The sequence below is a fragment of the Mixophyes fleayi genome, chromosome 5 (assembly GCF_038048845.1).
Source record: "Mixophyes fleayi isolate aMixFle1 chromosome 5, aMixFle1.hap1, whole genome shotgun sequence".
Taxonomy (NCBI): domain Eukaryota; kingdom Metazoa; phylum Chordata; class Amphibia; order Anura; family Limnodynastidae; genus Mixophyes; species Mixophyes fleayi.
Genome location: NC_134406.1, coordinates 58,929,701 through 59,001,789, shown reverse-complemented (window position 1 = coordinate 59,001,789; position 72,089 = coordinate 58,929,701). Strand labels below are relative to the sequence as shown.

General features: G+C 39.2%; 1 protein-coding gene across 3 annotated transcripts; it reads right to left on the bottom strand.

Moving 5' to 3' along the window:
* Positions 1 to 19,821: 19,821 nt before the first annotated feature.
* SNX10 (sorting nexin 10) lies at positions 19,822 to 69,191 on the bottom strand. 3 transcript variants are annotated; one of them, XM_075212261.1, is made up of 8 exons: positions 69,094 to 69,144; positions 45,670 to 45,723; positions 43,280 to 43,371; positions 33,728 to 33,811; positions 32,657 to 32,761; positions 31,926 to 32,020; positions 21,441 to 21,644; positions 19,822 to 20,986 (listed from the first exon to the last, which is right to left on the bottom strand). In XM_075212261.1, the coding sequence occupies exons 1-8, from the start codon at positions 69,107 to 69,109 to the stop codon at positions 20,872 to 20,874; spliced, it is 765 nt and encodes a 254-aa protein (XP_075068362.1). In that variant the 5' UTR covers positions 69,110 to 69,144; the 3' UTR covers positions 19,822 to 20,871. The 3 variants fall into 3 exon arrangements, with proteins under 3 accessions (XP_075068362.1, XP_075068363.1, XP_075068364.1); XM_075212262.1 differs by having other exon boundaries at positions 69,116 to 69,129; XM_075212263.1 differs by lacking the exon at positions 43,280 to 43,371 and having other exon boundaries at positions 69,116 to 69,191.
* Positions 69,192 to 72,089: the final 2,898 nt, after the last annotated feature.

Genomic DNA, 72,089 nt, shown 5'->3' with positions numbered 1-72,089 from the left:
TACATCTGGGGGGGCGGCCGGCCGGTGAGTTCTCTGTACAGCGCTGCAGAATTAGTGGTGCTATATAAATGATGATGATGATCATTTAAAATGTCACCTCCGAATAGCACCCCTAAGTTCTATGTTCCATTGATGTCCTCCAGCTTCAGGTGTAAAGCCTCATTTTTTGTTTTTCAAGTGAACCAAAAAAAAAAGCAAAACAAGTATTGTTTTGTGCTCCCTAGCAAAACAAAACAAAATTGCCCACACATGCCTCTATTAAGGATAATACATTGCAGAAAATAACACAGTGTTCAGACGGCTGTTCACAAGGATTCATTTCTATATCATTTTCAGAATATTAAAAAAGCCATTCTTTTTGTGTAATGGTGGGATCGGCTGACAATCATTGCTATCTTACACGCACAGGGTGTGAAATTAGTTGGTGATGTCAGTTCATTTGATGTGAATCAGGTGACCATATCTCATTTCAGATTGTGCTAATTGGTTGTCTCAGATGAGATACCATGGACTGTAAGAACATTTAGACAGATTGCAATGATAACCTTGCAAGTGCAACACTGGATCAGAGACCTCGATGCAACATTGTTTTTTTGCTTTGTACCTATTAAATAGAGAAAAGATAACCTGCCCAATTGCTAAACAACTAAACACAGTTTGCACCAATGAAAAACATATTTTAATGACTAAACAAACTGGGACAATATTTTTCTTTTTTTGTTTTGGCAGCTGTTATATGACAACTGGAATTTACTAAACTGCAATATGATTAAAAAGTCCAAATCACAACAACCTAAGAACTCAACAGTTCTGAGCTGGCAGTTGTTGATGTTAGTGCAAGTTACTTCTGACTGGCTGAACTAGAGCAACCAATCAGTGGAGAAAGGGGAAGCCAGCTGTTATTAGAGGTCATGACAATCCCTGCTCTTAATGGAGGCATCTCAAATTTTCAGCATAGTTTACACCAGTGTTTTTTTTTAAGAAAAAAAGGTGTCGGAACTCACATCACGTAGTCAATCACTGTACACACACCCACACACGTCAGTTGTGTAAAGAAACATAACGGTCGCCGCCCACAGTAAGCAATCAGCGCACGACCACACGACCAATCACAAGCTGTGCAGCGCCACAAGCCGAGCAGTGCCATCACAACCAGTGTGAACGAAGTACGCATGCGTCGGACTCAACACACAAGCAGCCCGCATGCACCGTTTTAATGATTTTTCCGCTGACCTGCTACGCTCGACAGGGCGATTCAAGTCCACGTGGACCAAACATCACATGTTCAAAAGTTACTTTTAAAACTTGGAAAATCCGTCGATAAAAGGAGCCGGAACTCAGTACCGGTGAGCTCTATGACAATAAAAGCACTGGTTTAAACTAATGTGAGTTACAATGTATAATTCAGTGTAATACGCATTACATCCATATGACACCTCTTAGGAACAAATCACCTACATCTGCAAAGTTCCTACAAAATATTATGTCATATAGAAAAAAAGATGAAACACACATGTCAAGCTTTCTATACACAGAACAACTGATAGGGTGACTAAACTGAAGTTGGATAGCACCTAGGTCAGTGATATTGGAGAAGGATGATAGTGAAAACGTGATATAAGTAATTACTTGGAATTCCAAGAAATGTAAAAATTAGACAATCAGTTCACACTGATGCATCCTATTAAACAAAGACCAATGTGATTTCACTTTAGCACCAAGCTATAATCTGCTCTTCTTGCTTACTAATACTGATCACTAAATATCTTAGTGTGCTAACCAGGCAGCTTTATAAAATTGTATTGCTGTTTTCTCACCACTGTAAGTTTGCTTTGTAACCCAACTGTAGAGCTCTGTGAAATACGTATGTTGGTATTTTCTATAAATACTAAAAAGTGGTGACTCTGTTGTAATTGTTGCTTGAGCAGGGCTATAGACAGCTACAATACTTTCAGATGTCATTAGATATCGCTGCAATAAACTCTAATCTCATCTTTAAAAGCTTTCTCGTCAGGACCAGATTTGCACAACTGGAGCCCGTGAAGGCGCTGCTTGATCCACTAGCCACACCAAACACTTGATAGCTATGCTGATCCTGTCATAGTGCAAAATATAGTAGCCCTACCAAGTCCAATTTATCCAGCTCTCAGGTAGATCATGCTCACTACAACATTTCACATGTGATGCCTAATAGGTAAAAAGCCTTTCTGACATCTACACATCTGCTTAAAGGAAATAATATTCTATTGTATGTATGGTTTATGTTCATTCTATCTTTCAGAAATGTGCAGTATGGGTTTGAATCGTTTGGCACATATTAATATCTGTATTCATCTGTACAACAGGAAGGAGCTGTCCACGTTGTGAATTTAAACCTAGTGAGGTCGGAGGAATAACTAGCTAGTGGCATTACTTCATGTCTGTGTATATATATATATATATATATATATATATATATATATATATATTGGAGCCAATTTTGCACATGGCTCCACACTGGCACTATAAATGGGAGTTTAATGATTGGGAGAATACAGCTAACAGTAACTTAATTTGGCATTATAAGGATCATGCTAATATGTATGTATGAATGACCTTTGAATGTGGGGGTCTGTAAACACTGATATGTTGACACATGCCAGAGATATAGACTACTATACAACAGATACCTCTAGCAGAGACATGTCTGTAGTATAGAGCACTCTGCAGTAGGAATAACTTAGTAACTTAATATTGAAAGATAAAGTAAGCACAAGATTCCAGTAAGAGAAGTGATACTAGTGAAACTGTATACGGTAACTGAAAACATGTGTTCTTCTAGTTTGAGATAATGGAAAACTGTCATTGCTGAATTTCAATAGGGAAATTCAATGCTCTGTGTGATTGGAAATCTAAATACTGAAGCTTATTCCTGGAATTCATGTGTCACTGCTAATATATATGGATAATATACAAATACTAAAGCATTTTGGAGGTCATTTGCAAAAGGGCAAAACGGCCACTCTGAAGCGCAAACTACAGTTTCTGACCCAATGTGTGTTTTGATTTTTACAAATGCACCTAAATTTCAGTTGACATAGGGCCACATTTACGGAGGAGCAGAAGTTAGCACAGGTAAAGGGGGAGTTGGGTGAACTTATTCCCACGGAAGGACAGAAGAGTCGCAACCAGTAAGCATTGTTTGGCAGAGCAGTGCAGAGAGAAGATATCAATTTGTGGAGCGCGATTGCTGTAACGATACAAAAGGGGTAGAAGTGTGCCTATTCCTCACCAAGCATAGCCATTCACACTCAGCAAGACCTGAATTCTGCACCCGCTGGCAATGAGACCATCACTTTCATGCCCAGTGTATAAACAGCAGGCAACATGCCTCCCCCCAAATCATATACCTGTCTATTTTACTGGGTACACTAGGGTGGAAAAGGTGCCAGTACAGGGGTCCTAATCTTTTTTATTACCCCAGTTTCCATAGCCCAGAAGTGTCAGGAACAGTGTAGGAGGTTGGACTTTGATGTGACGTTTGCAGTGCACACTTTTCTGCACTTTTTTAGTTTGCGGAGAACATGGGCACGCACCTTGCCCTACGCAGCCCATCAAGGTGCACTGATGCAAAACCAGCATTGGATGTGTTAATAAATTAGTTTATTTTGCATATATCATTCTCTTTTCCAAGCCAATAGAATAAAACACTGACTGTACCAAACTACAAATTAATGTTTTCTGCTTTTAAAGGCCACCAACACAAAATATTTTCCACTGTGTTTGTTTAATTCATTTTCTAGGCGTTTTACCATATTTTCCAAGGGTAGAAACTTTTTGCCATCAGAAGAAAATTAGAGCACACACCTCCAAAAGCACTTTAAATTTTCTCTAGGTGCCACTTTCTCCAAATACGGGGAGTGTTGGATACTATTATTGGTACCCAGCGTATTGATGAATGCATGGAGGAGTGGAGGACTTAATGTCATCTACTAAGCACAGCCCAGCACTTATTCCTCCATAAGTACTTATGCAAACAGGAGTTATCACCAATGAAGCACTTAGCTATACTTACTCCACTATTATGGTAGGTATAATGCTGTCTCCCAGGCTTTCTGTAGCCGCTCCTTCTTAGGGCTTCAGTAAAGTCATGTGAGGACACATACGCAGTAAGACATGACTGTCCATCACCTTTATTAGTTTCCCATAGAGCTTAGTTTATTGCCATCTTAAACCATGTAGTGAAAATGACACAGTTTATGTTATGTTTAATCACTGTAGTCATATGCAAAGCAAATAAAACATTTTCACTTTTTTCACGTGATGATCACCATATTAAAGGACACCATGACAGAGTGCAGTACAATTATTTAGACCTAATTTTTACAATTTTATCCAAGCTCAATAACTACACAACAAAATAAATATAAATATATATATATATATATATATATATATATATAACATGTACTTAAATGTAAATTGAAGATATGCAATCAATAGCTCTAATGCTCTTTTTATTAAAAAGGCACGGTTCTGCGTTTTGCGTCATTAAAAATATCGACCGTCACATTATCGGATTTAAAGCATCAATGCCGAGTCCTGCCACCTAACTCATCTAAGCTCTAAGTGTTAGTATTAGGTTTTGAGTTAGGGTTAGCGATAGGGATCGGGACTCGGCATTGCCGCTTTAAAACCACTAATATGACGATTGCCATTTTAAAAGACGTCAAAACGCCATGCCGTGATTTCTTGTCTTTGAAATGTAGTTAAACACTGTCAGATACTTCACGTGTCATTATTAAGGTCAGTCTATATTTATTTATTGGCAGGCATGTAAGCATGGGAGATTTCCGGCGAGTTGAAAAAAATCGGCGGATGATACATTTACCCCCAGATTGAGGTTAAGTTCAACATAACTACTAGATTTGGTGTCTGTGCTATATTATCACCATATTTGAAGGTCTGCAATACAATAGCCACCAGAATGGGGGTTAAGCTGAACTACAGCCACCAGAATGTGAGTTCTGCTCTACTGTAACCAGATTGGTAGGTGTGAAAACAAGACACTACAATGGGCATTCTCAACACTAGCCTCTAGAATGGGAAGTCTACTCTACTCCAGCCATCAGATTGGAGGGGTCCGCTCAGTGTCAGGTTTCTGATGAAGGCCCTACATGGAACAGCTTACCTGCATTGAGCCAGTGGTAGAGCTGGAGAAAGTGGAAACACACTCAGAGCTGCGGCAAGTAACACTAGGGGCATTTTGCTAAGCATAGCACAGGGTATCTTTCTGGGCACAGCACAGGGATTTTTGCTCTGCATATTACTTGGCATATTACATTTGGTTTGTCATTTCTACTGTGTGTCACATTAGATGCTGTTGGGCTTATTCCTTGGCATATTGTATCATGTTGTGCATGTTACTTGGTATATTACATCTTGTTCAGAATAATAGTATTGGATATGATAGCATCTGGCTATGTATTGTGGACATTGTGCTGTTATTCTAGGCATAGACTTGTATTTGGTGGGCATTGAATGCAAACAAATATGAATGAACAGATTGATATGGCGTTTCACTCAATGTGCAGCCTCGTCCGTATAAAGAGCACCCACTACCCCTTGAACATAAATATCAAAAAACAATAAGTTATATACGTACGTAAAGCGCTCACTTTCTGACACAGAAGAATTTCTTAAATCTCTACTCAAGTAGGATAATTTCCTTTTGTCTTTCCAAAGCACAGGACCTTCTTATATGGATCTGACAAAATCTTTGAATCTGGAATCCAAACTCACAAAAACACTACCATAGTGTAATACGTTCCACACATAACAATGGAGACCCAAAAGTCCCTCCAGAGAAGAATTATGCTTACAATATGTCTGATGGTAAAAAGTTGTCAATCAATAGCCCCTCATCACTTCATGGATACTCTCCAGCTAGTAACTCCACCAATCCAAGACAACGATAAAAGTGGGGAAGAATCTGGTGCATTACCTTTTATTTTGAATAAAATTATCCACACTAAAACATCAGATAGGTGAAGACAGAATAGCACATAGACACCTGTCCTGCCACTTCTGCTTCTGACACATATGTTGCCCTAGTGTGACTGGGTCTTCTACAGACTAGCATATAAGCTTATATAGTCATAGGACTCATACCGGACAATGAAAGAGTAGCGTTCAAACACAGAATGGTCACATGACACACTCTTTCCTTCAGTCCCCCATAATCCACAAATAGTTCGACCGGATCAAACCAAGATTTCCAACACGTTTCGACTGTAAAAACATGAGTCTTTATCAAGGCTGCATGCAGTAGTCGTAGTGAGATGGTATACGAAGGTATGTCATCCCCCCCTCTGGATCTGCCACTGCCTAGCAGATGGCTGTCTGCTGTGAAATGACAATTGGCGCTTAATGAAAGAAGAATTTTATCTGTAACCATTTCACTTTTCTTAGCATTCATGTTGGCTTCATTGAGATCAAAGTATAGAGGTATCCAGCAGTTCAATCTACAACAAACGGGGCAGCTGTACAAAACTATGGAAATAAATAGACACACAACATCCATTTCTCATGTTATGAGGCTCACCTCCCTTTTATAGCATTATTATTATTGTTTCTAATATTTATTTTATATTTCTTACTGCAGATGTATGAATGTTGGTTATTACTCTGTCTATGATGACTGTGTTTATTTGATTAATTTTCACTATGTTTTATAATAATTATTTACTAAGAAAATGCAAATAATGTATATAAATAAATGCATGGAGGTATATGTATTTTTTGTTATGCTACAAGGATACAGAATTATTCACAACACCATTAACAAGACCATTGATAGAACAAAGAGGTGCAAGTTATTACAGATAGGTACTTATGCGAACAATTAAGGAGATAAAGGGAAAATAAAGGGAAGGGCAGGAAGTAAGACATGATTTGCTCTCTTTAGACCTACAGATAGAAAAATACAAAACAGAAATAACTTCTGCAGATTAATTTACAGCTTAATAATTAATCTTAGTACAGAAAAATGTATACTCCTCCATTGGGCAGCATGGTGGCTAAGTGGTTAGCACTTCTGGCCCACAGCTCTGGGGTCATGAGTTCAATTCCCGACCATGGCCTTATCTGTGTGGAGTTTGTATGTTCTCCTCGTGTTTGCGTGGGTTTCTTCCGGGTGCTCTGGTTTCCTCCCATACTCTAAAAACATACTGGTAGGTAAATTGGCTGCTATCAAAATTGACCCTAGTCTCTCTCTCTGTCTGTCTGTGTGTGTGTGTGTGTATGTTAGGGAATTTAGACTGTAAGCTCCAATGGGGCAGGGACTGATGTGAATGAGTTCTCTGTACAGCACTGCGGAATCAGTGGCGCTATATAAATAAATGGTGATGATGATGATGATAGACGAATCGTGAGGTTTTGATTAGTACAAATGCATAGTTAGGTGTGTTCAGTTTATGTTAGGAGACAAAGAATAAGCAAAGAAAACGTCTATCCAGACACGTTAATTCGCCATTAATGAATAAGAGTAAATGACTGGCACACATACATATACAAATAAAGTACTGCTATATGTATCCGTTATATGTAATGATAGTTATTGCATGTGACTGTACTTGTTAGCTCATTGCTGTAATACATTGATAAAATATAATAATAATAATAATAATAATAATAATAATAGTGATAAAGTAGCCAGATTTGCCACTGCTCTGATTGTATATATTTTAGTCTACCATCTCATTTTCAGAAGAAAAAAAAAAAGAAGAAAATGTGTTTTTCTCCCATCAGATAGACGACACATAATTACCAGGTTTTCAGATAACAAGACTCTTCTTTCCGTAATTGTGAATGTTAACGCTCAATGTACATTGCAGCATATTGGGCATTATCTCCACCCTTTCATGCAACACAATGATGTTCTCTCCCTTTTTTTCATTATCTGTTAACTGAAAACAGTGCTGTTGATTACAAAGGGAGGCAGTTTGACTCCAGCAATAGGTCTTCCTCACTAATCCTCACTGTCATGAAAATTCTAACTGCTACAATGAATAAGAGGTTCAATCCATATTTGCCAGGTCTAATATGAAATCTGTCAGAGCCCAAATTAATGAGTTCCAAATTCCTTACATCACGATAACAGGTTAAGACTGGTCAATTAATTACATAAATCCTTCCCGATTCATTGTGCATTTTCAGCTGAGATTGTGTCTTACATCACTTCATGACACAAGGCCTTTTGGCTCCTGTTGTTGCATGGAAAGGCCCTATTTAAGTGGAGGCTGCCTGCCACTGCAAAATGTTAAATGTCAGATGTTAAATTTGCACTTTTCTGTAATTGCTTTTGTGAAAAAAAAAATCAAATTAAAGTCCTCAGCGATTTCAACGTGCTCTGTATGACTCAGATAAAGAATTTATGAAATGAACAAGTTTGATTTAAAAAATAAACTATTATGCATATAAACAAATGTTCTTTACAAAAGCAAAGTCCTTCAATTAACAAATTAATGAGAACTATACTTGCAATGCAGGGCAGCAATATTGTGTCCTAGGTTTTCCAGAGTTCTTTATTTTTTTTGCTTGCAGAAAATAACAGGCCCTGCCTCTGGGGGGCGCTGCAGGCTCTACATCACTACTCGTCTCAGCCAGGCATTTATAAGAAATGGCGAGAGACTAATAAAGAAGATTTCTAACCAGACTACTTTTCTTAAAGCTTAATGTGTAGTAACTTTTTTCCAGGCTACAATGTTCCTCCATTTCACTGAGGATCTCTAGAATGGCTATAGCTGTTAACAGCTCCTTACACTTGAGCTTGGACAACTCTTTAGTGCCTTCTTGCAAATTGTTGTTTCTGTCATTATGTTGTTTATGTCTGATGCACACATATGTAATCTAGACACATATATATCTGTACCGATGCACTCGGTGCAAAATATGGGTTTATATTTCTTTTGTTTTCTGTTTGGTAGATAGGGTTTGTGTGAGATAGCTTCACCTGAATTCACATTGGATCTTTTGCAGAGTGCATTTTCAGGAAATATATGGGTTTTGGAGACACAATTGTCATTTTGTGATTTTACTTTTGATTTTGTGTCATAATAGATTTATTTTGCGAGTCTTTTGCACATAAGCATAGCTTGGTCTTATACTAGTCATACAAGTTGTGGAAGTTACGTGTATATCAATGCATTTGGAGTGGTCAGCATCACGTGCAAAGACAGAGACAAAGGGCCTGGTTCATGTTTGGATGTACGCCCATATGCATAGCGTATTTGGCATGAAAAAGCTCTTCACATGCCCAGAAAAGGGCAATGGATGCAATTCCTGTCTGAACGCATATGTCTGAACACTTAGGACTGCCTACTTCTTGGGAAGTGGAACAGTGGAGGCTAGGGGTGGACTAATGTAGCCCAGGTACAGTAAAAGTATTCTGCCGCGTGGAGGACATACGGGATACGGGTATTGGTGTACCCTTGTTGTTCACTAGGACCTCTGTAGTTGGACTAGGTGTGGATATGCTCTTAGACAGGAGTGCGACTAGGTATGTCCTCAATCTTCTCGCCTTGGCCAAGGGCATTATTGCTAGGGCTTGAATGGCTCGAGACGCCCCTGATTTCGCTAGCTGGGTGGTCCTGGATAATGAGGCTGTGGATAATGAACGGTCTACTTACCAGTCTCGAAACACTATGCCGAAATACTTTAAAGTCTGGACTCGATGGGCTAACTGGAGTTATGCAGTGAGGTCACTAACGGCTGATTTTGACCCGGACTGAGTGTTGAGCCCCGGGTTGGACTCCTCCTACGTCCTTTTTCTCTTCTAACTGCTGGTAACGTTTTCCCCCGCGAGTTCTCTGTTGTGGAATGGAAAATGGATGGATTAATGTGGGCAAACTTAAGCTGACTTGTTGCATCACATTGTACACATATATATCATTATTTGTTAACATGCTTGATATGGACCTTACACCTTATACTCAGTATAGAACACTTTTAGAACCGTAACTGTACTTCATGGTTGTGCTTTTGTGTTTTGTTTAGTTTTTGTTTATCATGCAGCGTCTGAAAATATTTTTAATAAAAATATCTGATTAAAAAAAAAGAAAAAAGAAAAGTGTTCTGACGCAGGTTTGGCTCATTCACGTCCTGTGTTTGTCGTGAGTAGTCTTGGTTTCACCCATATATATTTTGTACCCGCTACAGCACAGGCATAAATGTCAAATTATATTGATGACTGACATGACATTGTATTTGAATTAAAATGTACACATATGCATGCCACTAGCTACACAGAACAACTGTGTGCAACTAACATAGACTATGAAAACGCAGTACGCATTGAAAACATCTTTATGTAATTAATGTAAAAAAAAATTATATTTTAAAATAAATATCTATATAAATGATAATAGTGTTAAAGAGTTATTTTATGATAAAAAAAAATTGCTTAGGCGAAGTGTGCTTTCACTCACATTCAAATCGAAGCATATCTTGAGATACGCTTGGATTTGGAACTACACTCAAGTTGCATTCAGCCATGAATCAAGCCCAAAATATCTAGTCTTAGGGGTAAATTTATCAAGCTGAGAGTTTCCGGCAGGTTTGAAAAGTAGAGATGTTGCCTATAGCAACCAATCAGATTCTAGCTTTCATTTTGTAGAATGTACTAAATAAATGACAGCTAGAATCTGATTGGTTGCTATAGGCAACATCTCCACTTTTCAAACCCGCCGGAAACGCGCAGCTTGATACATTTACCCCTTAGTGTTAGAGGCCTTTCAGATGCAGAGATTTCCAGAAGTGTTCTGATGAATACCAGGTTTAGCATATAGCAGTTATTATGAATGCTGAAGGTAGTCCATTGGAGCGATAAGTGACCGATCCTCCTATGGTACATAAAAAATAATTTAAGAAAAAAATATTTAAGAATATATAAAGAGGTATATAAATACCAATAGCATTCTTATACATTTACTACAGAGGAGATTGAGAGAATTCCTCTCCCTGACACTTTCTCGTTTTTTGTTTTTTTTTGTTAAAGCAGAATTTGGTTAGTGACTATGATTTATTTTTGTAAAAGTGCTAATATATGTTATGACATCAGTAAAATGACATGGGCCTGGCAGCGACTCTCAAATACTAATGGCTTTTATTTACCTATGGTCAGAGCTGTCTCTCCAGCACATCACCACTCTCCGCATCCTTTCACTGTTAGAAATGTTTTCTTTGAATTTTGGGAAAGTTCAAAATCATTCCTCAGATAAATATGTAAAAGCCCAGTCAGAGAAATGACAAGTCCTTTTAGTATTAATTTAGAAAACATTTTGCTACTTAGACTTGATACAATTTAGAAGTAACTCACTGAATTGTTATATATTTAGAAGTAGTTCACATAGAGGTTTGACGGAAGTAATTGGTATATCCAATACTGTGATCCCCCCAGTGGTCTAGCTAGGGATCTTTGGGCCTTGGTGCAAAATATAAGACCATACACACATTGGGCCTGATGCAGGGTTGGTGGCATATTTGGTGTAATTAATGCTCTAAAAAGCTGCACGAAAAAATAGTATTTTCGCCCATATGTTGAGCCGTATGCATGCTAAGATTTGCGCAGGTTTGCACCAGTAGCATATGCGCCCAGTTTACGCCAGACACATCACAAACACTTACGTCCCACTTGCGCCCATGTTTTTATTCACTTCTTTTATGTGCAACAAATATATTCATTATTGGGCATCAATGAATCTTAATCCTTAAACCTCTCTAATACAGCAGAAACAACTCCCCCTGTTTTGCTTAAACACGCACACAAAAGATGAGAGATGAAGAAAGCACCAATCAGCATGCAATATCCAATCACAAGCAGTTCGTTAGTGCCGGACACCGCCATCATCATTACCTGTTATTTAAACCTGCCCCATACAATCTGCAAATAATGCCCCTATCTTAGGCGTATATGTGTCTATTCTACCATATTTCACTATTGCAGAGTGTAGGTCATATCACAAGAGATTGAGGGGCGTGACACATCAAATCTCATCATTTTGGCCACCCCCTGCAATATGATGACGCAATCACTGCATTTTGCTGCAGGAGGCGGGGCCAAAATGATGTTTATCGCCACCAATCCAGTGCAGTTGTCGTTTCAAGCAATCTGTGTGCCTTTGGCTATGTGCAACAAGTGTTTCTCCAGAATGAAAATGATCTCACAGAAGATAAATAATCTACAGCATTCTAACCAGTGGTGGAGGTGGAGTTGTATAGTGATATGCTGTACTGCCTCTTCTACTACTGCCTACAACGTAAAACTATCAAATTCCATTCACTTAAATCCCGCCATTTCTAAATGTCCACTTTCGACCACTAATTCTAACCAATAAAACCAACAGCTGCTTGGAGCTATAACTGCGCCAGTTCATGCTATCAGAGACCGTTTAAAAGGGGGATTTCTTGCAGTGCATAAGGGGGTTACAGTCAGGAACCTCCCATAACCTGATTGTAGTTACGACCTCTACTTCCAAACCACTGTATTATCCCAAGGTTAATCATTCTATAAACTCACACTGTTCTAATTAATTATTGATCATTACAAACTCTGTTTTTTTATTTTTTGCCTCCTATTATTTAAATCTAGATTTAATGTTCTTTTTATTTGATTTATATAGTAGTCAATACTTTGTTTTACATATAGGTTTGACATGCCCTTTGGAAGAGAACATATAGTGAAAACCATACTTTATTCTACTTTTCTCAGTGGTTTGGTAAATCTTCCCATTGCTGTCTACACCCATGGAGACAGCTGGATTCATATCAAATTTCATATAAAATTCTATTGAAAGTCAAACCTCTTCTCTCTCTTGCAGCAATGTACTGTACATCATAGAAGTAATCTGCTTTACTCTTGCTTCCTACACTGCTATATAACAATTTTATCACACTTACAGCCTTTGGGCCTGATTCATCAAGGCACGGATCAGCTCTGCGCACTCCCGAATTCATCAAGCAACAGATCTCAAGATACGAGCGCTGATGAATTCGGGTGCAGGTCTGCTCTGCTCTACTACCCCAGACACTGCACGATTGGATTATAATTTCGTAAAAACATACAAAACAAATATGTAGAATTAATGCCACCAGTTAATAATAAAGGCATTAATGATAAAACAGGAAGAAACAAAAGTTTCATTTAAAAAAAGAAAAGAAAATTCCCCATGAAAGTACAACCAGTTAGACTATAAGCTCTTTGGGCCAAGAGTCTCTTCTACATCTGTGCTTTTCACTGCATTTTGTATTTGCAATTTTCCTGTATTACCTATTTCTGTCTGTATTCTTCAATGTTCAGAAATAAATGAGCATAAAGTTGCACTATATAAATTAACTTATGTATATAATGCATATCGCAGATGAATTGGGTATTTATTAACATATATTTATATTGTGCCAGCATAAGTCACAGCACTTTCTAATTGGGAGCAAACACAGTAATAAAACAAGGCATATTAACAGACACAGAGGTCTCTCAAGCTTATACTCTACAGGACAAAAGGAGTTTGAGGCTAAACACCACATAGTGCATAGTGGCAAAGCCACGTGATAACTCAGGCTAAGAAACAAAAATGAATGTTTTATTAATTACAAAAATCAGCAAAACAGACTTCAAAAAATACCCCTCAAAGTAAAAATCCAAAACCAAAAGAAATAATAATCTTGATTAGAGATTATCCGAAAGTTACATTTTATTATGTTTAATAAATATTTTGATTATATTATATTGCAGCTTGTGTCCATGTGAGCTCCGCCTTTTATATAAGGTTTTCTCAGCTATATGGGAATTTACAGCGCTGTCTATTTCTTTTGGTTTTTACATAGTGCATATTGGTCCAGCCAGATGCAATAGGAAAAAGTACAAGCACAAGTTAAGAAGTATATTTCCCAGACTTTGACCACAGTAATTATAATTCAGCTTCGAACTTGACTTGCTACAAACTTTTTAATCACTGCTTGTATGACAGTCTCAATGTCAACATGATGTTCGCACATGACAGGCAATCCAATTAAACCCACTACTACAGGAGGTCTGACAATCTGCAAGTCTGTCATCCAGCCGTCACCAGACACAGGTCAGAAAGATTCACAACACCCAGACAGGAAGAGGTGACACAGTCGGGACTGATCAACCCTCCTGGCTGCTTAATGTGCACACACAACCCAGCTCAAAGTTTCTGTGAATTTTATTTGATTTGATGCCAGGAACAATAGTTTTACATGTTGCAACTTCCAACATCCTTAAGGAATGCATGTATTCAACTACAAGAAGCTGCTTAGTCCCAGCTGCGACCGCAGTTTAAAAAACCAACATGGAATTATATGCTTTATAAATAGAGGTGTGTGTTCTGCTGTCTTCTGTGGGGATGAACCATAAATTAAAGTTGTCTTGACTTATCCATGTTTAAGGATCAAGCTGACTTGTATTAAGTGAATTAGTAAAGATAGTAATCTGGGCCCACATCCAACTTCCTCTATTTTCACTACAATAGAATAAATATGGCAGAAAGCTACAAATACTGGTAAGGTGCCATCGAAACAAAAACAAAACAACTAAAACTGATGGTGCTTTAATAAACGAACCGCAGTGAGGCGGAAAAGAATTCTGCTGCTACAATAAAAGGATCACTGTATATTCCTTAGAAAGGTAGTCATTAGAACAGTGGTTCCCAAACTTTTGCAGTTCACGGCACCCTTAGAGTCTCCAAATTTTTTCAAGGCACCCCTCCAAAATAATTACTGAGCAGTCCTGTTTTAGAAGTATTTAGGTCACGACAAAAATACTTATTTAGTTGTATGCAAAAATGCCCCTCTGCATCCAGACACTCTGCCTCCTCTCACGCTGTCCCCCTCCTCTGCTCTATGTCACACTGTCCCCCCCTCTGCCCTCTGTCACGCTGTCCCCCCCTCTGCCCTCTCTCACGCTGTCCCTCTCCTCTGCCCCCCCTCCTCTGCCACGCTGTCACGGTCCCTCTCCCTCTGCCCCGCGCCAGTCAGAGAAAAAAGAAAACACAAAAACTTACCAATCCGCGGGCGCCGGGACCCAGCATCCTCCTCTCTCCCGCAGCTGACATCAATATTAAGTGATAAGCTGCGAGAGAGGAGGATGCTGGGTCTCGGCGCCACGCGGATTGGTAAGTTTTTGTGTTCTTTCTTTTTTCTACGGCTGGCCCGCGGCACCCCAGTGACAGCGCTGCGGCACCCCTGGGAGCCGCGGCGCACACTTTGGGAACCGCCGCATTAGTAGCTTGAGGAATATTACCAACTGTGATTAAGAATTCCAACGCTTATTAATAATTTAATATTTTGCTACGGTGCCATCACATGCTGCCATATTGCAGCTAATATTGAACAATTGGCCAATACCATCATTAATATGAACTGCGATCCATTTTAATGATAGTCATAAAAAAGGGTGAGCATCATTATCAGGCATGGCAGAAAATACTGTGGGAAGAAGATCGCTGTGATCGTGTGTAAAGCCAACTTCTGACAACACTAATAGGCTGTAACACAGCCCGAGGTGATCGAAACAATCAGCCCAACGGCCGAACGATCAGATCTCATTAACATGGCCACCAACACGTGTTGCCCTATTGAACGATTATCTTGTTGCTCAACCCATGGGGCGTGTACTGCGGGTCATACCAAGATGCAGGAAAACCCTGCATGCACTATTTTCTGGTGTCTGTCTGACCCATGTATGAATAGCAAATATAACTACGGAGAAGAGATCAGCTATTGAACAGTAGAAGTTTACGAACTTAATGACGTTATAATAAAGCAAGCACACCATAGTAAAGCGAATAATGCAATGGTGCAATATTGCATTTTACTTTTACATATTAAATATATGCATTTATATTACCACACCTATATATGATATATTATTACAGCTGCACAGCCATTTTAAAGGGACTGTACAGCAAAGTGTGATGTAAATGCCATGAGACAACATGGGATACCTTGACCGTAATATTCCCTGGTGCATGTGTGTGCATCTGACATGGCACATATACAGGGAAAGAGGAATTGCAATGTGGTTTCCTAATGATAGGATAGAGACAGTGAGATAGTGATATCATATGCTACTCTACGCAGAGAAAGTTTGAAGGATGGATTAAATAAAAATAAAAATTGAATTCTGGTCTTTCATACGTCTCCCCCTAAACCACAGATGAACAAAATCATTTACAATTCAGGAGCCAGTCAGTCTAATGTGGGAGCCAGCGGGATCTTTTAAGGAGCCAGTGAAGACGTCTAATCAGCGACATAAATAAAAATGATAAAAGTGGCTGAACAAACTTTAGGTGCAGGCAGTAATTATTAATGTGAGATGGTTATCTGGCTACTCAGATTTTTGCAGAGGATCTTTATTTGTATATAATGCCATGCTAATGAAAGGCAAATAAATATCTAAAGAAGTATTTACCGAACACATAGCTAACATTATAACGTTAATTTGGAATTAATCCCTTTTATAATACCAGTTGTTTATATACATCAGTGATTGGCAACCTCACACTTCAGGGTGCGCATGGTAAGGCGATCTGACCTTCAAAAGGGCAGCAAGTTACCCTTAATCTCAGGAAGAAGTTAAAATACATTTAATTAAAGAGACGTCTATCTGTAATAACATGTCAGCAGGCAAAACAAGCATTACAAGCTATAACAATCTGACAAAGCCAGAAGGAGCTCTGATCCGCAGGTGGATTTACAGAGGGCCGTCTGGTGCCCCCGTCCCTATCAATGTTTATGTTACAGTTCTTGGAAAACTTCGCTCCACTTCGGTTTTTTAAACGGGGCTACGAAAATCTTTGTCACTCATTTAGTTTTCATTAAAATCAGAAGTGTATAGCAGATGGAGCGCTACTGAGGGTGACGTTGTGAAGGGGGAGTGTGGCTGTCCTCAAGCCTCCATCCAAGGATGACTGTCTTCAACCTGTACCATGGACAAATGTCTAGATTTAAACCTTACTACATTTTTCTTTCACGTTTTCTTTTTACTTTGGAGAAAAACTATTTTCATATTTTATAACGAGTTTGTTTCCAAAAACGTTACCCCCCCCCCCCCCCCCCCCCGAAAAGCCCTGTGCCCTAGGCTGCAGCCTAGTCAGCCTTTTGGATAATCAGACCCTGTCCACAACGGATATTGGAGGTTGTCATTAGTCCTCACTAAATACTGTTTTTAAGTGATTGAAAACCTATAAAACAGTTATGCTTTCTTTCACATCACAAAATTGTATATATATAGCTTGTAGCAACTTATTTTAAATGCCTGCCAATATGTTATTACAGGTAGGTGTCTCTTTCTTTGTTTAAATGAATTGTTTTAAGTTATTACTGAGATTAAAGGTGATGTGTTAGAGGGCTGCGACCTTGCAGACCCCAAATTTGATCATATTGCCCATCACTGATGTACAAGTCTCCTAAGGTAGATGCATTTGAAGCAGCAAAAAAATAAAATCAAATAAAACATATGAGCTGAATCATGGCACAGAATTTTCTGGTGGCAATTACTGTAGAAATGACCATTGAGGAATGGAACAACATTTGTAGCCATTCATCTCGCTGCAAATAAAGTTCTATTTCCCTAATTTTAGTCCTAGAATGATGAAATACCATCAGGTACACAGGACTTGTAGAAAAGACAGTAGATATAAGTGAACTGTAGAATATTTGTTTCTGTACAAGGTTTTTTTTTTTTATATCAAAGATCAGAGGAAAGCAACAAATGGCTCTCCTCCAGCTCTCAGAACATTCTGAAACTTGTAGTTCCCCTGCAGCATATATTACTCGGCGTAGATAGTTATGTAAATGTCGTTTTGCGGGTTAACAATCCCTATTGTTGGGATACTAGACACAATCATCATCTGACAACAGGATGCTGCCAAGCTGCAGGCAGGCTAACACCACAGCTGTAGATACCACAATGCAGACTAGTGGTTGGATGTTCCTGTATTCGAATTGCTGAAATCCGGTAGATTCCGGCTTTTGAAGGTTCCAATTCAGGAATATAATGGTGTCTCCTCCCCCTCCCTATCCTCCATCCCAACCCACCCTGTGTCAGAGGCTGCGCTGGTTGCTATGGGTAACAGAGGAACGGCTGGTGCATGTGTCGCTCATAAATCGCTGTCTGCCCGGGACCTGCGCACTGTGAGGACTTGGAGAGACGCTGGGGCGCCTGCGTGGGAAGAGGACGGCGCAGGCTGCACCTACAGAAGCTCCGGCTGTTCCTGCACTGAGCCGAGGTAAGGAACAGATGTCCCGGCCGCCAGGAGAGCGGCTCTTGTGTAGCACAGTATCCAGAGTCCGGCTTTCTAGAGCTTAGAGTGGGTGCAGCTTTCTAGAGCTTAGAGTGGGTGCAGCTTCCATCACAAGTTCGGGGGAAGAGAGTAGTATACAGTTGTGCGGGATCATTTATCAGACCAAGACCCGGACTACAGGGATCGCCCAGAGTGGGGTATGTGTTACAGCAGAGGGGTACACGTGGGATCCTTTAACAGGGAATCTTCTTAAAAGTAAAGCCTAATATTTTAATCAAACTGTACTGATAAACAATCATGCCCCTTTACTTTGAATTAAACATGTTAAATGCTGCCATCTGAACAAACCCATGTCATGTTCATCAAGGATCTAAGCCAATATATAGACGTATATACACATGTGTAGCTAGTTTGTACAACGTGTACGGTATAGACACATACCACAGTCATACTTGGAATCGAATCAAAAGTACTTTGAAACAGTGTCACGTTTATTATAGGAATAGTATTGTAGATGAGATGGTTACTTATGACCAAAAATAAAAAAAAAAGCATCTGTTTTTCATAGAAAAGAAAAACAATTCATTCCTCAAGTAAATATTACCAATAGTTTTCAGGGGGGCCACAAAGATGTACAGTTTGTATTAGTTTATCAAAATAGGTCTTGTTACAAACAGTTAAGTTGGACACTTTCTGGATGTAATATTCATGCTGTGGTATTTCATTAACTCCAGGAAATTGAGAAAGTGCTACTGTGTATTGAAGACATGGTTTTAACTTTGTATCTGAACAGTATATATGCATGGTAGAGAAGTAATGTTTGTGTGTGTACAAAGAGTATTTATGACTTAATCCATTAATCCTTTGGTTCCTTTTGTGCAATTATGTCAGGGATGCCAATTGTAGTTTCACAGAGAAATTTGACATTTTTATTAGTCAGTAATAAAATGAAAAAAAATAAATAAATTGTAATTCAATAAAAATCTGACATCCTCCTTACACCGGCAGGCTGCATGCAGAAGTACCAACATACATTGACACACTGTATACGGAGGACATAGTGTTAATGTGTTGGGCCTTTATTTTAAAATAGATTTTATATAATAGTTTGCAAAAATCTGTACAGGGGCGGCAAAGCTTGGATTAGGTCTTTGGAGATTACATTCTGCAAAGAGGTTTTATAGCATCTTATTATGATCCAAACATTGACATATGATAGCAAAAGTTGGGATAACTTTTTTTTTTCTTCATTAAAGCATCAGTAATTGGCTACCATTTAACTCATCTGAAAACAAGATTTTTATACTACACAGGAATACATATATTATGTATGGGTCTACAAAAATGTTGTTTTCAGAAATGCACACCCTGTATTTTAATACTCAGCTTATACATTCAATATGAACAACAAAAATATTCCAAGAGCTCAGTATAACTGTGTTTAAGATTAGGTTTATAAATTGTAAAGATATAGTTCATTCTTTGAGCCGTCCCATTAATAGCTAAACATGAGAACTTTTTATGTGTTCAAACCTTTATTTAAATACACAGAATCAAATTAAATGTACATTTTCAATACCAAGTTACAAATACACTTATTAAATGATATACAAGAAAAAAAGGCAGCATCGCCCACTGAGAGGGATATCCTAGTGAACATACAAAGAGTCCTCATTGGTGTCTCACATGTTACTTTGGTTTTCACATTCTAAGCAGCCAAAGTGCATTCAATCTTCCTGAAATTTGTGAGTTTACAAGCAATGCTACAGGCTATGCCAAGTGAATAGTGTGTATTTTTGGGTTAGTAAGACACGTATCCAGTGCATGAGTTTAAAATGCAAAACCATCTCTTAAACAGAACAACCAGATTATCCTGTTGGACAGTAATATTTTGCTTTAAACATAATTCACAGCTTATTCGATTGGTTCATTTATAAACAGCACAATAAATAAAGTAATATAACACTACACAAGTGCAACATATACTGCAGACCTGGTTTCTGAATACGTAACAGAAAAACAACATTGTACTAGTAGCTTTGTCTTGAGGGGGGTGAAAAACAAAAAAAACAAAAAGGAGAATTATACTTTACCAGAATAAAGATTTAAAAAAAAAAAAAAATCTATATCTATTGAAAATATAAGAAAGTTCATATGCAACTACTTTCCACCCAAATGTAATTCTAAATTGTTTAACATAATGTAGATACACATTATCAATGACCTAAAAACAATAATTGTAACATCTGTAGAATTTATGGATATATTTATAATATTTTCCAGCTCTATGATTTAGGCAACGTTTGTTGTTCCTGTTAAATAGACATAATATAGATTTTGGATAGGTAGCACCCTTATTGCCATGCGAACTGCTTGCTAAATTTAGGTCGGTTTCCCAGAGTTTGCATTTCCAAGCTTTGATTCCCTGTCAGCATTCAGAATGGTATGCACTAAAAATCAAACATTGTTTTTCTATCAAAGCAGTTTGAAAAGTTTCCACTGGTCACAACAACGGTAGACTATAGAGAATTGCACTTGGGTGTCTATGCAGTAGAGGAGCAATTGTCTACTTTGGATTGGTTGGAGCCAAGATTGTTCTCCACATGTCTCCATGTTCTTTCCCAGGTTTACAGCCATGTAGAAAACGGACGTCTTTTTTGTGTTCTAGAGAAGAGGATGAACTGTTGGGGGAAAACAAAAACATTAGGGGGTGGACGGGAAGTACAGAACATTGAGGGTGTGCAATAAAGGTGGGGGGGATGGGAGAAGGAAATTGGTTTTCAAAACACACTCAAAGGCTGAGTAGCAGAGGAGAACTTTAATTATCTCCAGTCAGAAAGAGAGACAGGAAATTTGGACTTTTAATTAGCAATTTGGAGTGTGGTTAGATTTTTTTTTTTTTTTTAAACCAGATAATTTAAACGCGAATAATTCAAGTCTGACTAAATGAAATTCACATAATCAGAATGCAGATAATTGAATTTCTACTGCATCCATTAATTCAGTGTGGAGGTGTGCGAGGGCTCTTATGAGAAGCTGTCACAGCTCAATAAAATCTCAGTCAATTAATTTTTTCATTATCTGAGTATTACACCAACAAGGGAAAATAAGAGGGGCTACCACACATGAAAGTACCTCTCAGAAACCAAGTGACAACTTGTTTGTTCTTCCTTCTCCACAGGAAAGCGCCGATTTGATGTGGCATATTTATGAATGGCTTCAGAAACAGAGTATTTTGTCTGTCCAGATGCACAGGCTTCAATTTCTTCCGGAGTGAGCTGGGTTTGTAGAAAAAGGTGAAGCTTACTGTCGGAGAGCAACACCGGGCACTGCATGACCCTGAGAGACACACAGAGGAAGTCATTAAACAGGTCACTGCGCTATTCTGCAGGGTGGTACAATAATGAGAAATAAAACATGCAGGAAATTAAACACCAATCTGCGCACACACAACCAAGCACTAGTTACATGCAGCGGTTCCCTATACAATCTTTAGCATGGCAGCAATAGCTCCTGCTTGAACACAGATGACTACTCTCTGCTTTAAGGTGAGTAAGCCCTAACCTGGAGAAACACTGTATAAACCAGATTTAGAGAAGTTACAACTGTGCCATGATATATCGCTATAGGACTACCAAATGTACTAAAATAATTAGACTGGCACTGACTGATATTCCCTCAAATGTTTCCTAAAAGTTTTTTTTTGTATGTTTTCTGTAATTACATCACAAATAAAACATTTTATTGCTCTGGACTATGTTTGCATGATTTTCGTTTATTGGAATATATTGGAAAAAAACTACAATGTTATATTTATTATGTGCTTATAAAATGAATTTAACTACAATAAAAGAATATAAATAAAACACAAAACAAACTGAATTATTAAAGGGAGTTTAAACACATGGGCTGTGTCTGAGCCACTTCTTATAATATATTCAGAAAGCACCACAAACAATATTTAAAAATATTTAGGAAAATCCATTAAGGCGCTTGAAGGTGAAAATCCTCGTTAAAATATCTAAAAAGAACTTCAGAAATGAAAAGTACACAAAGAATGAAAAAAAATTGTGATTGTTAAATGTCTGCGAATATCCATTCACGATTTTTAAATGACTAAAATTCACAGCCATTTAATGTAATATGAATAGCCTGAGCTAGGTCGCTGTGACCAAGGCCAACATCTCGTTCAGACCCCAGACCCCCTTTAGCCCATATACAAGCTTTCTGCTGTTGGCAGTACTTACTCTATGGCTTTACAAATACAGGTATGGGATACATCATCTCTTTTGGGACTTAGCGTTTTCTGGAAGAGGGTGTTCAATATTTACAAAGCACATTTAAAACCCCCTGGCATTGCCCTCCTCAAATTGTTTAGCAGAGCTTCTCATAGTCTTGGTAAACATGACTGTTAGGCAAAGTCAACAAACAGCAGCAATAATATACTTTTAACTTTCTGGTTTTCAGAGATTTCTGGACAACTGGTTTCATTCAAGCACACAATAAATTCAAATTTTACAATGAATGGTTCAACACATTACTCACCCTATTAAAATCAGTTTTATAGTGTGAAGCATCACAGGTATATGAATAGAGAAGGTATATTTTTTCCCTTATGTTGGTAGAAGACAAAGCAGGTGTCTGAGATACAAGCGAGATGTCTCCAGACAAACACCACCGCATCGCCTGACTGGTATACTGACAAGCTTGCAAAATAGAAACCTACTATACATGAAGCATACCATCACGGACAACACCTATACTTCATATTCACTAATTTACCAAGTAAACACCTAACATAGGGCCTGAACCTACTGACTGACGGCTATTACAGATATATATCTCAATATTGCAGTGTGTGGCTGCAAGAATGAGCACAGAGTATTTGGTATATAGGAAAATGCAGATGAAAGATGTCTGCTCCTGCTTAGTTGTGCAGTCATCTTATAACCGCACCAACAGGCCTCTGGGAGCTAGGGCGTGATCCGGCCACTCTGTCCAAAGACTCAACCACCCAATCCAGCCATATTTGGTCTCCAGTATGTGACCCCCAAATTTAACATTGGTTTTGTTCCGCAGGGACCAGAACCGCTTAGTGTGTGGCTAGCTTTAAAAAACAAAGTTCTTAAAACTATCTCAGCGAGTCCATCTAATAGAGAGATTCCTGCCATATATTAAATGGAGATTTGAAGGCTGCTGACAATTGACTGAAGAACTTGGCAATTGGGGACGGTCATACATACAGCAATTAGAAGAGGACCAAGCAAAATATTCAATCTCTGTTAGGTGTTGTGTCCTCTGTAGAGATAGTAAAATATCCCTCACTTATTACATCAATGGTGGAATCAGACTCTACTCTCCCATTTATATTCATGAGGATTTAGCCTCGCTTTCCTGCTTCTGCCCCGTTAAGAGCTGCACATGTTTACCCAGCGCCTCTCACCCTGCAGCGTCACCTGCTCCATGGTCTCACTAGGCATCTGGTCAATACCCTACAGTTACAAATGACTGTAAAGGATGCCTGCAATGTAATGGTTCTCTTAAGACACCAAGGGGCATATTCATCATGTAAATTTATACTGGAGCAAATTATCCTAGCTGTAGTGGTTTCTGGTGAATAATACTTCTGTCACCTTAACTACTATGTAATCTATATATCCTTCAAATAAATACCTAGTGTGCCACATAATAACAAACAGTCTCTTTAAAAACAAGTATGGGCAAAGCCCAGTCTAAATCATTATAACGGCCAAGTGTGCCAATGAATCAGAGGCAGGACAGGAAAAATTTGGAGTCTGGAGAGTTGGCAGCAGTAACGCAAAAGAAGAATGAGAGATCATTTACCAGCCAAAGAGGTTCAATAGCAATGCCCACAATACATGTAATGCATTCTGATGTACAGTAACAGCCCTAGGTGGCAAGTGGGTAATACAATTCATAACACAGAGATGTCAAAACAAACTAAAGTGTCACAATAAATACATAAATAAAAAAGGAACAAATCTAAGTGAATTAAGTGTTGGGATGTGCCCAAAAAAAACAAAAAAAAAAAACAAGAAGAGGTATAACCAACATGTAAAAGGTTTTTAATTGTTCCAGACCCTCCACAGCCATGTCCACCATTGTTTTTAGTTCTCTGACTAGTGCAGGTCACCATCAGAAATGCCTGCAGGTAGGTTACCACAACAGGAGGCCAAACCATATGTTTAATTACGTACAGAGTACTCCAGATAATTAACGGAAATGCAAGTTCTTTAAATGAAAAGCACTAATTATACAAGCAAACAGTGTTCTAATAAGAAGCCAATTAACAGTGGAAAATGCAGTTCTGTCCCTTCAGGACAAGTGCAGGACAATCAGCGTGATCACCTATTACATACTGCTGTGGACACGCAGTACGTTTAGAGTCTCTGGATTGGTTCAGCTATATTCCTGTGATCCATAGGAAGTTTCAGGTCTGAGTCAGTCAAGAGGTCTTTATAAGTAGATGGGATGCAGATAAGCGGTGAATAAGGACTGTGGTCAGCATTCACATAGTGTATACGTGCTGGTGCGACAAGTACGCAGCACTAACACTGCCTGCTATAAGTAGGTGCACACTATGGTCAGCATTCACATAGTGTATACGTGCTGGTGCGACAAGTACGCAGCACTAACACTGCCTGCTATAGGTAGGTGCACACTATGGTCAGCATTCACATAGTGTATACGTGCTGGTGCGACACGTACGCAGCACTAACACTGCCTGCTATAAGTAGGTGCACACTATGGTCAGCATTCACATAGTGTATACGTGCTGGTGCGACACGTACGCAGCACTAACACTGCCTGCTATAAGTAGGTGCACACTATGGTCAGCATTCACATAGTGTATACGTGCTGGTGCGACACGTACGCAGCACTAACACTGCATTCTATAAGTAGGTGCACACTATGGTCAGCATTCACATAGTGTATACGTGCTGGTGCGACACGTACGCAGCACTAACACTGCATTCTATAAGTAGGTGCACACTATGGTCAGCATTCACATACGTGTTGCCTATAGTAACCAGATTCTAGCTGTCATTTTGTAGAATATACTAAATAAATGACCACTAGAATATGGTTGCTGTAGGCAACATCTCCACTTTTTCAAACCCAGAGCTTGATAAATTTACTCCCTTGTGTTTGTTCCATACTGACTACATATACACACACACACACCTATACATATATACACACACACCTATACATATATACACACACACACACACACACATATATATATACACACACATACATACACACACACAGTGTAAAAACGGTGACAAACAGACAGGAGACCAGTACATAATACATTTTGGAAGTCAAGACTGAGGCGCAATTGACTGGCAACAGGCACCCTGAATTTCTTCACCTACACTAAAATAGATATGTAAAATGCATAAATAAATTACCAGTGAAATGCTTCAAGACATTTAAATATTAGACTAATTATCATGCCAGACAGCACTGGTTTGAAATGATTCCTGTTACAAGAGTGGAGGCCAGCGACAGCTGCCGGGAAGATATATGTACAGCTCGCGCAGATCCTGACTTGTTGTAGAAGACATTTACATATATAGAATTTCATTTCATCGGTCTGTTAGGACCTGAAAATCTATGAGGAATTTTACAATTTTGGTGTTAATACCTCCCAGTATTTATACACTATATTCATCCCATTACAAAGGTCCTGTTATAGTGTGCTAGTCTTCTACACATGGTGATGGCAGCCGTGTCTATCGATTCACCGAGGACCAGTGTCGTCAGCTTGTCTCACTGATAAGTGAGGCCACTGGTTCCTAGTGAACGGACAGGCTGCATGTGTGCCAGCCACAGACTGGCAGCCTCCGCTGTGTGCAGGTGACGGCTGCACTTTATTAGACTGGAAACGTGACCATGCTTAACTGCCTATCTCAGTGTTGGCTAACCTGTGACATTCCAGGTGTTGTGAAACTTCAAGTCCCAGCATGCTTTGCCAATATATAGCAGCTTATTGCTGGAAGGGTATGCTGGGACTTGTAGTTGCACAACACCTGGAGTGTCACAGGTTAGCCAGCACTGGCCTAATAGCACAAGGGGAAATGCGGATAGCAGGCATGTCCTTTCACTAAATAGATTGTTAGGATTAATATGTGACGTTAATATGGGCCATAGAGTCCACTGAAAAGTGCTGGAGTTTATGTGCTGTAATGTGAAAGGCAGCAAATACCTAATTCACCAAGGTAAATAGAATATATCTGGTGGGTACAGAGGATGCAAATAATACACACACACACACATACATACATACATACATACATACATACCACACAAATATATGACACGTGTGTCATTTTAAGGGAAAAACACTACAGATAAGTTGACTTATGGACAGTATAAATAAGCACACACAATGCTATCAAGGGCTTGGTGCTCCAGTGTATTTGTCCATTGTGAGGTCTGCTCCACTTCACTTTAATGCTTTCCCAACAGATCACGCAACTGGAGGGCTAAGAGTTTACCATCTAAGTCCCCCATCATTGATCACTAAGGGAATACAAGATAGACGCATACATAAGCATTTAATTTAATGCACCAAAATGCTGGATGTATTGTCCATTTCTGAACACATCTTAAATATGGGGCAGAATGTCCAAATGGAAGCAGCACATATGGCTGTGAAAGGGGTTAATTTGTAGTCAGGCATATACAATGTAGAGCAGTGTGAACTGTCAGTGTTTGGTGCCCTCTACTGGGCATACATGGTATAAGAGGATTCACAGAAAACTCATTGATATTCTTATATTTTTTTTTAAGGGGGCACAGATTCTGTAGCGCCGGACAATCGCACAAATACAGGGCATAATACAGTAAGAAAAATCACAAATACATGAGGTCATTATGCATAATGCTACACACATAAAACATAACCATACCCACTAGTTACAGGGGATATGTATACTGGTTATTTTGTGGTTGTAAATTTTGCATTTCCCATGTCTAGCATGAAGAATGTTACGCAAAATAAAATAGTGCGGTTACGTTCACGATCAAGATAAATATTATAGACCGTAATCTATGCATGCTGGATTTTCTCCCACACAAGGTCTGAAGGCTCTAACTCTTTTACAATACAAAAGTGCACAATCATTTTTTTTAATTTATACTGTGATCAAATAAGACACTAAATAAATCTCTCAATATCTATCTATACACACACACACGGTTGTATATATATCCTGGCCCAATTCCATGTTTAGTTTAACACAACCACTGCATGGTACAAGCTTAAACAGGAAATTTCTGCACAATTCCTGTTTCCTGAATTTAACACACAAAAAACCCTCAAAAAGATTACTAAAGCGGTTAATGTGACATGTGCAAAAATGTGACGCTCTTCCAGTTGATTAATTAATAAGGCGCTCAAAAAAAACTGATCAGACTTGTTGAACCGTAAAATAAGTCAGGAGATGACTATTCAAGAGTGGAATAAATACTGAGTGCTAGGTGTTAGAAGGATCAACCGCCATGGGTACCTCTCAGCAGCTGACTGAGGTTTTAAAACTAAAAAAATAATTAGCTGTTAAAATGCAAAAGGAGGCTATAAAATTATAGCACTGCCTGTTAACCGCTCTGATGAGCCAACAGAATCCACATGTCACCGAAAAAGACCTAACGGACAACAGTGTAGTGATCCACAGTACAACGTTCTTACTAAAGCCAGAAGAAAACTTTTACTACATCTGTGTGTCTGTGTTGGGGAATTAAGACTGTAAGCTCCAATGGGGCAGGGACTGATGTGAGAGAGTTCTCTGTACAGCCCTGCGGAATCAGTGGCGTTATATAAATGATGATCTTCATCCAAACAGATAAAATCGGAAGGAATAAAAAAAAAAAAAAAAAACCACTTCAATAAAAGCCATTACATTTTTGCAACAAAATGTTGTGGACTGATGAAACAAATATTGAACATTTTGGCCATATTTGAAAAACCAGGTGAAGCATTTCAAGAAAAGAACACCTTGCTAACTATGGATTAGATCTATTATGATTCAGGGTTGTGGCCGCCTGTTGCACAAGAAACACTGTTCTGGAGGAAGGAAGAATGGATTCAACAAAACATCAACAGGAGCCAGTGACCAAAGCAAATCTCAAAACCGGTTGGATATTTTAGCAAGACCACAATCAGAGCATAACACCCTGAGTCAACCATGAATTACTTACAGGACTAAAACATGTAGGATTTGTAGTGGCCTTAACAGTCCGCAGACTCTAATATTATTATAATGTGTGGAATCAAACATGGATCACTACAGTCTAGAACATCTGTGGCTAGAAAATTTTGTGGTGTAAATTCTTCAAGCAAGAAAGGTTTGAAAGCTGTGATTGCTGCCAAAAGAAGATTACTAAGCCTTTGCACATACTACATACATACACACATAAATGGACCCAAAATAAAGTGGTACATTCAAATTTAAAAGTATTGTTCGCTTTTTTTTTTATGGCAATGTGGCCACTCACTATACACTTGTCTGTGGATGTGACCGTATTGTGCTTTTTCTAACAAAATAAAATAAGGCTACTCATACGCAGGGCAGAACAACAGCCCAAAGAAGTAGGTGAAAACTCAACTTTTTAGGGCACAAGAAAATATGATGTGAAGTTTGGAAACTGAATTAACTATATTTTAGCACAGAAGGGATGTGGTTTAATTTAATAAACAACAACTGCCTTAAAATGGAGAGATTGTCTATTGGTACATACAGCAAAAGTTCCAAAACATACTAAACTCCATTAAATTCAATACCAGAAATGCATAACAAATTAGGTGTCAATATAATGTGGACAACCCCTGGATAATAACCACAAGTAGGGGATATTCCATAAAAATAGTTTCCCTCCCCATGCTTAAGAAAATAGACTTAGGGCTAGATTTACTAAGCTGCGGGTTTGAAAAAGTGGGGATGTTGCCTATAGCAACCAGATTCCAGTTTTAATTTATTTAGTACCTTCTACAAAATGATAGATAGAATCTGATTGGTTGCTATAGGCAACATCCCCACTTTTTCAAACCCGCAGCTTAGTAAATCTAGCCCTTAAAGTAAGAAATTATCTTGTCCGAGGAGAATAGAGAATGACCGTTTAATACTGATTGCGTTGGAGAAAATATAAAAAAGTACTGACTACATATTGTTTACATTTTGGGGGTAAATGCATCAGAGTTTTCCGGCAGGTTTGAAAAACCAATCAGATTCTAGCTATCATTTATTTAGTACATTCTACAAAATGACAGCTAGAATCTGATTGGTTGCTATAGGCAACATCTCCACTTTTCAAACCCGCCGGAAAACTCTCAGCTTGATACATTTACCCCCTGGTGTTAAATAAGACAACGTGTTGAGAGAGGTTATACATACCAAGGGAAATGTAGCAGGATTTATTCCCCCCCGAAGTTGATATGTACAATCACACAACACTTTATATACACTGAAAATTACTGTACAATCTGAGGCTGTTGGCCTATAAAGACTGACTTATCGAAGCCAATAGAGATAATGTTTAAATGTTATCTAACACTTTACAATTTTATTCGGACGGAGCACAAAGACATTTTCAGCAACATGCCTAAGTTAGAAAAGTTTATAGGGTCATTAGACTTTAATTGTAGGATTACAACACATTCTTCAATCAGTTTCGATTCAACAATTCTGGATGAACATGTTCCACCTAATGTATTTGGCCGTCTACATGTAATCACATTGAATAGATGGTCAAACCTATTTCTTGCTGTACAATTCGATATACTACCATTTTAAATAATCTGATTGCCCATATTCACTCTAAAGCTGACCACATAGGATACAATTCAAAATGTATGGCTGTCCGACTTCAATGAAACACTTGGACAGCCCCGATTCACACAATGCCTGCTCACTTATAATGTGCAAATTAGAGGTCAGTTTTGGCAGATTCTGCACTAAAAGAATCTGGCTATAGGCCATGTCCTAAAATGTATATTCAATGCCTTCCAAATTGTAATGTCAGTATATTTTCTACCCATCCACATTTGCAGGGCTGTGTGATAGGGGCGACTTCCCAGGGCGCAACGCTGAAGGGGGGTGCCGTTTATTAATATTTTAGGTTCATTTAATTAAAATGGAGGACTAGTGGGGAAGCATTTTTCTTTTTAAGTTACGGCTTTGTGCTACTTAAAGCAGTTATATGATTAAACTGCTTTACTTCCAATTGAAGCACTGTCCAGTCTAACTCCAAAACATTTTGCTTAATGCTTCTGTACCTCAATCATCTAGTAATGAACATTACTTACTAGAAGTGATATGGGCATAACAGCTTACATAGGATTTCAATGGAAGAAACAGTCCTCATGGCTTTAGGTGAATAATAGTTAAAAAAAAATAAAAATAAAGTGACAGAAACTAAAAACGTAATGCCATTGGATACATCAGCAATGTTTTCATCAGCTGTGAGCCATGGCTAAGTAGTTTTCTTGGATAGGTATCATTTAAGAAAAAAATGATATAAGTTGTAAACTCAGGCTTTGATCTGTAGACAAAAGTCCACAGAGGTTATTTGAAAATTCAGAAAGACCTTCTATCCACCATCAAATCATCACCACCATTTATTTATATAGCGCCACTGATTATGCAGCGCTGTACAGAGAACTCATTCACATCAGTCCCTGCCCCATTGGGGGTGGGGAGAGGCGGAGAGAGGCAGAGAGAGGCAGAGAGAGGCAGAGAGAGGCAGAGAGAGGCAGAGAGAGGCAGAGAGAGGCAGAGAGAGGCAGAGAGAGGCAGAGAGAGGCAGAGAGAGGCAGAGAGAGGCAGAGAGAGGCAGAGAGAGACTAGGGTCAGTTTGATAGCAGCCAATTAACCTAATCACTTAATGGCCTGAGAGTAAACATAAACTACAATGCTCCACACAAGTCCACCTGTATTATCATATATCTAGTGCCTGAACAACCTCATTTTAGGTTCAACATCTATAAACTGTGTTGTAATATTTAAAATCAGCATTAACATACAGCTCTATATTTTTATAACAGATTTTCAGAGGCCATTTATCATTCTTGTACATGTATTCAAAGCAGTAAGCACAGAAGCATTGAGTTGAAAGTAGGACATGGAGTGTGTAATGGATAGCCCCACCTTCCCTCTAATCCTATATATAGGAAACACCTCCTAATTCCATATTTCAATATTTTCATGGAAAGAACATAAATTACAATCCATGTTAAAAGCACATTGTGCTTTGACCGCTAAATAAAGGGCTATACACTCTTCGCAAAACAATGGTGTTTATAAAATATAAAAGATTTATTGTCGATTGTTATCTACATATAAAAAACAAATATTGTATGTAGTATTCATCTTACCACAAAAGTAAGCGGCAGAAAACGTAAGAGTGTTACAGTCTCTCTCTCTCCATGTACACCTCACCGTGATGTTAACAATACAGGAGGGGGGGATGGGTGCGTGAAGTGGGGGATGGAGCGCAGAATACAAGAGAAAGCTTTGCCTGTATGAGGACAGCCACAAGATGGCGCCGTTACACAGCGCATGAATCAGACGCACACACCATTATAAAACTTACTTATTCAGGAACGCTTGTAAGCCACGAACACGCTGCTCCACACTCTGTGCATTGCTAATGTTAAAAAACGGGGATTTGGGTGGCAGTTCTGGCAGCTCTCTGAAACAAAGAAATATAACATTAACCTTCTGCATTTACATCCAAAATGGATTTCAGGATGTTTTTACAGAACCAAACTTAACTATCAAAAACACTCATAGCGAACTACAGAATTAATCAGAACTATAGAATTTATAATAAAAACCTTAGTTGCCAAATGTATAATGCTTTTTATGTCCAAGCTATGCCAGGAAAAGACAGAAGAGTAGACTTATCACTCAATAAGGGGGAATAAGGGGAGTTTGAATACAAAGTAGAGATGTGCAGGTAAACTGCACAAAACCTATAATACATACATTCACAGAGGCTCATTGTAAACTGCGTTTGTTGTGCATAATATCCAACACAAATGGCTGCACTTTTAATACATCTCTTGCACACTACACTGGTCACATATTCTTCAGAACTTTGCTGAGATACAGCAACAGAACCAAAGTATGAAGAAACATAGGTCTAAAAGCTGTATAAAGAGACGCCAGGTCAAAAAGGCAGTAACACAATATTAAGAAAACTGACAAATAATGAACTAAAAACTGCCTTCTTATGGTACATTATGGTAGGTGTTTGTATCTTTAGACAGGTAGAGTGTGTGTGTATAGATAAACACATGTAAAACACAAACATAACACTACTTGCATTAACACTGCGTTGTTCTGAAGCTCCTGGCGCAGCCACACAAATTCCCGGAACCTCCTTCTGACACACGACGTTTTCAGTGTGAAGCACATACTGTTTGTCTGCAGAAAAAAATTGTTTTTAGCCTTTTTTCGTTACCATATTAGATGGACAAGACAAAACGTGGCTTATTAACACGAGAGAACTGAAACCGCATAAACGTTCAACCAAAGATAATAGGTGGACATGATAGTATTCCGGTCATTATAGGCTAGAGAGCAAATGTATAATAAATATACCATCCAAACTGGTTACAATATAATAATTTACAAAAAAAAAAAAAAGTTCCTTTTCTAGTGTTTTATAAGAAACGCGTGATTTGACAATAAATTTGGCCTAAAAAAGGGACATTCCCCAAGTTGCAATAACCTCTCGATCCCTATCTTGTACGACTAACTTTTACATGAAGGTCTTAATCGTTTACCGATTTTTTTTAAGCTGCTTTTACTGCAGCTTCGCTCCCTTGGTCTAAATACCGTCACTTTTCACAATGTTACAGCATTGCAGGAACTAGGCACTTCATCTAACCACTAACTTGTGTGCGTGAGACCTAGCTACACGCTGACATGACGAGAAGTTGCACACACAGAGATTCTCTAAATCAGATAAAAGGAATGTTCGTTACATCACTGGTAAAAGTCAATGTCCTGTGTTGTAAAGTATTAAATACAAAATGAAAACCCCGCTTACTTCAGAAAAGCACTTCAGAAAATAAACCTGGCCACGTATAAAGATTTTGGAACTGTACAAGTTTTCTGGGACATTGGTTCGTACTGAAAGTAATGAAGGATTGAAACAGCTCTCCAGATACTGGTTATACCAACTTGTAAATCATTCTACACTGTAGCTTTGCTCAATTATGTTATTTGTATCTGTAGGGCTTTAAACATTTATGTTAACGTGTATTATTACTACATTTACTTATATGGATAATGTTACAACATAAAACCAATAATCTGCAAGAAAAAAGTAAAATCTTTAGTTTTTTCTCACGTTTTAAACTGAATATCAAATCCGAATATACTCACATGGATACAGATCTCATAATCCAGGTGTGAATGCCAGTCATCTTTTTGTATTCTAGGATCTCGTACCCAAACGCTGATTGTTTCCTGTAACAGCATAATGTAGAGTTAGACTGCTGCACTGAGTGTGCTTCTGCTGAGGAGTGGCTCTACAATGCTCTCTGCAAAGGAGGAAGTATGGTTTTATAGGAGCAGAAAGCAGAAGAAAAAAAAAAACCTGAACACTTGTCAACAGACAAAACATGACTTGGAAATTCTGCATTCTCTAACTGAAGTTGACAGAGGCTGTACAAGACTAAGCCATGTGTGTGTTTTCCCACATTGCACAAGACAAAAAATTCTATTCTGGTTTTCAAAACGGAATTTAGTATAAAGAAAATATATACGTATATACACACAAAATTTTGTAATCTGACCAGCAAGGAGCCTTTTGAAGGGAGAAAACTCCAAATGAAAAAAAAAAAAAAAACTAGAGACCATAACAGTAAGTAATACTCAATGTTTTTGTGGGAGACATTTATGACAGCTTTCACACCAACTAGCCCACAATGTTAACAGGTAGAAGTGATGAAGTTAGCTACTACAAAAGCGACAACAGCTTTGTATAAATATTGAATCCATGTATTATGATGCCCACACATGCTGCATCGTCTATACGCTTATCAAATAAATGATCTTGACACAAAGAATCTTTCAGTGAACAATCGCACACACAGAATGTTCTAAATCTGATAAGACAGTTAACCGACACCAGGAAATGGCAGATGGAGAGGAAAGAATGCCAGGTATTTGTAAGTACATATCCTGGAAAAGGACGAAATACCACCTTGAATATAATGTATGTGCTTTCTTTGATGCACGCACAGGCTGTCTTCTAGAAATCCAGCCGTCAGGATTCGGGGGTCACTGCTCTTTCCTGTTCCCATTTGACCTTGTTGGGGATTTCCCCAGGGATGTGGTGTAATAGTTTGTAAAGAGTTGATACTAGTCCCTTAAGGGTGGGGAGAAGTAGGCAGATAGAATGAAGTGTAGACTGTGAGCAAGGAGACCTGTGTGGGTGTCAGAGTAGTAAAAATTGCTGACAGTGTTTGCTTGTGGGAAAAGTCTAGTCCAAGTCTGAGAAGCTCCTAAATAAAATTCTTATTTTTTCCTGGAGTCTAGGTAGTCCTGCCAGGGGAGAGCAGTGGTTTGTTCCACAGTAATGACACCGCTCGTCGGGAGCTGACAGATTATATAGTTCAGATGTCCATTTCCATGAGGAATGAGAGAAAGTTACAGTGGGGTGGGGATGCCAGGTCTTCGGGAGCTACAAACACAAGGAGACCATGATCATATCCAGAGCACTCCAAGAGGAGAGCCCAAAGTTTGATCCCAAGTGGGAGATGCATTTGGTTAGATTATAGACATTTCTGAAGTCCAGGACACCAAGCCCTCCATTGGGGTGTGTGAAGGGGCAACATCCTCATCTGTGGACATCTTCCAGACCCCTACAAATCTAGCGATAGACTGTGGAAGATTGTCTTATTACAAAGCTACACCTTCTAGTTGCTTGCTGGATCCAAAGTTTTACATGTTCATACCAATCCAGACTAATTCTCCCCTTCAGTCACTCTTTAGTTTACGGAGACCTGATGGCCTCAATCTCCTCCTCCTGATCCTTTAGCGATACCATTTTACCCCCTTAATAAATATGCTGTCAGTATGCTTATATTTAGTTACCCAACTCTGAAAATTATGCATGTGGTATACACAGTTATATATCTTGTGCAATATACTGTATTGTCATTCACTAAAATAAAGATAATCTTAATAAAGACTTTTTCAAGCTGTTATAACAAAAAACAAACAAAAACCCCCCCACAAACTTGCACAAGAGAAATTGCTTAACTATGATGATGGGTTCATCTGCTCACACAGAGCTCGTATAACTCACAGTATTGCTGAGTACCTGGGACAAGCCAGTAGATTACTTGGTTGAAAAGGAAGATGCATTAGTAGCAGGAAAGTTATATTACCAGTTTGTCAGTCTGAAGACCACCTCAAAATATAAGTAATTTAAAAGATTAAAAAATTCTGGAGAATGACTACTAAAGGGCAGGGGCGCACGCAGAGGGGATTTCTGGTTCTCCAGAAGATCAGTGTCCCTACATTGCGGCACTGTATTATACAGCAGCTGCCGCGCTGTCAAAGAAGCGTCCGCGGCGGTGCTGTATTGTACTACAGTCCCACGTGCGCCCCTGAAAGGCTTGAGCGCTGCATAACAAAACGGATTAGGAAAAACCTTAACCTGATTGACACAGTCAATATATTCTTAATATTGATATACAGCTTTATGAATTAGAAAAGTGTGTGTTTAAACATTTTTAAAAGGAAGTGTATTTCATATGTTTAGGAACAGATACTTCTCCTGTAAAACCTGAACAACTATTACCAATACCTTTTATTTTAGCTGTACGCAGGAAAATTTTCCCGATCAGCATGCCGATTCATGTGTACACACGTTTTACCTTCAGATCTGTGCTCTTCATCCATCATAACAATCGCCTGAAAAGATTTGTGACTCTGCACACGCCATAGAGATCTATGGACACTGCCGGTTATGTGGTGCATACACACTGCAGAATTGGAACAACATCGTTCCATGGTTCAACAAGATTGTCAGTCCAGATTAAAAATCAAAATAAAACTATACGATGTTCTTCTGAATGGTAAATGCTTATCGTTGCAGATTGACTTGTCATTTCTTTTCAATTTCTAAGTTTCTACAACTGCTGACCGCAACTAAAGAGTTGTAACTAAACAGAAATGCACAGTTTAGAGAAGCAGAAGATTTAGAATGGGATCAAATTAACAGCAACAGCCATTGAAGGCGGCCATGGGATTGCTTGTAAATATGCATGACCTGAAATGTTTTGAAAACCACTAATTAAAGAGGAGTAACTGGTCACAAGTCACATACTATAAAAAAAGCCATTGCCTACAAATCTACATTAAGACCATACACCAAAAACCCAGAGAACCTTTACTTATGGAACTCCTTATATAAACCTCACTTTTATATTCATTATCCTTCTATCTTTTAAAAACTTGTGACACCTAAGCACAACAGAAGGTAAATGGTTAATGTATTCCTCCTATCTTGAAACAGACTTAACTTTTTTCTTAGAAAAGTAAATGTTCATTCATAGAATGACCATAGAGTGGAATTCCTCATATGATAATCATGTTTCAGAGCTGTAGTTTCACACTTGTCATCAGAATGTAGTGTGTGTCAATGGTCAAAGTGTAAGGATTCGCTTATGGGCAAGTAATCTCAACCTAGGAATTTGCTGCTTATGCTATGATGGTCTTGTAACTCAGAAATATAATACACTATATAAAGTGATGGTCTTAGTAACCATTTTCTTCTTACACCTCTAAATGGATCTGCTTTTACAGATTGCAACTGTGCGTCACTTTGCTGGTATTTCTGCACACCAAGCAGAAGGACAAAAGGGTGTTCCCCTCATCTCCCCTGTTCTGAGACCTTACATGTTCACCAATGAATGTACTGATGTAAGCACCAGGCAGTTCACTACTGTTAATGCACACTGTGCTTACGTCTAAGATGTTGCTGTTCAGGGCACGGGTGGAGAGGGAGGGCAAAAAGCTTAGGCAGGAGATTGAACTTCTTGAATTATGGAAAAAAAAAGTTTACTTAAGTTAGATGTAAATTTAATCAGTCATATGAAAAAGGGGAATTCTACTCCAAGGAAACTCTTAAACACCAAGTCAGTAGGGACAGCAGTAGCAGAGACGGGAATAAGAAATATTAACCAATGTGGATGTCATTAATTGAGGTGGAATAAGGATACATTAACACAGGTGGGATAACTGGAGAAACAGAATTTAACAGAGAATTGGGATGAATAGTGTCTGGTGGTTCAGTGATATTTTGCTGTGAGACAAGACCAGTCTTTGGGAGAGTGGGTTAGGGCAGCAGTTTGTTATAGTATTTGTTAGATGTTTATAAGGCGAATACAATGTTCAAAGTCTTTTGACGTGAATGGAATAAAGACTTCATATTTACTTCCGATGTGTACACTTCTGAAGCACAAAAGTGTGTCCTTCTGCAGACAAGTATAATCTTTTATACATTTTAACAGCATGCGTTACACAATATAATGATCTTTACTCTTATTTACAGTTTCCTAATATGGTAAAGAAGTTTCTAACAAACATTATCCATGTTGCGATAAAGAAACAACAAACATCAGCATAATTTAAAGCATATGTGGTGACATCATAAATCTCACTTCACCCGATTTGCTTGACCTCTCTCATTGTCCTTAAACCTAAAAAGGTACATAAGTTTGACCTTCTATCACTAAGGCTAGGTACATACTACAGTGTTTTCAGCTAATTATCGGCCAAATCAGACGATCAACAACTGACTGGTCCGATATCACAGTAGTGACTTGACTACCCTGCAACAAGGAACGATTATTGTTCCAAAACCCATTGCATCATTGAACCAGATTTTTTAACTAAAAATCTTGTTTGACCTTCAACATTTGGCCCCTTCCAGCCGAATTCTGAAGAGAACAGGACTGGACACTTATAAGTATACTGTATTGCTTAGTTGATACAATATTTACCAGAAACAGTCAATATTGTGTCAAATTAGGATTTCTTCCACATGAAGGTAGTGATGTTCTGTGTTAAGGTGGTGTAAATAGTAGATGGGTTAGAAACGGCCTCCAGTATTGCACATACAGTCCTGCTTTTGCAGTAATCTATAATTGTTAGAATAAGGTTAATCCATATATTTAGACAACTATTGTACAGTATACATTTAATAGTGCTATTAATAAAGGCTGGGTTGTTTTTTTTTGTTTTTTTTAGATATCTGGACACTAGAAAGCGACAACTGTCTGAGATGTCTGTTGCTGCTTGTCAAAACAAATCAAGCTCACAGCGGCCAATCTGACAAACCAGAAATACCGGTCACAGAAGCTCAATGAGATGGAGGATTCCAATTAATACAAACTGGAAAAAGAAAAAAGTACAAACAATAGTAATGTGTCAAGTGCAGAAAACAGAGGTAAAACAAGAATATATTTCTTATACCAATCCGCAACATGAAAACGTGAATGTTTTGTATGCTAGCATCCTGCTCACCTAAATATCGACTGCAGAGCTTGGAAAGCTAGAATGAAATCAGCAAAGGATTCAACAGAAAACCAAAAGTGCTATAAAAAAAAACCACTTCAACTATTGAGGGTTTTAACAAAAGCGTGAGTGCATCATTGAAGTATGCATGGTTTATGGACTACAGCAATGAGTCATATGAACAACAATAAACTTCTTCTCTCACCTTGACCAAAAGACAAAAGTTAACTATGAGTTATCATACTGAAGAGGGAAGGTTACATTCACCGACAAGTCTCCCCTACACTTGTCAGAAAATAATATACCAGTAAATAATGTACTATATGTAGGTACAGTCATGGCCAAAAGTTGAGAATGACACAAATATTGGTTTTCACAAAGTTTGCTGCTTCAGTGTTTTTAGACCTTTTTGTCAGATGTTGCTATGTTATACTGAAGTAAAATTACAAGCATTTCATAAGTGTCAAAGGCTTTTATTGACAATTACATTAAGTTTATGCAAAGAGTCAAAATCTGCAGTGTTGACCCTTCTTTTTGAAGACCTCTGCAATTCACCCTGGCATGCTGTCAATCAACTTCTGAGCCACATACTGACTGATGACCGCCCATTCTTGCCTAATCAGTGCTTGGAGTTTGTCAGAATTGGTGGGGGGTCTGCCCACCCGCCTCTTAAGGATTAACCACAAGTCCTCAATGGGATTAATTTTAAGGTCTGGGGAGTTTCCTGACCATGGTCCCAACGTTTCGATGTTTTGATCCCTGAGCCACTTAGTTATCACTTTTGCCTTATAGCAAGGTGCTCCATCATGCTGGAACAGACATTGTCCATCACTAAACTGTTCTTAGATGGTTGGGAGAAGTTGCTCTTAGAGGATTTTTTGGTACCATTCTTTATTCATGGCTGTGTTCTTGGGCAAAATTGTAAGAGTGAGCCCACTCCCTTGCATGAGAAGCAACCCCACACATGAATGGTCTAGGGATGCTTTACTGTTGGCATGACACAGAACTGATGGTAGCGCTCACCTTTCCTTCTCCGGAAAAGCGTTTTGCCAGATGCCCCAAACAATCTGAAGGGGATTCATCAGAGAAAATGACTTTACCCCAGTCCTCAGCAGTCCAATCCCTGTACCTTTTGCAGAATATCAGTCTGTCCCTTATGTTTGTCCTGGAGAGAAGTGGCTTCTTTGCTGGCCTTCTTGACGCCAGGCCATCCTCCAAAAGTCTTCGCCTCACTGTACGTGCAGATGCACACACACCGGCCTGCTGCCATTCCTGAGCAAGTTCTGCACTGGTGGAGCCCCGCTGAATTAACTTTAGGAGACTGTCCTGGCACTTGCTGGATGTTCTTGGGCGCCCTGAAGCCTTCTTCACAACTATTGAACCTCTCTCCTTGAAGTTCTTGATGATCTGATAAATGGTTGATTTAGGTACAATCTTACTAGCAGCAATATCCTTGACTGTGAAGCCCTTTTTGTGCAAAGCAATGATGACTGCACATGTTTCCTTGTCTGTTAACCATGGTTACCTGCAAACAACAATAATTTCAAGCACCACCCTCTTTTTAAAGCTTCCAGTCTGTTATTCTAACTCAATCTCCAACCTTGTCTCATCAACACTCACACCTGTGTTAAAGAATCACTGACCTGATGTCAGCTGGTCCTTTTGTGGCAGGGCCAAAATGCAGTGGAAATGTTGTTGTGGGATAAAGTTCATTGTCATGGCAAAGAGGGACTTTGAAATTAATTGCAATTCATCTGATTACTCTTCATGACACTCTTCATGGAGTATATGCAAATTGCCATCATAAAAACGGAGGCAGCAGACTTTGTGAAAAATGTGTGTCAACTTTTGGTCATGACTGTAGACTTGAAAGCAAACTGTTGTCCAGAAAGCAAAGCAATGCTATTTATTAACAGTTATTTTATATACAACATCTACATAATCCACATTGTTTTACAGAGAAGATTTAATCATTCACATGAGTTATTGCCCAAGTGAAGCTTACCACCTCCGCCGCTAGGGTCTGGAGGGCCCCTTTCCCCAGGGGTCAGCCAAAGCCTTTGCTAGGCTTGGAGCTTTCAGCTCCCCTGTAAATAGGGGACAAAGATGGCCCATAAGGCTCCTGCCTTCCACCCCCCAAAACCATGCAAAGTGAATGTGTAAAATAAGTGCCATGAAGGCCCCAGCCTTTCAGACGGAAGTATAAAAAAAATTTCCTGCACCTGGATAAAAGCCTGGGGCAAAGGAAAAGTGGTTCAGCTTAAAATCAAAAGTGCTGGATGCATGTATATTGGACATTTCCTCTTATTCAGCTGCTATGGACAGAGGTCTTTGCCTTGGCATATAAAGTCACCAAGATATCATTATCCCCCTCCCTGCTAATGGTTCTCTTCACTTATTTCCGGAACAGATCTGAAACATTATATAAATACATGAGCACACATTGTAATCACTGCTGAGCGGCAGTAGACAACTATGGAAGGATACTTCCATAGGATTCCCACTATCCAATGTTTCTTTTTATATCAAAATTCAGTTTAGTTTTGAAATGGAGACGACAGGAGTCCCCTGCTCCATGGCAGCATCGTCTCCTCTGGTTAAATGGCATAATTGGGCTCCCTGCTTCTCCATCTATCAGATTCGGTGGACACCCAACCCATTAACTGGATTAAATCGCCTGACAATCTAGAACGGTTTACATTGTGATGGTAGTGATTTTTCAGGGAGTAAATTGTGCTAAACGTGAAGTATATCCAATCCCCGCTACGTACCCCTTCCCTAATTTTTTTTCTCTACCCCCCTCTCTTGAACTCAAAACCCTCAAATAAAAACTAATGAGGTTAGAATCAAAAGTGCTTCAGTACAAAGCGCTTTACTCTGTGTATGTCGCTGCTTAATCACCAGTGCACCCCTAGCTTAGGCCGCACCAGGTGCAAATAGCACCACAGGCTTCAAGTAGCCAGCCTAATGGGCCGAGAACCAGCTGATAGCCCAACGCCTACAGGTACCTTTAGTCCCACTCCATACATAGGCATCTACACCTGATCTTAGCCAAAAAGCCCATATACAATACGGTGATTTTTGTCAGAAGCCAAACACCCCAAACTTTGGAGTGTGGGAAAACCGAAGCTCTTGGAGGAAATCCACGTAAATACAGGGAGAACATACAGATAGGGCCACAGTTAGAGTGGAACCCATGACCCCAGTGTCAAGTGACAGAAATGCTAACCACCATGCCACCATTCTGCCCATGTTGTAGTATTCAATGATAACTGCATCAGCACACAAGGAGGGTCAAATCAAACAAAAAATACACCGATTACTTGTACCAGCTGAAGTGCAAAGAAGTGGTCAATGGGATACTAAATAAGCGACAGCTGAGATGTCTGCTGCTGAAGTACAAAAAACCTGCTTCCAAGATTTGCACTTTAATATTTTTGAATCATTTGCTGCTAGCAAAATTGTATTCATTCCAGAAGGCGATTATTAGACTTTAAATTAACAATAAGGTAAATGGGAAGCAACCCACTGAATTTGAGACCATATCTCAAAGCACTGAATAATTCTTCAGCTGCACTCACACATATTGTCCAATTTACTGTGATTATAGAACAAGTAACATACAGCCACCATCTGGTAGACTTTCTGAGATCACTTGTCAGTGAGCTTAAATCTGGTATCTTCCCAGAAGAATATAGGATTCAGAGTGCAATAGAGAATGGAAGTGCTCCAAAGCAAGAGGCACTGTATTATAATGTATAGGTGTTATGTCAGACATCTCAATTAATGTTTACCTGTTGCCTACACACAGTGGAGATAGCCATTGTGTGTACTGAACCACTATTCAAGACAACACAGCCCATCATTTCACTAGGAACCAACAGTCATTGGGCATCCTGGTAAATGTGATCAGATGATGATCACTATCCACCTGTGTTTAAGGTCTTCCTATAACCGCACATTGGGCTCCAGTGGCCGAATGCCTGGATCTTCTTCAATTTTGCCACCCGAGTTTGTGGCCAAGTTAATGAATGATCCTGTGCTTGGCTCTAAGGACTCCTGGTTGTGTGACCAGTTTAACTGGTAAGGGAAAGCTCAACAAGTATCTCAAATTAAAATTGAAGCATACATTTGTTAGCAGAGAAAAAACAAAATCAACTGGTGCAGGTTGGGACATTATTCTCATGGGAAGTTACAGCAAGCATCCAAAGATGTCCTCTGACATTAGCAAACCCAAGGCATGGTGAGGTACCAGGTGAGAGGCGATGCAGGGTGCCCTGCACTCTTCCCCTCATGCATCCAGGATAAAGTACCACTGTTAGCAACTATTACATTCAGGCTAAATGGAATCTATTAATGCAGCCAATAGCTGATAAGCATCACAGCCTCTTCCGCCTCTCAAACCTCATTCCTGGTTATCCACCGACCAATCCTGATCCATTTCATGTCAAAATGGCAGTTCAGGGGGCTCCCTTCTACTAACGCTTGAAACCAGGCTGTAATGACAGAATCCATTTCCTGAGCTATGTCTTGGAAAAGTGTGATTCAGCTCTCCAGCAACCACTAATTACACAGCATTCAACATTGACTCCGATACCAAAAGCAGAACACGTCCTCTTGTGTTTCTGTGGAAACTGAATGACAATGAGCACAGCGTCTAGGTAGAGGGTATGTCATACCGGGAAGAGCTGACCCAGGTCTCTCCTATATCTATTAATAGACCACTTGTAATGGTGACCTAATGCCAGCTGGCAGGACTGTACTGGAGTCATCTCTTGTTGCAGAAATGAAGGGAAGACCTGGATAATGACCCTCTCTCTGCACTATTCATCTGGGAAAATGGTTAAAAAGAAAAATAATTTTATTCACTAAATAAAATGAAAACATTCTGAGTGACCATGATGAATTTTGCATTGACGTTGTTCACTTAGGGCAGGCAGAACATTATCGCTTTATGCGTGTCAGGAGGGTGCTGCGCTTACCTGGGCAACTCTGCACCATAGAAAGTAAAATAAACAAAAACTGGTGCAGGCGGCGTAACCCTTTAAGACCAGAGTAATGGATTGCAATAGGCGTAGGGGTACGGTGGAGCGGCACACGGAAGCGCTGGCAGGGTGGAGCTGGAAATCTCAGCAACGGCTCTGTGTTCACTCATGCCAAGAGGCACATGGAAGGCAAGTGGTCTCAAACAAAAAAGGTCCACATAATTTTTGCCTGCTACTTTTGTTTCCACAAATATATGTGAACATTTCAAGAGCTTTTCTGTACTGAAACCATTTGAGATAAAATTTCCGATTAGGAGGGTGTGACAGGATGGACCTCCTGTACCACCCTGTTGTGGTGCTGTGGACCAGCTGGGTTCGCCTTGCCACTGTTACCTTTCTTTATCCTAATTGTGCCCCTCTAAATGCAGTAGGAGGGGCTCTGCTGCCACCACTAGGCTCCTTCAATGGCTCCTAGAACCACTTCCTTCTGAGTAACTCTTGCTGCAAGTGTAACCCCTTGCTGGGCACCTGGGCTGGTACTTCAAATCTCTTCATTTAGATCATGGTTGTTGTGGAGGGAACACCTGGCCTCTCAACAGCCAGAGCTGCAGGGTAATGGGTAGACGTTGGGTCCTAACCTCAGAATAGCCGGATAAGAGATTATACTTGGTCTAATCTGTAGGTTACAGGAATTACAGCAGGATCCTTAAGCATTGATGTTTTGTTAGCTGAAGAAGTCTTACAAATAACACTTACACAGTAGTTTGAAATACTAGCAACATTCAAGAAGTTACATATGGAATAATACAATACATGGTCAAACAGGGCTCTTTTTATACCGTTTTGGACACAACCTGTCAGGAGGTAATCCAGTCCCCTTCCTAATCCAGTCCCCTTCCTAGCTGGCACAAGTCTGAGATTTTACATCACATATTTAGCATCAGGATGTAATATATTCTCTAATCTTGGATTTAACAAAATTTACATCAATCTGTGATTTCCTAAATTACTCGCAGGCTGCATTATTTATGTAGTTCGCTTATCTTTTTAACAAGACAGGATAACAGGTAAAGACCCCCTGCTGTGTATTCAGGCTAAAATAAGTGTTAGTCACTAGATAAAAATACTTTATTGTGAGATTACCTGCCTTCAGAAATTACAAAAACAGAATTTCCTCCTACATGGCATACAGTCTCAGAAATAAATACATTTCCAATAGAAAAATCAGTATATTTGCAATGACATACATTGGCACACGTCATCTTTAAGCAATCCAGCCACAGAGGGGATATATTTTCCCACAAGCAGTAGTTTTACAGTCAGTAATCTATTTGAAGGACAGTGCAAACAGCCTGTTAGATAACAGACAACATAATTTGCACTTTGCTATATAGCAAATGTAAATGCCATGTCAAATGTGTCAATATTTGTGAATCTTATTAGTAGCTATTTTATGGAAGACATGTATTTTTAGTTTTGGTGACTATCTGGTGACCAAGTTAAATTCTGTATTTCAGGTGTAAGGCAGTAAGAAACAGTAGTAAACCCAAAATGCTACTATTGCCAATTGAGTGTTTAAGAAAAAAATATATATAAAAAAATAAAATTAAGTCAAAAGGTGGGAATTTCCTTTTAAAAAAATTCATCATACGTTTTCAGCTATAGTCAGTAATGTATTATGCAGGCAGCACATTCCTTTTACTTAAATGAAAACCCAGTCCAGTAAATAAAGTAACCATTTTACATTACAACAATGCCTAGGTGAAAAGTCCTTGCATATTGGAGATAATCACTTTAATAGTTACTTACCCCTTTTCGGTCCTTGGGCAGCATAATTCTGCAAGGTCAAGCGTGACGTAAAGCCTGCAATACAAGAGTGCACTGTTTAAGACTAAACAGACATGCATCTAAATAAAGGAAGTCTTGTTTATAAACATGTATCCAGACTACAGATAGATTTAACAACCTATCGGGTCCTCCACCCTACACATTGCTATAAAGTCAGAAAGTAAAACACAGACCTAAAAAACACATTATAGAGATATGAGAAGGAACGATTTCTAATTGATCAATGACAGCCAGGGGCATCTGGTAGTGGGACCAGAAACCCTACAGACTCCTGACCCCACAAATCCCTATGTAAACAGGCTTTCCAGAGTATTTTAATAGATCCATCTAAAATATATCTAAAAGTAATAGCTACTACTAGATCCAGTTTGCATTTGTTCAGACTGACTGGAGTCTAGGGAGACCGCTCAAGTCTAGCATCAATGTACTTGGGACAACCAAGTAATAAAGTTTAGGTAATATTCTGAGGGTGCATTAATTGTGTAGTAAGAATTGAGGGGGTCTAATTTTGTTGTATATCCCATCTTCTAATAGCATGTCAAATTAAGATCTGTATTTTATGGGTAAGAAATGACATTATCTTCTGAATTTATTTTTTTTTACATAAATAGATGTGTGTATAATTATATATAAAATATTTACACACATACCTACAAAAATTGCAAAATTACCACCAATCAAGAAGTTAATTACAGGGAGCAATATACTTGGTCTAATAAAAGAAAATGCAAAATTCTGATTGCTTTTGTATAAGTGTTACATATATAGGTTTAATGTGTTTTGGGGTTTTTTTTTGTTTTTTTTTTTAAAGAGAACTTGTCACCTGGCTTTTTATCCCCCTGTTTATTATGTAGTGGTGTCATTTATGTATTTTAAAACAGATCACATGCAATAATGGTTCATTCCAGGAGAGAAAACTCAAAATATAGTGTTCTCCACATCATCATAAGCTAAATCCCTACCTCTGAGACCACACCATTAATAGTTATTCCATGCGATACTGTAAACAAGACAGAACCTCAGCACCACTAATGAATAAAGTCTCTTGTACATGCTGTAGTACCCACATATAAGGAGACACCAAGGAGGCATCATGTAGGAATCCTGTTTTCTGCATATAAAGGACACATCGTTCTCTATAGAGTTAAGTGACAATTAAGAATATGGGATGGATATTCACAAACACATGTTGGTAAATAGCAGCAGGCAATCCCAGGGCGGTTTACTGAAAGGTAACATTTCAATGTATCCTCCTCTATGATATATAAAAATACTTTATATTCCGTTCCAATTTAAGTGGAAGCCAAAAATATGTTTCAGCTCTTCTGAGAACCAGGCAAGGTTAGAAAATGGATCTATGGGTTTTCTAAGAAGGGAAACACATGTTCCCCTTTTTCAGTTACAAAATTAAATTTAGGGAACATGTTTGTTTTTGTTACTGTAATAGAGTCAATTAAAAAAAATAAAAAAAAATAAGCATCCTGTTACAAAGGCTGAATTTAGCAATAAAAATACAGCTAGAGCCATATACCATTATATTCTCCGTGCAAACTAATACTGACTTAATACCCTGTAAAACATAATGTGGTTGAATGTATATGAAAAGATATAACTATCTTACACACACATCAAAGTTTAAATTTATACCATGAAGTTGCTTTGTAGAGCTATGTGTACTACAGTTGAATTCCAGCAGATTACATCTCTTATCAGCACTGCCAAAAGGGGAAGATGTACTCTTGCTAACAATAGCACAGCTACAAGTCCCTGGGCACTCTGCAAAAGCCAAGACATGACCCTCCCTAATCTGACCCTCCACCCCAACCCCCCATTGCCTAGTATGTAATGAAGCATGTGTCTGGCTATCATCTCCTATTTATAGGGCACCACAGATTCCACAGTACCGGACAATCTTACAGACAATAGAACAGAGTTATGTAAGGTGTCCCTATTTAGAGGTAATACTTAATCATGTACAGTAACAAATGATTTTGCAGCCAATACATTTTTCGGAAATAGTTGCTGCATACTACGCTACCATTGGTTTTACAGCAATAGTCATATTGAGGTTATAGTTCTTTACTGCAATCACCGGTTAGTTAGACAAATGCATCTATTAGATCACTGTGCACCATGGTGGCTGCAAGGTTTTCACAGACCAGCAGGAACTCTAGTCACATCACTGGGATTCTTTTAAATAAGGAAGTGTTTCTGTTTCATCAGGTGCTACAGTAGCTTAAAAATGAGAAAGAAAAAGAAAGCGAGAAAGCACAATATACATATACACACACATGCACACAAGCCACAGTTTACATTCTTATCTGCTTCATATAAAAAGCTAAATGCTGACCTTTGTTGTTGATAAACAGGATTGAAAGGCAGGCACAGATCCTTATAAGTGAAAGAATCGAAACCACCATTTTTATATCCAAAGTGGTACAGTTCACTGACAAAATTTTCATGCCTGTCAGATTAACTAGGCAAAACCTTCCATGTACCTTTTGTCTAAATATGTGCTTTAAAACATAAACCACCATAGTTCATAATTCTATTTCTGCAAGACTTGGCCACAAACATCATGCAAATGTGTTGTCAATCTTATATTTTTACAGAACACAATGCTTTCTTGTAGTAGGTGTAGTTTATGGAGTAACAGTTGCTCGACAAGCAGCCTTTTACAAACAGACAAATAGATTCAGAGATGTTAAACATACCCCAGGTCTCAAGAACTGGAACTGTTGTAATTAAGCTGGAAATGCAATAGTGCTACACTATCAGTGCAGAACACTGAAATACTAAAAATTAAAGAAGGTCACTTCCTTATACACAGGGAAATCCCCATGTGTGTAACAAAAAAGTCTGCAGGTGATTTACTTTGCATAGCACCAGTATATTGTGTAGTGCATTGAAGAGAATATTGAATTCATTCACATCAACCCCAAACATATAGTGCCTTGGTCAGAATTAAACCCATGACCCCTCTGCCACCCATAAATTCATCAGGCTCTTGCATAACATTCAATGAATTTTGTCCCACTCCACCTGCTTTAGTTCAATGATTTTTTTGTACAGCTTGCCCAAGATCCCACTACAACATCTCTATGGAGTGAATGACTTATCCATTCCAAAATCTTGATTCTTTTCTTTTGTAGCCATTCAGGTGTCGAATGCAGGAGTGCTTAAGATTAGTGCATGTGTCCTGATTCAATGTCAAACTTCAATTGTCGGTCAGCTTAACATTTTCCCATAGAATACTTAAGCATAAAGAAAAGTTCAAGATGGACTCAATGACTGCAAAGTGTTCATGTCCTGTGGCTAAAGACAACCCCAAATCATCTCCGTTCCATAAAGAGAGGAATCAGTAACAGAAAGAAAGTAGTAATAATGGCACTATATAGGTCATTGGTACGGCCTCATCTAGAATACTGTGTTCAGTTCTGGAGACCATATTCTCCAGAAAGATATAAATACAGAAGGGAAACTTTCTTCAAAGGAAGAGAAGTATCAGAACACGAGGACATGCACTGACACTGGAGGGAAGTAGGTTCAGAGGAAATCTGAGGAAAAATTACTTCAGAGAAAGGGTAGTAGATATGTGGAATAGCCTCCCATCAAAGGCGGGAGAGGACAATACAACTGAACAATTTAAACATGCATGGAATAGATTTGATGATATCCTTACAAAGACATAAGGATCAAATAGGGTGGGAGGTTACCATAGGTTACAAAATGGGCAGACTAAATTGGTCAAGTGTTTCTTATCTGCCAAATTCTAATGTTTCCATAGCAATTTTTCGAACCATTGAAGAGTCTGCTCTTTGCATTGATTTCCTGGAATACCCACTCCTGAGAAGATGGGCAACAGTCTTCAATGTTCTACATTTTTAAATAGTCTTATAACACCCCTTTCTAGACAATGGAGCAGCAGCACTGGCTTTCAATGAGATTGTTGCATATGCCTTGGCATGTTGTAAACACAATCCTGAATGTTCCAGAAAGAACAGCCACAAGCAACTGCTTAAATGTATATAGGTTGTAGCACTTCCTAAAGAGTAAATAAATAAGTACCCTTTATTACCAGCACCAAGCTCAAATGACCTTATTTATCAATATGGGAGGAGTAAGGGTATGTGTACTTTTTCACACATGGCTTCATATACGAGATATGTCTATTAAATAATGATACTGATTCCACCTAGTAAACAAAGCAGTCAGAACCGGTTATAACTACATACATAGTAACCTTGAACCGGTCTGAACCTGCATGACAAACTGCAACACTATGGGGGGGGTATTCAATTGTCAGCGAGATGCGTTAAAATTTCACGCTCGAAAAAAAAACAAAAAACGGCGCTCGTTTTTTCTTGTTCGAGCGCGCGTTTAAAAAAAACAACCCCTCAATTCAATTGTTTTTTTGCATGCACCCCCTTGTGCTCTATTATTGGTCCTAGCGAGTTTGAAATGGTTAAGGCACTCATTTTACTATAATAAAATAAAAGTATATTAATGCAATCAAGAATGGCCCCAGCACTGCACAAGAGAATGGGCCCCCACACTGCAATGAAGAAGGGCCCCAGCACTGCATAGGAGATTGGGCCCCTACACTGCAATGAAGAAGGGCCCCAGCACTGCAAGCAACAATGCCCCCCCCCCCTGTACAGCAGAATTAAAGATTTTACAAGGAGGTAAATTTTTTGAAATTTACAAACATTTCTTGAACACTGGCCAAGCATGGACATTTGTAAGGTACAAATATTTGTGTGACAGTGGGCAAGCCGGACATTTCTTCGAAGGTACAAAATAATTTTTGGGACTTGCGTAAATTAGTGTGTGTAGGTAAAGCATCATAAAACTGAGGATTTCGTCCATAGTGAGTATTTTGTTTTTTTCAATAAAAATCTATGGTGTACATGAGGGTGTTTACTGTATTTCTTGGGGTTTTATTATTTTTAATAAAGATTTGTGGTTGGAATAAGGGTGTTGTGCTTTTATTTAACATTTTGCTTTGTGGAACCACAGATCACAGCCAGCCGTGAGTGTAAGAGCATGTTGGCACTTGTGGTTCTACTACTAGTGCAAACATGCCCTGGGTGCTATGGGTACGCTGGTGCTTGTAGTTAGACAAGTAGCAGCATGCCCACACTATTTAGGCCAACATGGCTGGCTGGGACATGTAGTTCCACAAATCAAAATTGTTTTTTTTTGTTTTTTTTCATACAAAATCCCCATTTATTACCCTACTACCCACAGCCCAGGGGTAGTAGGAAGAGCCCTAGTGCTATCAGCACTGGGCTGGGTGTCCCTAGGGGGGTGGCCCGCTTACATTTTTCAGCGGACCACAATCCCTAGGGAATCCAGGCCAGCGCTGAACAGTCTGTGGGTGTTTAGTCATTATGGCCGTGGGACCCAAACTGCGTCCCCCCCCCCCCCCCCCCTGCTATAGTGCCTATCACCCCGGCTGGTTTGCCTAGTGCTGGTTCAATTAAATTAGGGGGAACCCTACGTCAAATTTTTCAAAGAGTTAAACTCACACATCAATAGCCTGCCAGCACTAGGGCCAAGACTAAATAGGGAGCAAAAGATTTTGCTATTAAAAAAACATGATACTTTTTGGCACAAACCACCCCCTCCCTTAAAAACAAAAAAATATAAAAAAGTTTAAATACATGCACCACTATGGTTTTTTCTAAAGGGGGAAATTTCCAAAAATTATTAATTATACACTTTAAGTAATTTTCTTTTTTTAGGTTACTTTTATGAACTTTTACACCTATTTTCTCAGTTTAATAAAAAAAAAATTTCTTTGAGCAGACCATGGAGGTGCGAGATAAAACAGCATATTTGCCTTTTTCACACTCGGCGTTGAAAAACAATTGAATAGCTTTTTCCGCTAAGGGTTCGCAGCCAGCCTATACTTTAACATTGACAAACGCTTGGAGCGCGATAACACAGTTTCAGTAAAAAAAAAAAAAAAATTATTAGAATTGCGTGAGAAGTTTTCGCGCTCGAAAATAAGGTAAAATAGCAAAAAAATGGCTTTGCACGCTGGAACTTCCAAACTCGCTAACAATTGAATACCCCCCTATGACGTTCAGCTGATTGTGAGTCACCATTTAGTTTAGTTGCGTTTTTTGTAGAGTGCCGAAAAATGCTAAGTTTAAAAGCTGAACAACGTGTCAATTTGAAATTTTTTGTGAAATTGCACAAACCACCAACAGAATGTTGTCAAATGCTTACTACGGCCTACGGGAAGGACTGCCTGTATCGTGTCAGATTGGTCGAAAAGACCGCCAACTCAGTGTTCGAATGATAGCTGAATCCGTGAACATTGACAAAGACACCGTATGGAAAATTTTGCGTGTGGATCTTAACATGACGAAAGTTTGTGCAAAGATGGTCCCAAGGGTTCTCACACCAGAGCAAAAAGAACATCACAAGAAATGTTGTGTTGACATTCTGCAGCAACTTGACACAGATCCAAACCTGTTTCATAAAATAATCACTTGTGATGAGACCTGGATCTTCCAGTACGATCCTGAAACCAAAAGACAGTCAATGCACTGGAAAACACTGTCATCACCATGAAAAAAGCTCAAAGAAAGTCAAAATTCAAAGCAATGCTCATTGTTTTTTTCGATATCAAGGGTGTCATTTTGGAAGAATGGGTTCCAGAAGGCACAACAGTTAATCAGCATTATTATAAGGAGGTTTTGCAAAAGCTGAGTGAGAAAGAAACAGCCCCAACTGTGGAAAAATGGTTTCTTTCTTCACCAGGACAATGCGCCTGCTCACACAGCACTTTCTGTAAAGCAGTTTTTGACCAACACACACATTACTACACTTGAACATCCTCCATATTCACCCGATTTAGCATCTTGCGATTTTTATCTTTTCCCAAGAGTTAAAGCAGTGCTTAAAAGGGACACATTGAGTCAGTTAATGCTGTAAAGAAGAAAATGGCAGATATGTTGAAACAAGTGACAAAAATTTGATTGCTCCATGCCTTCGACCAGTGGAAAACAAGACTACAGCGATGTATTAGTGCAAACGGGGAGTATATAGAAGGGGACAAACATTAAATTTGTAATACCAATAAATAAAGGCGAGTTATTTAATATAGACATACCTCGTATATTATATATTACATTTATTCCTCCACACATACAAAAATGAGTTGCCAGCAGCACTAATGCACATGACTAATAAACCATGCAGCATTCTCTCATGGGATGAACCCACATCACTAGCCTGCTGTGGCACAATAGCGTGCGTACCAGCAATTTGCAACCGGTTATATTCAGAAACAAAAATCTTCTTTCATCATCACTACATAAAGTAAGACACAGAGCTCAAACAGCTAAAGTAAATTATTGTGTACAAGATCAAATACATAATCTATATATCCATGGAGGTATCAGCAAGTTTGACATTGATTCAATTGAGTTTCTATGGTCAAAGCTTTACTCACCATATAATTATTTCCTTATAAACTTTTCTTAAAGATAGCAAGTAATTCTTAAAAAAAAAATATTGTACCAGAGGCCCCAATCTGCAGCTGTATAATATAGCTGCTCTTACCCCAAAGAAAAAAAAAAAAAAAAAAAAGACCGAAAATATCCTCAGTACAGACCAACCCACTGCTGTCTTACAGTTTATTCGTGTTATAAGCAGGCTCAGTTTTTAGAAAACCGAATCCCCCCGAACTTAGTAGATCCAAGTACGGAGCCGGCTTCCGCTTCCTCTGATCAGACGATGAGGCAAAACGTCATCGTTGAGTGGTCAGATATTGCGGGTTTTGGATTACATAAGTCCCTTGCCAGGACATCTGGCGAAATTGCTCACAGAAACTAGGGATGTGCACCGGCCACTTTTGGCGTCTCGTGTTTTGGATTCGCTTGAGGTTTTGTTTTGAAAAAACATAAAAAGTGTTAAATTTTCACTCCTACGCTATGGCATGGCATGGAATGGGCTGGGGCTGGGGCGGGCTCTGTCTCGGATCGGCAACGTTCGGGTGGGCTCGGATTTCAGATATCCGAGCCCGCTCATCTCTAACAGAAACAGGAGGGCTAGCAGCGTTTTTGTCACTCTAAAGCCACAAACCTCATTCTATCCTGCAGCACAACACCTAAATCACTGCCCGCAGTGTGTACTCTGCTCAGTTATAATTAGCTTCCAAAACAGTATTTTCTATTTTATTCAAATTACACACTGTACTGTGTGTGTATACTATACGACAGCGTTGTTCACAAAAATATGTGCCTGGCCGTGTATAATCTAAACTTTTTCAGCAAATGAGTAAACATTTTTCGGACAAATTGTGTGCGTTCATCAATTTGGATCGTCAGTCAACAGAAGAGCAGGAGCACCAACCAGCTGCTGGCACCAGTCATGATGATATCAGTCCGTCAACGTCATCTACTACAGCCTATGCTCAAAGGCATAATGGGTTTAAGTTAGGGTAACTGAAACCCAAAAAACAAGCTTTTACATTGGTAAAGAAAAACCCCCATATCTAATAAAGGGAAAGTTTACTGTAAAAAACAAAACAAAACATAGAATCGCCAACATGCCATTCTACACACGCAGTGGCAAGAAAATATTAAGGCCTTTATTTATGAGCGATAGTTCTGCAACTGTCAGCGAGGCATCTTCTTCTGTCTGTCATGATGACGCAAGACCTTGTCATTCAGAGTCTAGAAGAAGTGTCCAAAAAAAATTTCATGTGTAAAAATTGGTGTTGAAAAAAACCAGTACGGCAGCAGAACAAACTGTGTTCGGAAACATCACAAATCCCTGAGAAGAGCCTATCCATGAGTGCTATGTGTGAGCCTGACCTTTCTGATACTTTACTCATAAAGAAGCCTCCTTTCACCATTTCTGCAAGTGTGTGGATAAGCACCACAAGTATAGCCAGTGATAAAGAAATTGAGGATGCCACTTCAGATTTGCAATAGGATATTTGTGTAGCCGACGACAGTGCTAATGAGGATGTTGATGATGTTGTTTGTGCAAGTCAAGCGCCAGTGATAAGGCAGCCCTTGTCATGCCTGGGCATAAGACCCAAAAATCCACCTCTTATGTGTGCAATTATTTTTACCCAAAACAGTTTTAGCGTTTGTAAAGCCACAGTCAGTAGAAGTAGGGAACTTAACAATTTAGGAACCTCATCTATGTTACGTCATTTGTCTATTCATGCAATCTGTCCTGTAATGCTGTATTTAGTCCCTACAATACTATTCCTGCAATGGATGTTGTCCTTGCAATTATCCATACATGCCCTGCAAAATCTATATTACCAGCTACTCTGCAATAACCATTGTAACACCAACTATATCCCTAACCTAACCCTGCAATGTGATCCCTACAATCTATGATCCCTGCAGCACCATTATCTGTATATAGATGCTGTCTCCACCTCTCCATGCTTTTCTCACACACATGCACACCAAAGAAACTCTGAAGAATGGATTAATGAAAACTGATTTCTGAGTGGCTTAGTGGAATTGTATAATATGTTGAGCTAAGGATTTTTTGGAGGCTACCATTTATATGATTTTGAAATGACCTTTTGTACTGTGAATTTGTATGGTTATGATAACAGAGAGAGGATGATTGAATAGTTTGTCTATAGTTATACATTGTGGCCAAGCGGATGGTAGATTTGTGTTCATATAGCAATAAATTTATAATGGTTTGTTACTTGACTGAGTTGTTGGGACTTGTGATACTTAGGTGGTGTAGGCCTGGTCAAAGAAGTACTCATATTCCTAGTTTGGCCATATTAGCGATCGTCACAATATAGCCCTTCAGTCCTGTTTCAGGTTAAGTTTACATACATGTACATTTTGAATAAATTCCTGAAAAACTAGATTTCTAGGTTACCCACGCGTCATTCACCACATTTTGAGTGGCTGTTTTATATGGGTTGTAGTCACGGAGGCTAAAAGTTTAAGAGTAGACAAAGATTTGTGTGTTGTCCTCACATTTAACAAAGCATTGAAGAAGCTTGTTCTTAGCTTCTCGCAACATAGTGTACTGAAGTGTTCCCATAGAACTCCATTATTTTGTATCGACCATAAACACTTCAGACAAGGGGCGAAAATGTCACAAAACGACCTAATGCCTACTAAACGGTTTGTTTAGTAGGCATTAGGTATATGAACCGAATGGCTACATGCACGTAATTACTGTGGTCGTTGCAGAGGTGTCACGATTTTTGTCCAATTCTTTTAGACCTGACAAGATGTCAAAATGTTGTGTTAACTCACCTGCATCACCACTGGGTCTTCTGGGAAAACTAACTTTTTCCTAGCAGCAGTTGTCTTAGAAACTGAAGGACAACACTTCGTTGTCATGTACCACTTGAGCTGTTACCTTGCTTACCAGGAGCTCATTGCATCTCTTGAGATCTGGGTCAGTTGGAAAGAAAGAGAAGACATAGATCTTAAACCTAGGACCAAGCACAGTTGCCAAAATATAGTGATCCGATTTCAAGATGTTGATAACTCTTGGATCCTGGAGAAGCAAATAAAGTACTTTATCTACAGGTCTGACATACTGAATTGCTTTGTTACAATCTCCTCCTTCAATTTCTCGAGCTGCTTTTCCAAAAGTCTAATTAGGGGAATCGATTGACTCAAGCTAGCAGTGTCTGAACTCGCTTCACAGGTGACTACTTTGAATGGTTTCAGCACCTTGCACAACATGTAAAGTATTCTCCACTGCACTAAAGTACATTCTCCCTCCTTTCCTAATGTCATGACTTGTTGAGTAAGCATGGATGGCTTTTTGCTGTTCCTCCATTCTCTGAAGCATATAAAAGGGTGGAATTCCACCTTGTTACCACCTCTTGCTTCAGTTGGTGGCAGGGCAAATTAAATTCTTCTTGCAGCTGCTTTACTCTCCTCCATGCTGTTGGAGAATACCGAAAATATCCCGAAATTTTTCGGGACACAAAGCATCTCTTGCACGTCCCTGACATTTTTCAAATAGCTCTGTACTACCACATTGATTGTGTGAGCAAAACAGGGAATGTGATGGATTTCACACAGCTGTAGCCCTCTCAATATTGGTGGTGTTATCAGAAATCACATATCCTGATGAGAGTCCAAGTGGGATAAGCCATGCTGCAATGACATCCCTTAGTTTATCTAACAAGTTGTCAGTGGTATGCCTCTTAGTGAAGCCAGCGATAGAGAGTAGCCTGCCTCTGAAAAATCTGGCGTTGTTTGTTAGATGTTGCTGCTGAAGAGGATTCAACAACCCAGTGGGCTGTCAGTCATATTATAATCTTTAGTTTGCCAAGTTCTGCTTTTCCATATATCTGTGGTTAAGTGTACAGTGGGTAGAATGGCATTTTGCAGCCCAATAATTACGTGTCTTCTAACCTCCTAGTACAGGAGAGGAATTTCTTGTCTAGTAAAATGGTGTTGAGATGGAATTTGATAAAGGGGACACAGGACCTCAATTAACTGTCTATAACCTGCTGCATTAATTGTGGATATTGGACGCAGATCTAATACTAGCATAGTCACCATGGCGCCTGTGATCTGCTGTGTGACAGCTGCCATACTTGCTTCCTCTTGCAAAGGATTGTTTACTAGTAGTTTATAACAACTGACTGTTAGTCTTATTTTTGGTCTGCTTCTAGGATGAAGATCCACCCCCAGCAGCAGTAGTGGATCCAACGCTCAAGGATTCTTCTGAGGAATCCTGGATACGGGAGGAGTCATCTCGCCTTCGCAACTTGGATGCAGCACTAACTGAAATCACTACTGAGAATATTGATGACAAAGGTGTTGGTGTAGATTGCAGGTGCCAGGATCTAGCTGAGAGAAGGGAGCTAGCTGATGCCGGACTGCTTGTTATTTTTTTTAGCAGAAGTTTCTGATTTTTCCAAAAGCTTACCATGTATTGCAGGGGTTAAATATATTATTCTATGGATAGTTAAGGTTAAGTACTTGACAGGATTGCTGCAGGTTTAAACAATTACACTATAGAGGACTGCAGGGACTTGGGTTAAATAAACAGAACTGCAGTTAGCACAGGGAAGAAATGCTTGTACAAGTTATGTTGGGAATTATGGATTTGGGGCCTTACCTCTCATTACTCTTTGTAGCCACATATGGAAGGTGATTTTATCACCCACACAGATCCTGATCATGCACGTCCTTTAGGCATCAACTGTCCAGAAGCTAGTTCATGCAATGTCTATGCATGGGCAGAACATGCAGGGCATAGGCGACACTGTGCACTTGCCGATCTGGTGTGTGAGCAAGACACTCACTGTACAGCAGCAGCCACTGCAAGAGTTCTTCTGAATTCTCATATCCAGACCACAAGCCCCCCAGGATGATGTCACCATGGGGAAGGGGCATAACGAGGAGCCACCTCTCCTTCACAAAATATAGAATTTATTACACCTAAACGTGTGCGTGTCTGAATACGCAGACATATACAAAAATGTAAATAACCGACTGGTAATGTCATACACACAAACATGATCAAGATTGCCTTCTGCTAGTCACTGAGGAAACTCAGTTATACAAGGTAATGAGCGGAATGCAGGCATGGGGAAATAAAGAATTAAGGATTAAATGTCTTAGTAGATTTTAGGCCCTAAATTAAAAGAAATAGATTCTAGTTCAAAAAGGTTCCATTCTGGTATACTACTGCAGACATAATATGAATATTATGAATGACTTTGCATTGAATCAGCACAAAACATGCTTTTTCCCCAGTTGTGACGACAGTTTCCGCATACTTTGAATGGGAACTTTGAACATATTTTTCCATCCAAATAGCAGAAGTATATTAGAATGACATATCCAGTGGAGTATCCATTGATTACATTTTAAACCAGCCAACATGCCACCCTCAAAATAAATAAATAAGCATTACACCAGACTGTATGCCCCTATAAAAACAAAACAAGAAAAGATTCACAAGCCTGTTCCTCAGCATCTTAGTGCTTCATAGAGTCGAGCATTGTGAACACTTATTATGTATATTGTGGCCAAAGATACTTTTATTAATCTAGGAAACACCAAGTGTGATGTCACCCGAGTTTCCAATGAGACCTTGTGCATGGTAATATTAGCAGCTCACAACCCCAAACCCTATATTTGTACATGCTAAATGCCACAATCATTAGAGTCGGTACCTGGCATTTAGTGCTTACAGGTAAAGCTCTGAAGCATCAGAGATGGGGCTCCTACCTAGAGCCCACTTCCAGTGCATGGGCTATGAGCCCAGAACAAGAACTTCAGTTGCCCAGGTCACAAGTAGACATATTTTGCACTACAAGCATTTTATCTTACCAACCTGTATTTATGTTAATACAAGTACAGTCATGGCCAAAAGTTTTGAGAATGACACAAATATTTTTCACAAAGTCTGCCTCAGTTTTTATGTTGGCAATTTGCATATACTCCAGAATGTCATGAAGAGTGATCGGATGAATTGCAATAAATTTCAAAGTCCATCTTTGCCCTGACAATGAACTTTATCCCAAAAACATTTCCATATCATTTCAGCCCTGCCACAAAAAGGATCAGCTGACAACAGGTCAGTGATTCTCTGGTTAACACGGGTGAGTGTTGATGAGGACAAGGCTGGAGATCACTCTGTCATGCTGATTGAGTTAGAACAACAGACTGGAAGCTTTAAAAGGAGGGTGGTGCTTGAAATCATTGTTCGTCCTCTGTTAACCATGGTTACCTACAAGGATCACATGCAGTCATCATTGCTTTGCACAAAAATGGCTTCACAGTCAAGGATATTGCTGCTAGCAAGACTGCACCTAAATCAACCATTTATCGGATCATCCAGAACTTCAGGGAGAAAGGTTCAATAGTTGTGAAGAAGGCTTTAGGGCGCCCAAGAACGTCCAGCAAGTTGCAGGAGAGTCTCCTAAATTTGATTCAGTTGCGGGACCGGGGTATCACCAGTGCAGAGCTTGCTCAGGAATGGCAGCAGGCAGGTGCGAGTGCATCTGCACGCACAGCGAGGCTAAGATGTTTGGAGGATGGCCTGGTGTCAAGAAGACCAGCAAAGAAGCCACTTCTCTCCAGGACAAACATCAGGGGCAGACTGATATTCTGCAAAAGGTACAGGGATTGGACTGCTGAGAACTGGCGTAAAGTAATTTTCGCTGATGAATCCCCTTTCAGATTGTTTGGGGCATCTGGAAAAATGCTTATACAGAGAAGGAAAGGTGAGCGCTACCATCAGTCCTGTGTCATGCCAACAGTAAAGCATCCTGAGACCATTCATGTGTGGGGTTGCTTCTCAGCCAAGGGGGTGAGCTCACTCACAGTTTTGCCTAAGAACACAGCCATGAATAAAGAATGGTACCAAAACATCCTCCAAGAGAAACTTCTTCCAACCATCCAAGAACAGTTTGGTGATGAACAACACCTTTTCCAGCATGATGGACACCTTGCCATAAGGCAAAAGTCGTAACCAAGTGGCTCGGGGATCAAAACATCAAAATTTTGGGTCCATGGTCAGGAAACTCCCCAGACCTTAATCCCATGAGAACTTGTGGTCAATCCTCTAGAGGTGGTGGACAAACAAAAACCCACAAATTCTGACAAACTCTAAGCATTGATTAGGCAAGAATGGGCGGCCAGTCAGTCAGTATGTGGCCCAGAAGTTGATTTATAGCATGACAGGGCGAATTGCAGAGGTCTTTAAAAAGCCTTTGACACTTATGAAATGCTTGTAATTTTACTTCAGTATACCATAGCAACGTCTGACAGAAAGGTCTAAAAACACTAAAGCAGCAAACTTTGTGAATTCCAATAACTGTGTCATTCTCAAAACTTTTGGCCATGACTATAGTACTTCCTGTACTTTTGTCCTAATCATGAAGATTCTGGACGAATGCTGTCCTACCCTAAATGCTACACCTCTGACCATACATCATAAGGCTGCTGAAATGTTTGTAAATTACACAAAATAGGTTATGTAACGGACTGGTGTTCTTTTGAGGAAACGGATATTTTACACTACAAATGATGTATATTTTTAGGTTGTCATTCTATAGACCACATCACTAGATGCAAGACACAGTAAAGCTTCTCAGTAAATTAAAAGAATCCTTGTAGTCATTTGAATATGGTCATAACTTTTTTGCACCTTTGTATACCAGCAGACACAAAAGGGTTAACACGATCTACTAGGACAGGAGGCAGTTCCACTTCTATTGTGCAGAGAGTGTCAGGACATTTCCGGTGCTTTGTTACTTGGCAAGGTTTGCCAACTCCTTTGCACTCCTCCGTGTGCACGGTTACGAGTTGGTGTCGAGAGAAATTAGGATATTTCAATTTCCTATGCTGTAGATTCTCACAAAGAAAATTATACTTTTCATTGGAAGAAAGTCTTGTCACGGCTGATATGGTGACTCATGTTACAGCATTATCAGAATGGACTTTTGTCCAGAGTGTGTTGTTAGCAGTCACTAGGATTACAGAGTCCCTTATGAACATGTTGGAAGCACAGTAGTCAGAACCAATGGAAGGCAAACCTTCTGCAGACTTAAATGAACCAGCCCTAGAGCTCTCAGGAGGCCAAAACTGAGAAAGAGCCTTCTAGAACACTAGTAGGATCATCTTTTGTCATTGAAATTGTGAAAACCCTCAAAATCGATGAGGGCTGTGCCAATAGGATGGTTGTAGAAATGCTACACGAGAACTTAGTATGGAAGAGTTGAACCCGCCAGGAAAGAGGTTTTCTTAACCATAAGAGTGGTTATGAAGTATCCTACGAAATATTAGTGTCTCTGTGGGTGATGCAGCCAAAACTTGTGTGTAAAGGAAGATTATAACATCTCATTGAGAGATTCCATGGATCACAGACAACATGTTATTTAAAAGTGTTCCTTTATGGTAAGCAGGGGCCACCGTTAGACTTGAGATTGCCACAACATCTGGCTAAGGCCACTCTATTGGCTCAGGAAGGTTAAAGATGCTCTATAATTGCATGAGGAGAGAAGAAATATTTGAATCACTGGTTGCAATTAAAGACAAATTTATTTTGGAGGAGTCTATGGGAGGCTTTAAGCTTTTCCCAAAATCTATATCAGTATCTATAGCAGCCAGGAGGTGTCTGCTTTCTCCGTAGTTGCAAGCCACTATTGCATTGAAAGTGGGGTTATGCTTTCCTCTGTTTCAGAGTACTCTTATGTTTGGACTGAATCTGGATAGCATTATAAAACCTTGCCATGAAAAAGGTCATTCAGGGAAGAGAGAAGAGCATTCAAGGGAATAGAGGTGCTAAAGCAATCTACATGGTGGCCAGGCAATACAGAACGTATATAGTGGGTGGCAGACTGCAAGTTTGGAAGAATGGACAAGATTCAAGTGTTCGAGGTTCCAAGACTGGTCACAGTTCAACAACCAGTAGATAAGAAAAGTTCAGTAGCTTCAGGTGGGAGGAAGTTTCAGACAAAATATTGCTGGGTCTTTTCTTTCCCTTTCTCGGTTTTTGCTTTTATTGACAAAGTTCACATTGTTTTTCTCATTCGCAATGTATTTGTTGTTTGATCAATGTAACTGAACCTTTACACTGTTTTGAAAAATCTCCCTAATAAAATATGTTTAAAAATATATATATTATATATATATATATATATATATATATATATATATATATATATATATATATATATATATATATATATATATATATATATATATATATATTGCTGGGTCCTTCACCTATTCACAGCAGCATTTACCTGGAGTATAACCCTTACTTATTATAGCCATGGTTTGTTGGGTTACTCTAGATGACTGTGGATACTTCAGTTAGACTTCCACTCAAGAGACACTTTACCAACACAGGAGCTCAACAACAATCTGCAACAACTATTGTTAACAGCTCAGCAGTTGAGAATGGCTTCACCTAGCACACTACCGACATGCTAACAGCAGCAAACTTGGCTAATAAAGCGTAGCGGATGTATAGGGATTGGTGATCTAAATCAAAGATCACTTCTAATGTAAGCAGAGGAAATGGTTTCTCCTACTCTGGCCTAGAGCAAGGGCAGAGTTTAAACATGCTTCAGTGCTAAATATCTGCATTGTCCACAACAAGATGGTGCAATAACGCTTGTCTAGAGACTCATTCAGGCAGTAACAATTTGGACGAGCACAGTCTCTCTCTTGAGGTTCTTCCTTTAAAGATGATGCTCAGTAGCAGTAATATTTGCAAGAGTAGAAGAGATACAGTACCTGCAGTATACAGAACCCTATTTTCTCTTCAACGAGTCTTAAGACCAAATGAGGGTTGTAGATCTAAAGTTATTTTCAACCCTTGTCAGGAGTCATGACACTGTAAAAGCAGGACTTAAAAGTGCTAATCACAAAGCTGCGTTGGGCGACTGTTGTGGCTATAAAGGAAATAGGACGTTTCACACACTTTGTATTACGAAAATAAACCGTATACAAGAAAGGAAGTTGAATCTAACTCTAGAAATCTTTCAAAATGTTATCAAAATAAAATTTCGAGTTACAGACACTAACCTCATTTATAACTGGAAAGACATTAGTACTTCCGGCATCTAATTGTTTATGCAAGGTTCTTTAGACACATGCAATGTTTTTGAATGTATGTATTGTTTCTGTTCACTTGCCTCTAATGACACATTTTATTGAGGTTTTCAAAAGAGATAGTCACATCTGCAATGGCCTCCCGCCCTGTAAATAAACTTGTTATATGCAACTTCATACTGATCTGTGATTTTCTTTATGTATAGCATGGTAGCAAACCATTCCCTTCCTGTAATCTGGCTTGGACCAGCTGTTAAGACTGTGGAGGAACAGGGGTGGAGAAGTTTATCACTGGGTAAAACCATTTCCTGTCTGCTGTGTGGCAGGGGTGCTAACCCTTAAGTGACCACTGTCATGCCTCCAAACTAGAAAATAGGTATAGTATAGATTTTCTTTTATCTCAGCTAAAATGAAAAGCATAAGTCATGGCCATAATAAGTAGTTTTCTAAATAGTTTAATATAAACTATAAAAAAAACAAAAAAAACAAAAAACAAAACACAGTAGTGATTCAAAAGGCAGCAGTAACAATACAAAAAGGCACACCAAGCTGGTATATAAATTGTGTTCACACTACTTAAAATGCTCATCATAAGGCTGCTTTTGTGATTGTAGTGGCTGAAAAAGGGATTGTATATTTCACATCACTATTATGAAAATAAACCATACGCAAGAAAGAAAGTTAAATGCAACTCAAGAGATCTTTTACAATTTTAATAAAATAAATTTTGAGTTACAGACAACACTTCTCATTTATAACTGGAAAAATATTAGTACTTCCGGTGTATAATTGTTTATGTAAGGTTCTTTACATACATTCAATAAGCTTGAATGTAAATACTGTTTCTGTTCATGTGCCTTTATTGCATGTTTTATTGAGGTTTTCAAAAGAGATCGTCACATCAGAAATAGCACCCTTCCCTTGTAACTGGGCTTGTTATATGTAATTTCTATTCAATGCCAATGTAGAAAACAAAAGTTTCTGCAAACGTGCCTTAATTTCTGATTGCTTCCTGTTTTTTACAATTCAGTTGTTTCATTTTTGCTCATGTTTCACTCCTGCCACCTTAATCACATGTATTTCAGGTTTCTTTTGAACATGTTATCAAGACCATATTATCTAGTAATAATGGCCCCTTATGAATAAACAATGAAGATGATTTATTTACGAGTTAACTTACAAATCTATGTACAATTCAGTAAGATAGCAAGAAAGAACATCCATGCGAGAACACTTGTGTTAAATGGACCACTGACCACTTTTAACTGTACAGTTAAAAAAAAAAACATTTATATTGCTTGCCAAGATAGCCATATTAAGTTAATTCATATAATAAAGCCTATTAATAGAGCAGTAGAGTCTACTAAACCACATTAGAGCTCATTTAGACGCACTAGTTCTAAGTGCTGTTAAAGTGCTTGTGTAGGGCAAAACGCTGTGCAGATCAGGCCACTTGTCCATTTGATAACAGGTTACAATAAAATGTGCCAAAATTGCATAGACCTGTTTCTAGGTATATAGTGCTAATGGGACATCTGAGGAGCGCTTCTAAGTGATGGACGTCTGCATGACTGAAGTATCACCTCTTTTTTTTTTTTCTACTAAACTACCACCAGCATTCCTCTCCCGCACCTCACAGTGACTATAGAAGAAGTGGCTCAGTGACCAATGCCTATAAAATGATTATCGAGCAGCAGCAATCATTTTTCATTCTTCTTTCTAGTTTTAGGCTCTCTGTTCTGAGACCAGATAAAAGACTGCATACTTGTGATACAAATACCATCCCTACGCTGCTCCTGGCTTAAGTATTTTACAAGAAATACAATAAAATAAAAAACTCTCACATGCCACAATCAGGATAGAGGAATTCCTGCTTAGACCCTTCCAAGCATTGCAGGACCAGCCAGATTGAAGGAGTGTAAAAAACTCTTTAGTCGTTGGGATTGAGAAAAAGAAGAACTAGCTCTTGGTTAATATGGAGGGTTACTATGGAATTTAACCACTACTGTTGGCAAAAACTGAGCATTTGTACAACCTTATACTTTAAATATGTTTATAAACGGACACGCATGAAGCTCTCCAATTCTCCTGTGGTATTGCCACCAGAAAAAGAACCTTTAGGGCAGGCCTGTCCAACCTGCGGCCCTCCAGGTGTTGTGAAACTACAAGTCCCAGCATACCCTTCCAGCTATCAACTGGTTGTCTACTGGCAAAGCATGCTGGGGCTTGTAGTTTCACAACACCTGGAGGGCCGCAGGTTGGACAGGCCTGCTTTAGGGTTTCCCTCCTAAGGGAAACCTCCTGAAGGGGTTCAAATGGCACTGCTGTCATAGCACTAAGTACTACAATAAAATCCCAAGGGGCAATCAAAGGTCTTATCTGGTGCCAAGAACATTTACCTGCATGGAGAAATCTAGTTTTAAAATTCTTGTGCCAGATGCATTCCTAGGAAAGAACTTCGTGCAGAAATGAGAATCTTAAGATAAGTGAGTGCCATTTTTCTAGCCCATTTTGTAAAACATCTAGGAAAATTATCTAGGATTTTTAACTTCATGAATGCAAGAAAAATAACTTTTTCAATTATAACATGCTGTGAAACCACACAGTGCGATTATTGGATCCATGGAAATAAATCAGAGGATGGGCAGCATGGTGGCTTAGTGGTCAGCACTTCTGCCTCACAACACTGGGGTCAAGAGTTCAATTCCGGACCATGGCCTTATCTGTGTGGAGTTTGTACGTTCTCCCTGTGTTTGTGTGGGTTTCCTCCAGATGCTCCTGTTTCCTCCCACACTCCAAAAACATACTAGTAGGTTAATTGGCTGCTATCAAAATTTAACCTCATGGTCTGTGTGTGTGTTAGGGAAATTAGACTGTAAGCTCTAATGAGGCAAGGACTGACGTGAGCGAGTTGTCTGTACAACGCTGTATTTTGTAGTATATTTTAAATAAAACTAAATGTTTTTAATGACTAAAAAGCAATGTTGCCTCACTCCTTTCTTTCTCCATTCCCTCCTCTCTCATTAAAAACTTGGGGTCATTCGCTGTTACTATATTTAAAGGTTCGTTTGACTAAGTGTTTCGCTGGATCTTTGCCGTGCAATGATTTGATTATTTTTTGTCTATTTCTTTAATCTGTATACTTTTTGTCAAATGTCTCTTATTGTTATATTGACCTTGCAAAATAAAACTTTAAAAAAAGCAATGTTGCTATCTCCCCCTTGTGTTCCAATTTGGATCTGAGGCTCCCCTGGCGGGTTTCTGCCACCACTCCGGTCCCTATCCATGGGACAAGAGCACTGTGGTGCCGGAGAGTCCGTCACTCCATGGTGGTGCTGCAGGAGCAGCCCAGGTCCAGTAGTGGCCGACAGAGTGTGGGTCCCCCCGGCAGCCAGCTTGGCAGGAGATGCAGCACCTCCTGGGGGATCCCCAGCAGACCAAGTCCCACACAGGAACTCAAAGAGCTCCATTAGCAGCAGGCTGGGGTCTGCTGGCTGGGGACTGCTGTCCCGGGACCAGGCTGCTGAAGCATTCGAACAGGGGGAGGAGAGCTAGAGTCCCTTGGAAGTGTTTTAGGTGGTAGAATTAAAGATAGATCTTCTGCCGTACTCATTGGCACTAGGAGTGGATTAGAAGTTGAACCCTCCCTCTCCCTGGCACCTCATAGATAGGGAGAGTAAACTCCTCTCTGCCACTGCCAGCAATATTAAAAGGTGTTACCCTTCCAGGCTGAATCACGTGCAGGCTGCATGAATCAGCCTGGGTTGGTTAAAGGGTCAGGAGACTAAATTACCTCCCGTCAGGTTAGGTCTGTAAAACTGTATAAAGAGCCCTGTTGACCATATAATGTGTATACCATCTGTACTTCTGGATGACCACTAGTAACTTCAGCTTGTGTGTAAAGGTACTTATAAAAGGACCCTTGAGCAATAAACATCACTGCTTGAGGATTCTGCCTGAAGCCTACTGCTTGCTGTATCCTGTGACCAACAGATAAGAGCTTACACTCTAATCCATTCCCCCTTTGTCTTGTGTTGAACCCAGGTCTCTGTGTCAACACTCTGCCTGCCACTCAGCAGTCCTGATCCATAACAAGCAGTCAGAAGGTACCAGCCAGCCCACCACAAAGGCGCTTCAGCAGCTATACCAGCTACCCAGAAGTAAACAGTTCCAGGTGGCGGAGCCTGGTGGTGGCAGCCCTAACCTACTACATCTATTGCACAGTTGACATTCGCAAGTCGGCAAGTGTCTGGTGGCAGGTGACACCAGTAGGAGTCGTCAGTAAGTCAGTTACTGACTGCAAAAAAGCAACCCAGATAAACTGTGTAAGATCCTTCCCCCAAGACCAGGTAGCAAAGTTAGCCCATCTGGTCACAGAGGGTAGCAAAATAAGGCCTTTTTAAAAATATTTTTTTAAAAAACATACAAAGACACTAAAATATGCATGCTCACAAAGTTTGCAAAGTTATATCTAGAAGATGTGCAGAGATATGACAATATCTTCTGGTCTATGACTGGAACTTTAGACTGAATACTATCTTGTATGCATCAAGCACTGCACAGTCAGATAATACTCTCCCCACCATAAGGTAGGGTGGTGGTAGCATCACGGTATGGGGACGCATTTCAGCAGCAGAGGCTAGCAATCTTGTCAGAATCAGTGGGAGAATTAATGGTGCACACTACAAACATATCCTGGATTAAAACCTGCTGCCCTCTACCAGATCAAACTGGGGAGGAAGTTTATCTTGCAACAGGACAAAGATTCAAAGCACACTGCAAGAACAACACTGGAGAAGCTTAAAATTAAGAAAATACGGCCCAATGAGAGTACTTAACCCCCCCCATCAATAACCTGTGGCAAGATCTCATACTTCTGTCCACCACTGCTCCCCAACTTCACCCAGCTTGAGCAATTTTGCACTAAAGAATGGGTAGATATTGCTCCATATATTACTGGATATAATAGCTGCCAGAGGTGGTTCAATTAGTAACCGACGAAGAAATGAAAACTTATTAAAATGTTGATCTCTTAAGGCTTATTTTATTATTATTATTATATTAGTAAATTAATTTTTTGGGTGACTTCAAAAAAGTCATTAATAAACATATTCCGGGCTGTAAGACTTAAGTGTGAATAAAGGCACGGAGCTGAAATCTGCAAGGAACTGTAGGCCAAGTGTTTGTATACAGGACTCAGAAATCAAAGCGAATTTCTAGTATGCATAACAATTGTGCATTATTCCTTATAAACACAAATACTGTCATAATGAACAATTAAGGGCTGTCATCAGAGATCACCGTTTTTACAGCTATTTACTAGCGTTATTACATACATTATCATGCCTGTGTCATAACAATAATAACCCTTGTAACTATTTCGAACAAAGATTTTATTTTCTAAAAAAACGTGCTGGCACTTTTTGTATTTTTTTTGTATAACCTAGGTTATACAAAAAAATGTTAAATAGAAAAAAAATAAAGGATTTAAAACGACCTGTATTGTCATTGTGTTAAGTTACCCAACTACTTCAGCGAAAGCGCTAAAACAAACGCTAGTACTATAAACCAAGTTTAGAAGCTAATGGGGACGCTGACCCATATGGATCTAAAAATATCTGCAGTGACGGGAAACGTACACAAAATAAGGGTCAGACGCGGGACATATGTTCGCCAGCTATATTATTACAAAGTGAAAGAAGTTGCATAGGTTCATAGTGACTACAAGATGACTCAACCCCGTGCTCAGCAGCATCCAGCTCCCCCCGCGTTCTAACAATACCCTCCATTCATTGCACCGCCGCATGACCGGGCGGCGCGCTCTACTCACAGAGATGACGGATCATACTCACAGCTCAAGATTCGAACGCTGACAGTCACGTGACAACAATGCCAGATCACCGACCGCACACACTGAAGTCTATTTACCACGCCCACACGGCCAGCATTAGGTCACGATATGGGCGTTCCCCGGATGTGCTTTTCTGACTACTTGCACATTCTAATCTCAGAGGTGCTCTGTGGTCCACAATACATGTACAAATTACCTTACATCTGTCATTATTACTAACCAGCTGTCCACAGCAAGGGTAATACATGTACACAAATATATGTAGCGCCTGCATATAACAGATACTTGGTGAGTCCAGGGCCACCTTAACAACATTATGGCCCCTGGGCAAAGCAGTGCAGCGGGGCCCCTACCTCTATGTATGTGTATCATATTCATATATATATCTATCTATATATCTATATATATATATATATATATATATATATATATATATATATATATATATATATATATATATCTATATATACACAGATAGATATAGATATATTTGCAGGATTTTTTTTTTTTTTTTCAGGATTATCTATTTTACTTAAGAGCCCCGTCTATGGGGCCCCCGGGCACCTGCCCATCGTGCCCAATGGAAAATGATAGCCCTGGGTGAGTCATGTATTATGTTCACCAGTCATTTTTGGTCAGAGGTCAGTGTTTATAGCTTCTTATGGGAACTATGTGTTTTGACCTGTAGATCATAACTTTGTTGTTCCTCTTTTGATGATTTGAAAGCTGTTCCCCAATCCCCCCCCCCTCCTTTCTTCGCACGTGTCGCTGAAAGTCTGGGAAGACCTGTGACCCCATGTAACAGTTGTGCACTAATATACATAGGAAACAACAACTGAGTAATATTACCATTGCTTTGCAAACTCCAGGGACTCAAATTTGCAAAGGTAATAGAATGGCAGTTTAATGCTCCCAATGGTTTGCACATATTCAGAGCTTCTCTCTAGAAGAGGGGTTGGCAATGTAAGGGTGAAATTGTATTATTGATTTAATATCTGTAATGTGCTAAGCTTTAAAAAATAATATGCTATATAACCTTAAAAGAAATTAGCAGATATTTTACTCAGAATGAGAAAAGAAAAAGATTGAAGGCTTGCAACAATGTTACAACAAGATGTTCTCAGAGAACATGAAGAATTCAAGGGCGCACAACTGAACGTACCGTTCAGTGTAAAGTAACAAGACTGATGGCAGAATGCCTGAGAAGATAAAAACATAAATAAGAAAGATGCAGAGTACGCATAATTAGCTTGTGTGGTTTTCAATAATTTGCTGTCTTATGATTGGTTGTTAAGCTTCTATACCTCTAATAATTTACCGTCTTATAATTGGTTGCTAAACTACTATACCCCTAATATTCTACTGTATAAATAAAGAGTCTGAAGTAAGCTCTGGTTGGAACAGAATCACTCAGCATTATATCATACAGGTGTTGTGTGTTTTTCTGTTCACCAGTCGACTGAAAATCAAGGGAGATCTGACTGACATTGAAGGTGATTGATAGAAGTATCGGTGAACCCTGATACCTTTTTCTATCAGTGTGCCTGCTAAAAATCTAGCCAAGCTCTGTCTTATTTTATGATGCTAATATATTAATAGTAATGGCACAAACATTCATATTATGCCACACAATAGTTCCCCCACTTTGCATTATGCCCCATGGTTTAGCCCTAAATTCATGTCATGCCTTATAGTGGTTCCCCGGTTCATAGTATGCCACATAGTGGTGCCCCCAAATCATAGTATGTCACACAGTTGCCCCCTCCCCCCCCCCCCCCATTCATAGTGTGCCACTTGGCCCCCTTATTCATAGTATACCAGAGTTGTCCCCCCACTTCATCATATGCCCCAGTTGTCCCCCAATTCATTGTATGTCATATACTTATCCCCCCCCCCCCCTTTTCATAGTATACCAATTAGATGTGCCCCTCAATTTGCTGCTTCTACTCACCTTTGGAGACAAGTCCTCCTCCAGAAACCCAGGAGCTGCTTCAGTAAAGCAGCCGAAGATGGCCGAAACGGAGCCGTCTGCTCTAGATATTTAGTACACCAGTTTTCAAAATGGTCATACACTCAAGCTAGAAAGTTTGAATGTTACCCTGATTGTTAAAGGAAATCACAAGATGTTTGCATGAGTTCTGTGGCCCTGCATTGAACAGAGCACGTTGCACAACTTTGCAATGCAAGGTTGCAGCTTTGCGGCAAATATCAAGTGTGGATCCCGTGGGTTGCTCTGGCAGAAGAGCCAAGGTACAAGGGAACTTCAGGAACTAGCATGTAAACCATAACCTACAGCGATGGAATGTAGGACACATGAGCACAATTAACAACCTGATTTTTCAAAGGACTTCACATTCATTTTGCGAAGGCAAGGTTTTTTCTTTTTCTCCAAACCCTGGGCTAAACACTTAGGTTTTATTAGGTACTTTTAATTGTTTTAAAAGAATTTGTATTCTCGCACGTGTTATTTTTTTCAAGATAACCCGCAAACATGTATATTAGATATTATGCTATCATACTGATGTGAAATTTCTTAATATTCAGGATCAGTTTACATGGTAGTGAGGTGCCACCTGGCAGTTGTGAATAACATAAAAGCATAAAAGAAGATACAGAACTGGAATAGCCAAAAGCACTAAATCTTTGTTGTTTGTCACTTGACAAAAGTTGTTAGAACCCCTATAAAATATTACAACTTAATTTTTATTATAATTAAAATAATTGGATAAAAACAGCAAAATATAAGTGAATAGTGTCAAAAGGGAAATATAAACTGAAAATAAACTGTAAACCTATCCTATATTCGGTTATTTGTAGCACTTAGTGAATCAATTTGAGAGTTATCAATTGCAATAAAGGAATCAAAAATAATATTCTCGTGTTAAAGCTAAAAAAAAAAAGTAAACCATATTCAGTTGTGGGATAATCAGTTAATTCTCAGGATATAGAGCTGTAAAATATGCCTCACTGCCTCC

What these genes read in the sequence shown, in the direction of transcription:
- SNX10 (XM_075212261.1), bottom strand. An exon ending in GGTGGATAACCAGGAATGAG is followed by an intron (nt 33,812 to 43,279) that starts GTTTGAGAGGCG and finishes ATGCTGTTACAG; the next exon opens with GAAACAATCAGCGTTTGGGT. An exon ending in TGTCACTTGGTTTCTGAGAG is followed by an intron (nt 20,987 to 21,440) that starts GTACTTTCATGT and finishes TTCCCCCAACAG; the next exon opens with TTCATCCTCTTCTCTAGAAC.